The sequence below is a fragment of the Drosophila novamexicana genome, unplaced genomic scaffold (genome assembly GCF_003285875.2).
Source record: "Drosophila novamexicana strain 15010-1031.04,08,12 unplaced genomic scaffold, DnovRS2.1 tig00000796-arrow-arrow-pilon, whole genome shotgun sequence".
NCBI classification, from domain to species: Eukaryota; Metazoa; Arthropoda; class Insecta; order Diptera; family Drosophilidae; genus Drosophila; species Drosophila novamexicana.
The window spans coordinates 222,611-294,699 of NW_020824824.1; the positions used below are offsets into that span (position 1 = coordinate 222,611).

Sequence of the window (72,089 nt, forward strand, 5' to 3'; positions counted from 1 at the left end):
AAACTACACATTTCGTCCAACCATAGAGGCATTAACGCCAAGTTGAGTAGCCAATATTTTTTTTTTAGCATGAAAGCAAAAGTCACGCAAACAATTAACAACTGTGACACATGCAAAACATCAAAGTACGATCGAAACCGACCAAAAAGAAACTGAAAAAACCGAATAACCATCACACAGATCTATATACAATCAATGGAAAGTACGTGGTCACAATAATTGATCAATTTTCACGATTTGCAACAGGCTCCACAATCCCGATACGGGATAGCACAAATGTTGTATACAAGTATTCGGTATACCAAGATAAAAAATTATTTGTGGCCAAGGAGCAGAATACTCTTCAAATCTTTTTAAAAAATGTTGTATATAGTATATCATACAACTCCACGCAACATCATTCCAACAGTCATCCAGCAACGCCCCTGTAGACATTGACAGAAATATACAGAATCATAATATAGTAGAAAAAGAAAAAAACCTAACGCGGCAATAGATCATGAAGAACTGTTGACGTAAACAATAATTACCTATAATAACGCCCCCATTCAAACTCTTCACCGGGCGAACACACGAGTTGAATAGAGACATGAATAACAAGTAAGAGGTTCTAGTCGGGAGCTCCCGACAAGGGGAACGTGAAAAAATGGCTATCTTCGGCGCGCGAAGATCTAATACCCTTGTAGACCCAACCTTTTCATAATGCTTATAGTGCTTTTCCCGTATCTAAGAAGCACAGGGAAAATAGTTAATGCCGAGTTTGGGCAAGATATCTTGATAAGCAAAATGTTTTTTCATACAACAACTTAATTATCGACCGATCGTTCCTATGGCAGCTATATGATATAGTGGTCCGATCTTAATAGGATTTTGCATACATATGAGGAGCATAGTAAAACTAATAAATGACGAGTTTGGTCAAGATGTCTTTAAAAACAAAATGTTTTTTCATACAAACACTTAATTTTCGACCGATCGTTCCTATGGCAGCTATATGATATAGTGGTCAGATCTTAATAGGATTTTGCATATATATGAGGATTAAAGTAAAACTAATAAATGCCGAGTTTGGTCAAGATATGTTTTTTTGTAAAATAACTTCATTTTCGACCGATCGTTCCTATGGCAGCTATATGATATAGTAGTCCGATCTTAATAGGATTTTGCATATATATGAGGAATAAAGTAAAACTAATAAATGCCGAGTTTGGTTAAGATATCTTGGTAAACAAAATGTTTTTTCATACAAAAACTTAATTTTCGACCGATCGTTTCTATGGCAGCTATATGATATAGTGGTCCGAACAAGCTGTTTTTCACATATGTGCTGCGTGCAACAAAAAGAGGGACTTCATCAAAATTTCATTAAGATAGCTTTAAAACTGAGAGACTAGTTCGCATAGAAACAGACAGACGGACAGACGGACATGGCTCTATCGACTCGGCTGTTGATGCTGATCAAGAATATATATACTTTATGGAGTCGGAGATGTCTCCTTCTATGCGTTACACATTTCACTACAAAATTATAATACCCTCTGCAAGGGTATAATAAAAACAAGTAAGAGGTTCTAGTCGGGAGCTCCCGACTAGGGGATACCCTGAACCCTCTTATTCCAACACCAAATAAATTAATAAAAAAATGTTCCCTTGGCAGGGCTCGAACTCGCGACAGACCGCATCCCTTGCTATGCCTCTACTCAACAGCCACACCAACAATCAAGTACTTATGATAAAAAAGGAACTAAAATAACATTACAAAAAAAAAAATGCAATTACCATGCTATTAGAATGCGAAGCAGACGCGCATGAATGTTTGTGTGTACATGTATACAGAAATTCTTAAAGCTGCTGACCCATTCAATTGCGCAGTTGCATATAACTTTGGTTTTTCTTAACCGATCTTTATGAAATTTTCTACAGTATATCTTATTGTACCATAGAACATTTGTGTATTCTGAAAAAGTCAATTGCATTTAAATTGTGGTTTAAATTGGTTGACAATAAAAGTTGGGTTATTAACTTGATATATAGCTCTGGGGTGGTAGCGGGGAGGTGGCGATAGGTATGAAATGAAAGATACTTGAAATATCTATAATATTCTAGAAGCAACATATCATGTTTGGTGGCTCTAACTCTTATTATTTACCCAATTTGCTAAAAAAAACAGGATGTCGATATCGATTTTTATCGATTGTTTGGAAACGGAGTAAGTTATCGATTATCGGACAACAAACTCGATCTGCGCGGGAAATAGGAGCATATACATCTACATCATCAAGTCTCTAGCTCTTATAGGTTCTGAGATCCTTGCGTTCATACATACGGACGGACGGACAGACGGACGGACGGACAGACGGACATGGCTAGATCGACTCGGCTATTGATGCTGAACAAGAATATATATACTTTATGGGGTCGGAGATGCTTCCTTCTGCCTGTTACATACATTTGGATTTTGCACAAATACAACATACCCTTATACCCATTTTCAATGGGTTCAGGGTATAAAAAGGTCCGATATTTGTATTTAACGAACCAACAACCAGATTGCTGTGAAAAAAGATCCATAAAAGGATCAATTATCATTAAATATGCAGTTAAAATCAACAACGATCGCTGATTTTCCATTTCCATAGGTTAAGAGGATAAAAATATTACTAGTGATACAGTGGAAAGGTTATAACCACCATAATTTACATGTAGAGGACGCCTTACAAAAGAGAGTAGTTCGACACTGCGGCCCTGACTGTCGACTGTTTCTGGGGAAATTAATAAAATTTAATGAATACAAATTTCTCCAAATCCCTGATGAACGGGAACACTAAAATTGCTTTGATCTTATTATTATATAGTTTTCTTCATACAATACGCTATTTTTTACTTAATACCCCGCCCCAGTGTCCTCATTTAAATTCCAATGGCATATATTTGAGAAGAAAACCAGGTTCCACTACATTAGCTCCAAGTCCACAATAACACACAAGGTGTTGAAAGGAATAGGTCAAAATCGTATACGAAAAAAACGTATTTTGCCCATGTAAAATCGACTCAAGGTTGTTATTAAAAATAGACGATCGCCTACCAAATATTAAATTTAAAAAATTGCAATTGATTTTATTTTTAGGATTGCTTCGTGAATTAAAGGTTCATTCATAGAGCCAAAAACATAACATTTTCTTTTTAGGCTGTACGAAGACATTATTGGGACTAATGTTAGAAAATGTGCTCTCATATCTAAAATATATGTATATCCCTTTCTTTTATTCTGGAGAGATGGTATATATAGTATGATGTTATATTCATAAACAGCAAAAATAGGGGTGACAATTTTCGCGGAGCATGCCCAGTAGTGCTGAACACAAGGGTTGGTTGGATGTAAGTTACGCGTTCATAAATCGATTTCAGAAATATTTCAGAAGCTTTCTTGTTAATTGTGTTTTCATAGGGACATTTGCAAAAATAGTATATATAAAATGTTACGTTGAGTTTAAAACATAGACATTTAAAAACCTTAACTAAATTTCAAGTTTACCTTAGATCTTGAACTAATAAGTTACCAATAATTGTTCCAATATCTCGCTTTGTCCATGGGATATTCAATAGATTAAGTGTATGTTTATTGAAAAATTCAGGTAATTACATTTACAGAGAAACTTTAAATTTTTTAAGCAACAAATAATCTATTAAACAATAAAAATGATATATAAAATACACAGTCACGAGAGAAAGACAGTATTTTGGAATACATTGTATTAAATTAATTTAAATTGCACACAACAATAAATTGACTTTTCTTATTTTAGTTATAATGGGCACGGTTCTAAGTTTTAATCCACGAGATAGACATCCAGTGTATTCATCACAGCCCAATTTTCCTTATAATCAATCTACGCACATTCAAAGTCAGAAAATAAATGATAATTCTGAATCAATTGACTCACAATTGAATAATTTTTCCTATGAGCAGTTAAATAATGCTAAAAACCGTGAAAATAAAAAAGCTATTTCACATCAAATATCGAAGAATGGCTCCGGACACCAAAATACTTGTGGAAGCGTGCAATTTAATATGCACACGCAGATAAGCTCGCACAACTTCAACAATCTAGCATATTCATCAAAAGATACAATTAACAATGACCTGGATGCTCATAATGAAAACTCAACTGTTATATCGGAAAAAAGTTCAATTGAAAAAAGCTTAAAAAAACATTCTCTTTTTATTAATGCTCTGTCCTGGAAAAAATTATCTACAGCTCATAATAAGAAAAAAGTTGAAAATAAGAATAAATGTGCAAATTTGCCAACTACATGCTTTAAGACTCAGCTATTAGAAGCTTCATATACGTCAACTTCTGATAAAAACAAAAATATTCAACTCCACTGTAATCATATTGAAGAGCATCAGCACCAACAACACCACTGTAATCAAAGCCATATTATTCGGGAGCTTCCACTTTTCCCATCAACAAAAACGCAAAAGCCATCAACAGCGAAAGAACTAGGAAGAGTTAATAATACAAACTCAATATCAAATCACAACAAATTGATTCAAAAACAACCTTTAGCTCTAACCCTGCCTCAGCAGCTACAGATATCTTCAATTCAAATTAAGAATACGAATCAGAATCATTTACCACGCAAAACTGTTATTCAGGTAACTATTGAATGAAGATGGCATGTCCTAGTTTTTCTTTACTGAGGTCACATTTGCAGGCATCAACATCCGAGTTATTAAAATGTCTCGGTTTGTTTTTACATTACCGGTGCCATAGATTAAATAATTTTGATCCCGGGGACGCTGTTATGTGGCTGAGGGCTGTCGATCGAAGCTTATTACTGCAAGGCTGGCAGGTAAATAACTAGCTACTTTTAATTCAATTTGTTATTAATTTATAATCTCGAGATGATTAACATAAGCAGACCAGAATAAAAAGGGTCGGGTTATCCTACACCAACCTAACTAATTTCATAAAAAACGACATAAGTAGGATGTTTAGAATAGTGTTGAGTCGTGATAGCTGACCTTTAATAAAATATATTGATGATTGTGTGATTACATACATACTTCCGCAAAAAAAACTTGAACCCAGGCCAAGTATTATAAAACAGTTTACAGAGATCTAAGCAACAGTTAATATAATTGACTCTAGGTACAATATAAAAAAATTTATAGATTTTCAAAATTTGCCTTGCTCCGCAGTGTGCTTAGCCTTATAATCTTAACACTCTATATGAAATAAAAAGATTAACAACAGATTTAAAAAAAAAAGTAAGCAAGAAAAAATTAAGGTACTTGATCTGTATGTACTATTCTAGAAGCTAAGCATAATAAAAATATAATTTCGATATCGTTTTTATCGTAAATTATCTATGACCGGAAACAAACACGTAATTTCGTAAATTTCAAGCTTCTGGCTCTAATAGTTTCTGCAATGTGCAAATGTATAAAACAAGCAGAAGGAAGCATCTCCGGCCCAATAAAGTAGATATATTCTTGATCAATAGCTGAGTCGATTTAGTCGGTCCGACCGTCCGTTCGTATGTATGAAAGAAAGAATCTCAGGACCCATAAGAGCTAGGACTTGAAATTTGGAACGTATGTCTTCTTAGTGCCCGCGCAGTACGAGTTTATTTCCAATAATCGATAACTTGTCCCGTTTCCTAGTAACCAATAAGAATCGATTTCGAAATCCTGTTTTTGAGCAAATTTGGTAAATAATTAGAGCTAGAGTTACCAAGCTTGATATGTTGCTTCTAAAATAGTTTATATACATATATCAAGTAGCTATCACCATCTCCCTGCTATTACCTCAGGGCTATAAGTCAAGTAAATGAACCAATTTTAGCTGCCCATCAATTCAAGCTAGTGTTTAAACGCAAATGACTTTCTGGGAATATACAAATATTCTATATATAGATCTTGGTGGGGCTGTTGAGTAAAGGCGGCGGCAAGAAGTTTGGTCTGTTGCAAGACCCTACCGAAGGAACTTTATTTTATACCCTGAACCCATTAAAAATGGGTTGTGCAAAATCCAAATGTATGTAACAGGCAGAAGGAAGCATCTCCGACCCCATAAAGTATATATATTCTTGATCAGCATCAATAGCCGAGTAGATCTAGCCATATCCGTCTGTCTGTCCGTCCGTCCGTCAGTCTAGAGACTCTCAGAGCTAGAGACTAGAAATAGATGTAGGTGCTCTTAGTGCCTGCGCAGATCGAGTTTGTTTCCGATAATCGATAACTTGCTCCGTTTCCAAGCAATCGATAATAACCGATATCGATATCCTGTTTGTTGGGCAATTTTGGTAAATAATAAGAGCTAGAGTCACCAAACTTGAAATATAGCTTCTAAAATAGAATATATATATATGCATTTGATGTTAGAAGAAGAGGGTTCATGGTATCCCCTAGTCGGGAGCTCCCGACAAGAACCTCTTACTTGTTTTAATTTGTTTTTATTAGCTTTGAAGCAAACGAGCGCAAGTGCGAGCTGCACTTGATGTTGGTAGAAGAGGAGGGTTCAGGGTATTCCCTAGTCGGGACCTCCCGACTAGAGCCTCTTACTTTTATCTTATGACCAACATGGGGATCATCGCAATGGAGAATTGAAAATTTACATTTGCGGTTTTCGTAAGCTAATAGAAGTTTTGGAATTTAGACAATTTTAATCTTCACACATCAGCTTCACTATACACGGCGAATTCATTACTTGATCTCCATAGGGAACATCTGACTGATTTTAGGCGAATTCAATGATTTCTGGTTTATCGGCAGCATTTAGTCTGCACGACTTTCGCCAGGTGCTTAACTTGGCCTGATACTAAATTTAATCTGGTACTAAGTGACAGTCTTGTAATAATTTTCATTTGGTATTCGGTTTTCAACTCGTTCTAAGTGTTGATTTCGTATTAAGTTTTGAGCTCTACTAAGTGCCAAATCTGATTTTATATAAAAAGCAAATCTTTCTAAAACTCAAATAAAAAGGAAAAGGGGAAAAAGAAAGAAAATTTTATTCTTTCATTTCTAAATGCGGTATTGTATTAATTTTTTATAACATTATTTTGTGTATAAGTGATTTTCGTATAATCTAACTAAAACTATACACTGAGATATCAAGCAGTGCTGTACAGCTATAGGTTCTTATCATTTAATTTTCTTGAATTGCTATATCATTTTACTCACAATCTTAGCTTAAGTAGTTCGGTGTTACATTCCAAGTAAATATTATATTTGATTCAATGTATTCTAACCGAATATTCGTTATGTTTTTAGTTCAATTATATATATATAAATTATGCATTGATTTACTTCTTAATTAAAAAAATTCTTAAGATTTTAGATAATGTTATTATTTTTTCCGATGTGCTTCAAAATTATTTTTAAATCTATACATACAAACTTAATGAATACGTGTTTTAACAATTTGGGAAATTCCACCCGCAAAAGTGGTAAATTAGCGGAAAACGTTTGTATCAAAGTTGTTTACCGTCCGATCAGTTTCATTTTTTCAAAGCTTTTCGAGAACGGGCAAGGCCGGGCTATACGCGCTAGTCTGCTAGAAGCCCTTATTGATTACTTGAATTTAAACTTTGTTTAAGTCTGAACTGTATTCTTTGCCAATGTTTGTAATTGTTTATCTAATTCGTCATTGTCACCTGCATTTAATATGCCAAATAGGCATTTGAAGGTTGTTCCTACAATGCGTATTAGAAATCTTTTGTTTATTTTTGTTATTCTTAATCATTTGTGAGATTGTCGGTGTTCGAGTTGACATAGTCATTAACGTAATAAGTATGAGTGTACCTACGGGATATATTTATGTTAATCAAATTTTTTCTTATTCTTAAATATACTGTTATGATGTACAATTTGTCTTCCTCCATTTTCACCTTTATAATGTTTCTCATAAATTTCTTCTACTTATTTCAATGCTCTCTCTAGTTCTCTCAACTACAAAATCTGTCTAGCTTTCGTTTAATTTGTATATAGCTTGTTTTTTATTTGATTGGAAGTCGAATTTTGGTTTTCTATTATAAAGGAAAATCATTGCTGGAATTTGCCAGTTTTGGCTTCATTCTGCGAGTGTTGATTACTCTAATTTTCTCGTTAATTGATTTAAAAATACATTCTATGCTTGCTGTTCCTGTTTTGAGTGCAGTTAGCTATACACCAATGCCGAATCTTTATCTGCTTTGATTTCTTGGGGCTTTCCCATGTTAAGCAAAGCTCTCTTTACTCCTAACTAATCTCTACCTCTTAGATTAATTTTGAAAAAAAATGTTTGAAAATGTTTTTGATGCCAATTGGATGTTAAGCAGACAACTTTCGTACAACCGTTTTTAACTAGTCTACCATTGTTGTGGGCGGAATTTCCCAAATCGCTGAAACACGCGTACATTAAGCTCTTATGTAGATCTCCGAAAATAAGTTTACCAATAATTTCTTAAAATCGCACTTTCTGCCAAAGAAGCTTTGATTTTGAGAAAAATGTGAAACACGTGTCAAAGGATTTTAAAGATATTTCCACGCACGCGGGTGGAATTTCCCGAAAAATTGTCACCTTCATCACATAAGGTAACGACAGTAATAATAATAATAATAATAAAGTAAAAATCTAGTACATATTTTTCTTTAACTATCAGGGGTTCGGTAGTTATTTCCATGGGTCTATTATCTCTGCGTTCTAATTTGCGTTGGTTGCAAATGTCGCATTCGTTTATCATATTTTGAATTATTTCTGAGAATCGAGGATAGTATTACTCTTGTTAAACATGTTATCAATTTTGTTGACCCTTGCTTGTAAAGTTTTTTTTATGTAATGTCTATATTATTTCTTTCATTTTAGTTTATATGTTTATATGTTCTCTAGCACCGTTGATAGTATCATATTCTTTACATGACAGAGCTTCTTGTGCAAAAATATTTAAGTATATAATCCTTAGTCTTTTTGGGGGTCATTTGGATATATTCTATGCTTTCGAAAAATATTTTGTTATTTGAACGTCATCTTGTCCCGATTTTGTAATCCTAATTTGTCTGTCGAATTAATTTAAAGGTTCTTCTTCTTTGTATGATATAGTGGTTACTTTAAATTCTTTTTTGAAATCGGGGTAAACTAGAATTGGGTATATTTTGTAATGTTGTGGCTCCTTGGCAAGTGTTAATAGATTTGTATGAGAAATTAGAAATAAATGTACTATAAAAACCACATAATCATAAAAATGATTTGATTTGTCTTGCCGTTCTTAGACCGAGAAATCCATTCTCATGTTCCAGAAACTCGCACTTATCCAGCTATAACTTTAAATTAGACTCGAGAAGCTTCTTAAATGCGTTTATTTCCAAGAAAGTTGAATACACAATTATATCTTCAAGATATATCAGACAATGCTAATTAGATTAGTTCTCTTAAGACATTATATTATATCATCATTAGCCAAAGGTATTCGTAGTGGCCGGTATTTGTTGAAAATGCCGATTTTTTAACAGATATGTCTTCCATTTCGATTTGATGGAAGCCTTTGGCTATGTCAATAGTAGTAAAATATTGACATCTGTCAAGTTTTCCAAGGATTTTTTCCATGTTTGAGAATTTTTCGTTGGTTGTAATATCATTTAAAACACAGTTATCAATAAAAATGTTAAATTTTTATCCACCTAAGGCATCCGCCTTTTTGGGGACGATCCATACAGGACTGCAATTTAGTGAATTACTTTCGCGAATAATACTTTGCTGAAGCATTTCATTTATTTCTTATTTAAATTCCATAAGGTGGCCATACGGCTTTTTGTATACTTCTGATAAAACTGCTTAGTTGGCTGGCATTTTAATTTTTTTGCCGTATCTGGGACAATAGCTGTCCAAGACTTGAGTCTGTTAGGACCACTGCAAAGAAGCAATTCTGTTTTTTTTTATACCCTGAACCCATTGAAAATAAGTAAAGAGCGTATTAAGTATTTGTGCAAATGTATATATGTACTTACAACTTAAGCTATCGTCAGTTAAAAGACACTAGGAGGAAAGACTGCAGTAAGAGTCTGAGGGAATATATATCTATGTTCTAACCTATGCGCTTGACCGTTTTGCACTACATGCGCTGACTCTATTAACATCGGAGTAAATTGACCAGGAGCCATGCGTAAATCTTGCAGTTATCAAATTGCAACTCAACTTTCGTTTGGAGCGCAACATGCTTTAATACGCAGTTCATATTGTAATCGACAGCAAGTGCGAATTGCAGTAAAGATAAGACGTGGTGTAACATTAGGAGGTACGGTGCACATCACGGGCATTGGTACGCAGCCAGGGTAAAATATAGTATGAGCCACCGATGGGTAGAAGATAACTACCAAGGCAAGTGCGGTGCAGCCGAAACAGACAAGCAGAATGGTTAGCACTGTATCATAAGTGCAAGTTCCACTGTAAGCGCCCTAAAAAGCCATAGCACCGTGGATATGGGCACAAATGTACAACCTGCTGGCACTGGGGCCGAGGAAGTGGTGATTTAATATTGACAGAAGGATCCAGCCTAAGCACGCAACTTCTAAGTAAGCAAGTAGTGGATTTTATAAAGAGAGTTGCTGCGCTAGAGCACGAGTTGCAGAGGTCAAAAAGTGGCCGGCACAAAAGAACCAACCAGCGATCATTTTTGAGCCAACGCAGGCAACTTGGAACTTCGCATGGGCGACTCCCTGGAACGCTGTATGCCTGCTACGCCAATGACCAGATATACCTGGGTTTGGAGCCCAACCTGAGGCCAATCCTATTTTCTTTTGCGCAATTACGAAAAAAACTTTGGCGTACAACTGTACGAATTTGGGGAATAATCAGCGAAGCAAGTGATACTGTTAAGTCGTTGCTTATACATACCAGGAATGTGACCAACGTGATGAAAACAACCTACTAATACACAGCCAGCTAATTAGTAAAGAAGTGCAACACTAACAACAGCATAGCGAGAATCGTGACATATGCTACACGAGGCAGTAACCCTGCCGCGTGTCTAAAATCAGCTTACGGAGAACAGCATTTAGCGAATCCTACAATGACGGAGGATTTGAAGCTACCACCAAGCATGAATGGGACAGGCATACAGCTACGATTAGGCCTTTCCCGACTGTCGTACATTTTAACGCGTGGTATGTACGATTATGGACGTCGATAATAAGGAGCAGAAGCGTGCTGCATATCAGCATTGACCAGAGTAATGAAGGGCTACACCAAGGTCCCACCAAACGGTGTCCAATCTGTAATGGACTACACAAAGTCAGGAACTGCAACGAGTTTAACCTAGCTTCTCCGCTAAAAAGGTGAAGGTTTGTAAAAAGATCCGAAAGGGGCATCATCGCCTTTTACATGACCATGATGTCATGAGTCATTATGCACCGCAGCCAGCAGGTGATAGATTGGTGAATACTGTACGGATGCTACAGGCAGCGGATTCGCACATTAGTGCACCGCCGTCTGTGGATGCTCAAGTGACGCGATAAAGGAAAGGAAGGATTCGGATGGAGAACGCCTACTATTCCGGATATTGCCAGTGACATTTCTTTGAGCCAATATGTGGATCAATGCGTTTACGCTCCTCGACGATGGGTCGTCTGTAATTAAGATCGACGACGAGCTACTGCGTGACCTAGATTTAGAAGGGGAACGTAGATAAGAAAGTATACACTGCAACCAGTGATAAGTGGAGCGGATAAACGCAAACGAAATGAGTATGCTATGTCCGACGTGAATCTACCAATGCAAAGTCTCCGTCGACGTGATGTCCAAATGGGCAACGGTCCACGACTTCCACTGAAACTGTATAGTGGTGTGGTACCAAACCTTCTGATTGGACTAGACCATGCGCATTTTGGACTGCCAATGCAAACTGCAATTGGTATCTTCTCACTTTTGAGATGAAAATTCAAATAAGCCCGGTAGGATAAGACTGGTATTCGACGCAGCAGCAAAGGTCGCTGACATTTCATTGAATTCTGCATTATCCAAGCGGTCGCAGCACTACAAGTCAGTAACGGCAATTCTCTTTCATATCCGAGAAAGTGTCGTTGGCTTTTATGGAGACAGCAGAGCGGTGTTTCATTAAGTGTTGATCTGACCGCAAAATAGATACGCACAACGATTCATGTGGCGATACGACGGGAGCCGGGAGCCTGACGTTTATGAGTTGAAGCAGCATGCTCGCTATGTGTATTCATGCTATGTGAAGGCCTTGAATGCATTGCACTATCGAGATTCAGATTCTGGCGCCTTTAAATCCATTATTGAATGTCACTATGTTGACGACGATAGTTCTGACAGTGAAGGTGTGGCCATTGTCATATAACAAAGAGTAAGAGAATAACATGCGAAAGTTGGTTTTGAATTGTGCCAGTTTACTTCTAGTTCGAAAACTGTAGCCGGCGCCTTGGGCCAACATGGGTCTAACAGGGGCATCGGATGGAGCGAAGCTTAAGTAAAGATTCTGGGCAGGTGTAACCAGCCAGCCACGGACGATATCAAATTTAATATGAAATACCATAACGTTCTCCGATGTGTACTATATTTAGAGCGAGTCCCTCATAGAAGGAATTCTTTAGCTTGTGCATGTCAACATTTGATCCTTTGGGATTTCTAAGAAAGTTATTAATGCGTGAGATTTGTCGATGAAATGTGCAACCGTTACCGGATGAGATCGCCCGCGTCTTTAATAAATGGCGTTAGGATATGAACTACTTGGAAAGGTTTCGAAGCTCGCGTCATTTCTGAGGACCAATACCTGTGCGGGCAAACCACTTGCTTGTTTTTGTGGACGCTAACCAGTCAGCATTTGCAGCAGTAGCTTACTTGAGGGTCACCTACGATGTATGCCGCATAGTGCGAGGAGGCCAAAAAACGAATAAACTGATTGTTTATCACTGCCATGTGAATATGAATGTGAAATGTGGATATAACTATAGGCGACATCAGGACCATAATTTGGATAACGAAGCTGAGGCGAATGTTACCTACAGTAATTTCTGAATATAGGGTGTGCAAGCTACATAGAATGCATGCCAGAGGACAAACTGGAGGCCAATGAATGGCCATTTAAGTTAACGGATCTGGATTACTTTGGACCACTCTGTGTAACATCATTTAGGGTGGTGTTAATACGTGACGTCGCCGTGCATTAAAGGGAGTGCCAAAGGAGCATAATGAAGATCATCGAGGACATCGCGCGCATACATTAAGATATCGATTTTTTAGTAATAAGTGTATTTTGGAAAGCATGGATTCTCCGCCGCTTTAGGCGCTAAATATCTTAACCTTAAAACCATTACAGTCGTTAGAAAGACGACCGTTGGAGGAAAGATTGCCCTATTAACATCGAAAGAACATTAAAATTGAAACTCCACCTTCATTTGGGACGCGACATACATCTTATCATCTCCATTAGAGTAAAGTTTTGTGCGGTATTGTTTTAAATATTTCAACTGGAAATTTTGTTTGTAGCATGTATACTATTAATAATTAATTAAGAGACATTTCATTTTCTATAATTACTGATTTTAATAAACCAAAATAAAATAAAATTTATTTTAATGGCTCTCTAATTCTTACGGAATTGAACAAGTTTCTGCTGAAATCTACTTGCGCCTCTTGTGCGATAGCCGGAAGAACTTCACTCCTTACCACCAGTTCGATCAAACTAATAAGTCTTATCATTGTTGATTAGCATAAAATATATATTACATTGATATAAAGAACAAAAATTGAACGTTATCATAAATACAAAGAGAGAAGAGATACTCTCAATGTCATCATTAATATCATATCAGCGAAATAAATGTGTGTGCACAGAAACAAGAATAGAAATTGAAAATGTTCAACTTTTGGTATTCGTTAAAATTGTTTGACAAGCTGACGTTAAATTATCCTTGCAGAAATAAGACTAAGAAGCTAATTATTTTAAGTCAAATAGGGCCACAAAAAAACAAAATTATAATATAAAATATAATTATTTCGTTTCATTCATATAAGATATGATAGAGAATTCGAATGTGTGTGCCATTTGCCACAGTCACAAAAGGGTCTACCAAAAAACTGAAGGCGGGGCCAACCCAAAGAAAAAAATATCTCTATCATGCTTACACATGTCTCTGGGTTGCAAACGCACCTCATGGGTCACATATGCCAATAAAACAACACTTTTTCTTTCATTACTTTTACGTTTCTTAACCGATCTTGATGAAATTCTTTAATTTGCATGTATAGATCTATATAATATTCGAATATCCCAAAAAGACAATTGATTTAAAATTTTGTCTTAAACTTGTAGTTCTAATTGATTTATTTATTTGATTTATAACTTATGTTGGAGGCGGACGGTTGCGACAGCAATGAAATTAAAGATGTTTGACCCGTACGTAACATTAAACAAGCTACATGTCAACTTTGGTAGCCCTTGTAAAGAGTAATCAATGATTTGCTAAAAAAACAGGATATTTATATCGCCTTTTTTTCGGAAACGATTGGAAACGCTGCAAGTTATCGATTATCGAAAACAAAATCGTACTGCACGGCCGCTAGGAGATCATTCACTTAACATTTCTCTCGCTTTTATAGGTTTTGATATCAACGCGTTCATACATATTGACAGATAGACAGGCTGACGGAGAAACAGACGGACATGGTTAGACTCGGCTATTGATGTTGATCAAGAATATATACTTTGTGGGGTGGAGATGCTTCCTCCTGTTGCACACAGTTGCACCTCTTTACCAATTGTTCGTGGGTTCAGCGTAATTTAAGTGTTGATCTAGGTGTCTAAGAAAAAAGAAAAGTGTTTCATACAAGAACCTTACTTTCTAGATCTTTTCTTAGATATTTAAAGCTTTAAAATTGTACATTTTTTAGGACGTGGCGTTCATTAACCCAGCAAATGTTGTATTTGTATACATGTTAGTACGCGAGCTTGTTAACGGAGAGGAAACAAAGGAATCAGATCTTCAAGCTTCTGTTCTTACCTGTTTGTATCTATCATATTCGTACATGGGTAACGAAATCAGCTATCCACTCAAACCATTTTTGGTTGAGGACTCAAAAGAAAATTTTTGGGACAGGTAAGTACGTTTAGCAAAAATGCTTCACAGCAACTAAGTATAACAATTATAAATTTAAGTGCAGTTTTTTTGCTATATCGCACTAATTTTAAAATTATATACATATTACACCATTTACACCATTATCAAACTAACTGAAATCACTCAAAATCGAGCTTTTATTTAAAGTAAAAAAACCAAATAGGAGATATACTTTACCTTCATCTTCCAAAATTAAGAGCTCATGCTTTAGACAAATATACTTGATTTCAACAAGTCGTACATGTTGCTCTTAATTGTTAAGGTCGATGAGTATTTAAACTGATACGATTTTATGGCAACGGTATATATAATTCTGAGCACCAGACCAGCTCACTAAAGCTAAGTAAGACCAAAAAATGATTCTTAGATGAAACCCTTAGCTTTTAGCAAATAGTATCTTCTTGATATATTTATTTTCTTGTCCTGATCTGCGTAACTAGAATGCATGAGTGTGAATGATGGCGTTAAATATTTGCAGCACTTGAACATGGGCTGTTGCAGTATCATTTGTATATTTCATCCAGGTGCGGTCACTAGTATATTTCAAACGAATCTATGGACCATAGAATCCTATCTTTTGTCATTGTGCCCTCTTTCACACTTGTATGCAGTTTTTTGACCAGCCCCATCAATTTTTAAGGTACTCTTTGCCGACTACATTTAGAAACTTGCTCTTTGTATGTTTTTTGCAAGTATTTTACCCAATCATGCTATATATTTCAAATATTGTAGCGATTCAAAAAAGTTCGTCAAAAAATTGTTATTGTTAAATCTCTTTCTTACCTTCTTTCTTAGTTCGGTATACCACAATATTGGCAATTTATGATGGTGATGGTCAGTTTTTGCGGTTTTTATGAGGTCACGTGATAAGACTTTGGAGGCTCCACCTAACGTTTTGCCGTTGTCGGAGTACATTTGTTGGCGGCACCCCCGTCGAGAAACAAATTGAACGAAGGCGGTCAGAAATTTTTCGGTCATCAGGTCCAAATTGGCTGTTAAATGTAGTACTGAAGCATACGAAGACGCATACATAGCCTTTAGTGATGAGGCATGCTCGACCTGTGTAGTTTTTGATATCGAAATCAACGCCTGTATGCGGGCAGCGAACGGACCGGACGACGTGGATCGTTTGACTGCCATAAGTTGGGTTTGCAACCTTTTGCGATACACTACAATTGCTCGAAAGAAATTTATCGTGGCAATGACTAGATTCCTGAGTTTTGGAATCCAGAACCTTCACCAGATCAATCGTATCATCTCTTTTCCGCCATGGAGGGAGACGCGATGCGTGAAACGAAAGAGGAGACGTGTGACCGTGGTCCCACATGAAAGGCTTATTGGATGTCTTCGATATAGCGCAAAGACTCAGAAGCTTTCACACGCCCGCATGCTCTCATGACTCCATTGTGATCAATGAACGGATTGAAATTAATGATGGGGCTTGGGCTTGGTATAAGTTACTTGTCGAGCAAACACTGATACTCCTTGGGGTACTTGATGCGATGAGTATGGACAGCTAGCCGCTCTTGAGCTTCGACTAGCTCAATACTGCTGAAGTCCTTTGGAAATTGAATTTCAGGTTTCTGACACACATGCCACCACCACCATGACACGAGGTCGCATGAGGGAAAACCACTGCTAGACATATCAGCAGGGTTGCATTCGGAGCGAACGTGGGACCATTTTCTGAAGTTGGTGGATTGTGCAATCTTGGCGACTCTATTAGCCACGAAAGTCGTCTATTTTCACTGTGAGCCAGGATAGCACTACTGTTGAGTCGGTCCAGCAGAAAATCTCCTGTCTTTCGACAGGCAGCTATGCTAGGTAGCAGGACAGCGCCACACAACTAAGCGAGAAAAGGAGATGGTCTTCACAGGAGCGACCCTGATTTTCGCTGTCAGCAGGTAGACTGAAACATGAAGCGCAGGTTCTATGCTGGTATAAACTGCGTAAGCTTTCTGAGACCCATCCCAAAACCATGGAACTGCAACGTGGCCTTAGGGGAACATTGAACCCATCATGAAGGCAGATCTCTGTGGTGCTGTGGACACTTCACAGCGCAGAGGAACTCATCGGTGTCAGCTTTGCAGCGTATACCGAGAGTCTTCGCAAGGCCAGCTTCTCTAATCTCTAAGAAATCGGCTCGGAGTAGATGCTTTCTCGGAAGATTATTGAGCACAGCACAGAAAGGGCTGGAAGCGTTAAACACAACGCGAATCTTTGTGGTGGTGCTGTCTGGATTTTATACAGCATGATAATATATTTGCCCGTCTCATCCCTCTTGGTGGTGCGAGTAGACTTTTTTCGCTATGGAATCTGGCTCTTTCGTCAGTTTGGCTAGCAGATCTTCCACCTCCCAAAACATATTAAGATCATCTTAAAGTGGTTCGGGGCTGACCGAAATCCTTGTGGAAAAGGTATAAATACTTCCGACATTCGACTTAACTACTGCGCCAGTCAGGATCAATACTGAAAATGGTTTTCATGCCCAGTAGCGATTCGCATATGTTGGATTGTGTGCCGCAAAGTAGGATTAGACAGAACGAAAGCGGGACTTTGATTTGGATCCTCGGCTTAGTTGGGGAGCCTATCTTGAAGTGACATAACTGTTTTAAATTGGCTCAGATGGCTTGACTTAAGCCGGTTACTTCTGGACTGGACGGAAAGGAAGCTGACCGTCGCTTCCGATCCCGAATCGATGACTGCACATGCTGTGTAACAACTGCCTAAATAAGAAATGTTCATAATACCCGTGCCGGCAGAGTTTTTGCTATTTTATGTAGCTGGACGTATCACCAGCGGACATCTGCAAGCCCCCGGGGGCCCAATTGCACTGTATAGTTCTCCTTTGAGTAAAGTAAAGTAAAGGAATTCAGGTCGTGCCATGTCGAAATGTCTACCTTGTTGTGCAACTACTGTGGTAGCTTAAAAGCGCACATGTTAAATAGAAGGCACTCCCAATTCACAGTACTTATGCGGGAATACTATAGAGCTGTCAAGCATCCTTTGATGGTGCTCTGTAGGTCTTGAATAGCAGCTCCTGTTCCTGCGAAACTGACAAAAGATTAAGGACGACGTGAAGTTGGCTATTAACTAACAGCCTCTAGTTCAAAAATCTGTCAGTTAAGTCACTCATCACTGATGCGAAACGATCATTTGTGAGAGGGGACTTCGACACGATTGCCTTCGTTTCCCCGTCTGTTTTTGAGTTGCGATGGAAAATTTTTTCGTCCTCTGTTAACCGTAGACTGGTTATATAGACAGCTGTGAAAAGGTCTCGGAATGTGGGCCTTTTTAAATATTCCACATAAAAAATATCAATCTCCATGGAAGGGAGACTGCAGCCTCTTGGCTGTGGCCTGGGAGCAGAAGCCGCGATCAGGGCGGTCGCGCTCTCTATTTGCTCATTAAGAGTAGGGGCACAGCGCTCATAAGCAAATTAGCTGTGATCATATTTATATTTTATTGGTCTAACGGACTTTAAGAGTGTAGAGCGACACTACAAGGTTCAAGGACGAGTTAATTTTTGCCTCGAACTGACAGAGTCTGTCAGTCAAGGTAATGAATTCGCTGAGCGCTATTTTTCGGGTGCTGCTGAATTTAAAACCTGCTGCACGAGAGATATCAGGAGAGTACCGAATACCAAAATTGTTCGGACCCTTAGCGGACACCCTTGAAGAAGTTGCTTGAATAGCTAACTCTTTTTAAAAAAGAGTGGGGACCCTTTTCACACTTGATGGCAAAAAATCCTTTTTTATCGGAAGGAGCGGATGTAAAGTTTATTGGTAAAGTGATTGGAACGGAAAATCGTTGCTTACTGCACGATAATTACAGATGCTTTAAAAAAATTGAATATATAAACTCTCGTAGCAAACAGGACGATTATAAAATTCAATTAAGACGTGCATAAACACGTGTCAATATAAGCACACGCTTTCCATTGCAAATTGTGCATTAGATTGTTGGGTAATTCCAAATGATTTATGTATTTATTTGAGATAGATTTAAAATTATGCATAATTGCACTTGATATACTATTCAAGTATTCAAATTTTGAAGAATCAAAGCTATCTCGGTTGAAAATGCGATTCAACGATTTTTGGACGAAGTTTTAAGTATTCTTCGATTTGTATTATATTTATTTGAAAGCTCTACACAAGAACTTAATGAGTATGTGTTTTTAGCGATTTTCAACGAGAGTTTATTCTTCAGCTTCAAGGAACACACCGCAAGCCTAACATAAGCAGGAACCGTTGATTCTAACACTTGGTTCTTTATTTGATTCAATTAAATAATATTTTTTAAAAGAAGTAAAGATTACGATGTGTTGTTTTCAATTTTCCAAGGGCGTGTACTTTGTGAACAAAGACAAGAACGGGCAACACCCGCTAGTATTATATAAAAATATTATGTTATACTGATATCGATGACTTATCGAAAGGCAGCTGTTAACAGAAGCGAAAACTTAATAAAGTTAACCAAAAGAAAGCTTCTGTGCGTTGGTCACCGATCAGTTTGCCAGGTAAAACAAACTTGTTATACCCTGAACAATTAAAAATGAGTAAGAAGGGTACAATGTATTTGGCAAAATGTATGTAACAGAGAGAAGGAATTATCTCCGACGGCCGTATAAATATTCTTGATCAGCATCAATAGCCAAGTCAATCTAGCCATTACCGTCTATCTGTCCGTCTTGAAATTTTGGATGTAGGTCCTCCGAGGGCCCCCGGATGGATGATAGATAAATTGCCCCGTCTCTAAGTAATGGATAAAAATCGATATTGAACTCGTGTTTTTGCTCACATATCTTAGGTTTAAGACGTATAATCACCAAACTTGACATGTAGCTTCTAGAATCTCTATATATAAAACTGTTTATCCTGACTGACTGACTGACTTATTGACTGACTGATTGGTGATCAACGCCCAGCCAATACCGTAAGAGCTAGGAAGCTGAAATTTTCACTGTAGTTACCTTATGTGATGAAAGTGTGAAAGTGAAAGTACCACCCAAACTCAATTTTAAAGTACTTTGTTCAAATTCATTTGAGCGGTGTCATACGAACTTAGTGAATACGTGTTTTAGCGATTTGGGAAACCCATACCCACAAGTATGGAAAAATCGCGAAAAACGTTTGCATGAAACTTTTTTGCTTACCACCCGATCGTCTTCAAACTCAATTCCAAAGTTCTTTGTTTAAATTAATTTGAGGGGTGTTTCACACTTTTCCAAAAATGTATTCCTCCTTGGTGGAAATGGGGGTCAAAGATTTGGTGGATGGAGTTTCGCCCTCAAATTCATTTTCAAGGATCTATATGAAAAGACATTTGAGACATGTTTCACATTTTTCGCGAAATCTAAACTCCTTTGGTAGAAATGCGATTCAAAGAGTTTTTGGGCGTAGTTTTAAGTGGTGTCCGATTTGCTTCAAACTGATTTTCAGAGCTCTACATAATGAATACGTCGTGTCGATTACTACATTTGTCATCTCTGGAAGATAGAAGAGTGATATCAGCGTTGCTTTTTCTAAACAATTTAATTGTAGGAATTATTGACTGCCCTTCCCTTCCAATGTGCCAAGCAGGTCTTTGCGATACCACATGCCGTTTTCTGTAGGGTGTCATAGAACTGCTTATGCAAATAACAAGCCTATCAACAGATCATTAAAGCTTTATAGCAGTCTTCCAACTGATATGCACTTCGATTTTTCTGCCAATAGTTCTCATATTAAATATAAGTTTAAAGAATTCTTTTTTTAAAACTAATTAGTTTTACATTTTCTTTAAGTTCGTATTTTCTGTTTAGTTGGTTAGATATTTAATGTGATATTTTTAAGTTAAGATAACCTGAAAGCTACCAGCATTGGTTAATAAATAATAATAATAATAATAATAATAATAATAATAATAATAATAATAATAATAACTATAATAATAATAATAATAATAATAATAATAATAATAATAATAATAATAATAATAATAACAATAATAATACGTGTTTCAGCGATTTGGAAAATTCCACCCGCAACAGTGGTTAATTAGCGAAAAACGTTGGTATGAAACCATTTTGTTAACCTCAAACTCCTTTTCAAAAATCTTTGCTCAATGGGTGTCAAAGATTTGGTGGGGGACGTTTCGCGCTTAAATTCATTTCCAAGGATCCATAAGAAACATCATTTGAGTCCAGTTTTACATTATTCGCAGAATCAATGAATCCTCGGTAAAAAGTGTAATACAAAGAATTTTTTGGTGACTTTTAATTGTTTTCCGATTTGCTTCGAATTTGAAAGCTCTACATAAAAACATAATGAATACGTGTTTCAACGATTTGGGAAATTCCACCCGCAACTGTGATAAATTGGAAGTAAACGTTTGTATGAAAGCTGTTTATTTACCGTCCGATCAGTTTCAAAATCATTTTCAAAGCTTTTTGTGAACATTTATTTTATACGTGCCACGGGCAAGGCCTGGCTACACCCTCTAGTATTAAATATAAAGATATAAAAATTAAGAAGCTTCAGAGTAATTTAATATGTGTAAACACGGTGTTGCGCTAATGAGAAGAAGATGAAACGCAGCGCTCTTTTGTAGGGTAATCGTTATAACACCTTCCATACTTAAACTTCCATACTGAAGTGAAACCTTCAATGAGAGCCAGAATATCTCGTTGAACTCGAGTCGCCTGGCGCTTAGCAAAAAATCCAAAAAATAGTTACGTTCAATCTTGACCTTAAGGTCGGTTTAATCAATTCCTCCTCGATTTCGTCAATTTACCGCACATTCTCTTTACTCAGTCTTTATAAGTATGGTAGACCTAATATTTCATTGTGGCCTGTTATATCGGGAAATGTTGAACTCCTTCCGTTAGGGTATAAAGTACCATTCACCATGACCTCCACGTCGAAGGTAAGGAGAAACGTTCCAGTCACAGTTTTGATGTGACTCCAGAGTTTATTTGTTAACTGCACGTTGGGTACGATAATCTTTTAAAATTGTGAGAGTAGCGCTGTAGTTGCCAATTGGTAATATTTCATTACCGCAGTCGACTATGATGTTAACATCGGCAAAATTGATTGATTCTAACATTTATTAAAGAAAACCTCTTTGGTTATTTCTATAAAGTCAGTAAGGGTTATGTTCGTAGAACGCTCATTGATTATGTTTTGTAAATCATTGTAGTCGAATAATGCTGGGTTAACAACTCTGACCTTTGTGAGTGCAACGAATCGCATTAGAATTTTAAGTTCTGAAATTAATATTTTATTTCTTGAGAGGGATGTTCCTCGATATTTTTATTAAAATACCTACTCCGTCTGTTCGCTTATTAATCTGTTCTTGCAATTAAAAATTCTAGTTCTATCCGAGTCAGTTCCACTTTCTTCTATTATTTTTTTTTTTTTTTTTGGTTTTGAAAGCAGTTGATTATTTTGTCTGTGGATTCGACGAAACATGTGAGTGATAGCTCGCTATGTATCGTGGCAAGATTTGACTTAGAATCTAAAGGGTGAAAGCTTTGACGCGACAATGCATCAGCGTCTTTTTCTTTGAAAAATACTTTATCAAAATGTTCGCCAGAAAGATAACAGGCCGATGTATCTAAAAAGTTAACCTGATCGTACTCTGCGTGGTCGTCGTTAACGTCGTCTGCCTCTAAGCTTTCAATAGTCTGGTATTCGAGGATGTCCAGTGGCGCATCGTCTTGGGTCAGATGATTCATTCATTGATGTTTCAGTGTAAACCACTGCTTTGTCTCTTGTCTGTTTCTCTCGGGCCATTTTGGTGATGTGTGGCTTAACTAAAAAGTGACAAATTGTCTACATTCCTAGGTTGCGGTTGTTCCTTTTTTTGAAGGGATGCGATAAGTGGTTATTGTCGCCTATCAAAATGGGAATGTTTTCCATGTGGGGCATTATAATTTTCTACCATGGCGTTTAAATCTCTGAAACGTTACCTGTGCTATGGCGTTATTGGAGTTCTTGTGCGATTTTTAACACTTCACGATGAAATTGTAAGCAGTCTTTACTGCTGAATTTTGAAAATTTTTAGAGTAAATCTACTGTTTCACTATTACTCACAGAGGGCTTTCATTTATTCTTGCTACACAAAGATTGGGGATTGTTTGCAATACAAACTTATAGGACATCAATGAGAGGTCTACATACATGCTCTTATTTGATACGGGTAAACTTTTTATGTTGTTGCTGTTTGTATTCTTCCGCTGCAGTCAGATGTGGTATTTTATGCCGCTTCAGTTGTTTGTTGTGGTACAACTTTTCCAATTGATGTCGTCGGTGGAGACGTTGTATGCTCAAATGTTAGTAAATAATATAAATTTTAGTATATCAGAGTTTTATTGTTTAAATGAACATATTTTAAATAATATCCTCTGACGATCTCCTTAAATTATCGATATGGTGAAATCTTATTCCTTAAATATTATAAATGATATATGTAGAGTTTAAATGAAGATCATGCTCTTTATATCCAATGGAAAAAGATATAAATAAATAAGCGGATGTTAAAATGTGTGATACAGTGGGAAGAAAGGATCTGCAACCCCATAAGGTGTATACCATATATATTCTTGATCTGTCTACCTCAGATATTTTAGGAGATATAGAATAAATTTAAAAAAAAACGCTATTTTTGTGTATTTTTTCGGCATCTAACACACCCTCGACTGTTAAATTAATGCTTTTTAAATATCATAAATAGACACTTTTTCACATTGGCACAATTAAATGATTGGTTGTCTCTGTAATCTTATTAAGAAAGCCAAATGCACACAAAAGACACATCTCAAATAAAGTAAAACAATGCAACATGCATGTTATTAGATAAACAGAGACATTTTCAACGCTATGGATTTCTCCGCAACAAACGATAGGTATCCATCGCAAAAAAGTTAAAATTTCCTTCAAAACTATTTTGAGAGTTACAAGTATTTCGACTTCAATATTTTTACTAGTTAAAAACTGCAATCAAACCATACACAACGTGAATATATTGAGACCACAAGGCAATATTTTCTGCTATTAAGTGAACTCTAATATAAATATTTATTATAAATCTGTCTATTTTATTTCAGATGCTTATTTATCGTGAACAGACTAAGTAGTAAGATGCTGAAGATAAATGCAGAACCAGCATTTTTCACCGAAGTATTTACGGAGCTGAAATCTTGTGGACAATTTCAAGCTAATTCAATAAAGAGGTCATCCTGCGGAGGAACCTGACGGAAAAATGACCAACACATAGCAGTCCGACTCACATTGTCTACTTACCAGCTAAATTTTCAAGATAAAAAAAAATCAGAAATAGTGGTAAACAAATAAAACATTTATATTGCGTTAGCAAATTTCTTTGTCACCATCACACTTGTTCAAATAAAAATGTGAAGATATCGCTTACAAAAGAAGTTTTCAATTATTTAAGCTTTTGCAGTGCATTCTATAAGTTGACCTCTGCCGACGACACGACTTTTTTGCAGCAGCAACGTGGCTGTGCCTGTAACTTTCTTGCCTAGCAGTTAGTTTTATCCCATCGTTAGGCTCCCGAGCAGCCGAGGTGTCTAGCCAAGTCAAGTCACAATCTGTATTATACCAAAGTGCAAAGCACAAGTCAGGACCCCAGCAGTGAGCATACTTACCTTAAACATCAACGCGACAAAATGATAATGCCTTGAAGTGATCCAAGGCGGAAGAATTGGAATAGCAGTTCGATACTTGATGCCAAAATACTCGCACGTCATTCGTCGGTACGATTTGAAGCTCGGCACAGCGAGCTTCGACGAAGGAGGCAAGGCGCCGACGAATTACCGCACAAATGAGAGAGCCCGAAAGTCAATTGGCGGCGTCTATGTATGTATATGCAAATTTTCCATAATGAGTTCGATCAGCCTAGAACCACTATTAGATGATCTTCTCACAAAGTTTTGCGAAGTGATATATAGTAAATTTACCATTCAAGAAATCAGAAACATTCGAGGTCCATCGCACTCGCTCAGTTTCTGAAACACGAAAGTCGTTTAAAGAGAATCCCTTCACTTAAAGAGCGACTCCATTATTAAGGGTTTTCTGGACTTAAATCATATAAGACAAGTCCTTCCTAGTAACGATTCTATCTCCCTCATCACAGACAGCACCACCAGAGATTCGTGCTGTGCTTACCGCCTTCAGCCCTTCCTCAAATTGCAAACAGTTTGAACGATGTCCTACACCCAAGACCAGTTCTACAATCCGATCTAAGCATCCAAAGCTTGAAATGGCGTTTCTTCCGTTATGTATTCAGAGCCGATATTACAAAAATGTATCGGCAAATCCGTATGTACCCAAACCACACCCCATTACAAAGAATCTTGTACCGGAAAGGTGATGGGGAGTTTATTATTATGAGCTCAATACCCACACCTTCGGTGTCAACTGCGTTCCTTTCTGACGATTCGGGTCTTGCGGCAGCTGTTTTCGCTCAAATTACCATTTGGTGAGCGACGTCATTTACCGGGGTACACACCAAAAGTGGTGCAGTCCAAGCTATAGATGAGCAACGCACAGCTCTGGGCACTGCGGAAATGGACCTCCAATGACAAGGCTGTACTCATTAATCTTAAAAGAAATCATTTACTCAGAGCCGATTTTTGGAAATAGAAGAAGCGTGCCCTACGAAAACCAGGTTATTTGCTGGAAGGTAGACACCGATGAGTTCCTCTTTGTCCCCTAAAAAATGAAGCAATCCCATACGAAACGTGAGGTGCTTTCACAAATCGCCAAGCTGTTCGATCCAGCTGGAAGGTTAGCACTATTCTTGGTCGGTGCTAAGATCTTCATGCAAGAGATCTGGCTTCATTATCTGGGCTGGCATGCATACTTGCCAAGACAGCTCCTCCAAAGGTGGAAAGCATTCCTCGAGAGCTATGCAACTCTAATTAAGATACGCATCCACAGATGGTGCAATAGGTTCAGACCGCAGCATTCCTTGAAAGACAGGAGCCTTTCTGCTGGACAGACTCTACTCTTGTGCTGGCCTGGCTCATCAAGCCACCATGCAAGTGGACGGCCTTTGTGGCTAATAGAGTCACCAAGATTGCACAATCCACCAACTTCAGCAAATGGTCCCACGTTCGCTCCGAATGCAACCGTGCTGCTCTGGCGAGCAGAGGTGTCCCCTCGTGCAAACTCGTGGCCAATGATTTGTGGTAGCAGGAACCAGAGCTCTATCGAATCAACCCATGAAACTAAAAAAGAGCTTCGTCCCGTGAAACCCGTAACTTAGCAAATCTAATTTCTCCATTTCTCCGAATTCGGAAAAGCAGTTCGAGTCATGACCTATGTTTACCGTTTTATAAAGCGCTGTCAGAAATCCGATACTCAATTTCCAAAAGAGCATCAGCAGAACTGAACTATCCGAAGCTCAACAGTGGCTTGTTGTACACACTCAACGCATTGAGTAGCTCAAGTGCCACCATTAGTCTCAATCCGTTCATTGATCAAAATGGATTCATGGAGTCTCTGCGCTATGACGAATAACATCCGATTCTCCTTCCTTACACTGCCCTTTCAGATAATGGTGCGCCTGATCTAATTCAAGTTCTGGATTCTAAAACACAGGGTATGTGAAGCTTACCGCAAGAAGTTGCGACCCCAACTCGTGACCCATCGAAAGAACCATATTTTCCCGCCCGGTCACTCACAAAGGCATCCATTTTTCTGGGCCGTTCGTCTTCAAAAACTACACAGATCGAGCATGCCTCATCACCAAGGGCTATGTATGCGTCTTTGTATGGTTCAGCATACGAGCTTAAATGTATGGCCTGAAAGCCACTTCGGACCTAACAACCGGAAAATTCCATGCCACTTTCGCTCGATTTGTTTATCGATGGGGATGCCCCCAACAAATGTAATCCGACAATGGCAACACGTTAGTGGGAGTCTCAAAGGACCTATCGCGTGACTTCTTAGAGCCATTAAAATGTGTCCTGGCGCTTCAACTCCCCGAGCGCAAAGAGCTTCAAAACGCTCTTTTACAAGTCCACTTCCTTTCTCAAATTCACGTTTTAAGAGTTATCGACAATCTTACCCAAACAAGAAGTTTGCCTTAACTCGAGGACAATCTCCCCATTTTTAGAGAACCCAGCTGACCTACTGGTCCTCAGTCCCAGCCATATTAATTTTGGAGCCTTAAATTAAAGAGAGCGCAGCGTCCATCCTGAACTGCTGGCAACGTCTCAGGGCCCTTAATCAGCAGTTTTGTTTCCGTTAGAAAAAGGAATATCTCAAGCAGTTGCACAAAAACAACAAATGGCTGCATTCCACGAGAAACCTTCAAAACGCCGACGTCGTTATCGTCAAAGAAGATAAGCTTCCATCCAACAAATGGCGGCTCGGCAGAGTGCAAGCGACGCATCCAGACAAGGATGACATGACCAATGGAAGGGTGCCGTATATACAGACCTCCAAACTAACACGTGTGTCGTCCTTTGTGTCTTCAAATCAATATTATTTTTAACAGATTTTTTTTCCTACTTCAGCAACATAGTTCCTTGCAACGCCAACCAGCAGTGCCAACAGCCCCGAGGAATGGTCTCGTCTAAATGACGGGTCTGCGATGAAATACACGAAATGAGGAAGGACGTGAGCCCGGAGAAGCGCCTACGGGTAGTACGCATCAACAACACCGCCCCAACTGCCTTGCCCACGAGCACTCACGCCTATCATGGCGCAGCAATGATCGCTGCCGTTCCTGTGGTAAGGATGACCACAGCCTGCTCCGCATAAAAATAAAAGAGATAAAGCCAGGAGCGCACCCAAGGTCGCGCAAGCCGCATGCCAAAGCGCGAAATGCGAAGACTGGGACGCGGCCCCTCTCTGCTTTCCGGATCCACCATGCCCACCAATACAACGCTGTCGCTGCTCCTCCAGTGCAAGACCATCAGTATTCTGCTTACTACATTGGTGGCCGTGGGAGACGGTACAAAATCTTTCGAAATTCGAGCACTACTTAATCCGTGCACTCCAACGAGTCGGATCAATGCATCCTTGTGCTTTCTGTCACAAGCATTGGTGCAGAAGGGGCTTGCACTGCCTATCTCAGCAGGGGCCTGAGGACATGAAAATTGAAGTTGTTCTCCGCAAGAGAATTCGGATCCTGAGTTCCATCGGGCTGACACCGTCTCCTTGGTGCTCAGTGCGGAGCTGTATCAGCTAATAATCCAGACAGGACAGTAGCGCAAACACCATATTCGGAAGGGTGCTCTCTGGAAAAATGCTTGAAATTCATGGTCATGGTCATGCTTATGGTGGTTCAATGGCCCACCATTTTCATTTCTAATGGAATCGCAGTAGCCACACAGTAATATAGGCCCTGCAATAAACATACTGAGCCACGTTGTACACGCCGTCCTGGAGATGTATCTTTCCGGTCCTGCCTTCAGCATGCTGGAAAAATTAAGAGCCGTACAGCTATGCGTACTGAGTTTCGTACGGATTATTACTAAGAAGCTCGGAGAATGGGAACTGCAGAATACGCTGCTGTTCCCGCTTAGCGCTCCCAAGGGCTTGGTATTAATCACGGCTTCTACTGCGACTAGAATCGTCTGTAGCTTCGACCGTTAGCTGCAGACTGCCCATCGTCCGTAGGATTAAGAGCTTTGCAAGCTTCACAACTGCCTCCCACAGACCCCCGAAGTGCGGAGCTTTTGGCGGTATTACCGTAAAATCGCATCCACTTTTTGATGCGAATCCGCGAATTGCGACTCCCTGGCGAGTTGCTCCGACGAAGTCTGTCGCCTTGTCACAATGGACGGTTTGTGGGACTCCTTAGGGACACTTTACAATTGTACTGCTCGATTTTAACTTTCTTTTAATAAAGCGGAAATATAATTAAACACTCTCAACAGCCTGGCATCCGATGGAAAATCGATTGTTCCCGGGATATGTAGTTGGTCTACCAAAGCTGCTAGTCCAACAGCAGTTTTGCATACTTCTAAGGTACGCATCTCATCTGTCATCAGTTGCTGGTTAACTAACCAGCATTCTCTTGGTTCCTTCACAACTCAAGACCCATAAGATCTAAGATTTATTTCTCGATGAAAAAGATACGAGTAAGTCAGCCGCGCACAACTCTAGTCGAGGCAGAGTCTTCGTTTTGAGGAGAGCTACTTAAGATTTGTATATCAACTACAACTATGCCTGCGGCGAACAACAACTGTGAAGCGTCGGCGTAACCATCTCGATCGGTGAAGTTGGCTTTGTAAACAATTTAAGCCTTTTTGCAACTAATTAATAGTCACTACTTGCGTGCAGCGAAATTCAAAAAATTATATTTTCTGTTCAAAAGTATTAATATTGCCGCGCGAGCACTTATTGGATTAGCATTTGCATTTGAGCATGATTAATTTAATTTTGGCTTATTGCACCTCAACTCCATACATTGTAATTTATGCAGCACTTCAGGTCGAGAAAATTCTGTGCTCTCAAGATCGAACTAGATTGGTTAGACTATTTAGGAAATATAGTTATTGGTTAACTACAAAGCTGTCTGGGTTCTGGTCCTTTGTCGCGCATAAATGAACATGCTTATGTGAATGCGAATGTGGAAACTAAGCTGGCATTGCGAAGGTTCAAATATGACCCACAAAAAAAAAGTAAAGCAACTATCTCTTATAAATGCATTAATTCCTATTTGGATAATTTGATAAAAAAGTCATGTTGAAATTTGAAAATTAATTAACACTTCTAATACAACTATTAATCGACATAATATTCCTTGCTCTCCTTCTTATACTGTACCGTGTTGCGTTGTACTTCCGTGTCCGTATCGAATTTCGCGGCATTCTTCTCACGCAGTCTAGACATTACGCGAAAAAAATGGTTACCATCACCGGCACTGCTGGCCGCTTCATTTCGGTGATGAATTGCCTCTCGCAGCGCATACGATAGTACACCAGATATTTGCGCTCGCCTATCCATAGTATTGGCATATCTTTGCTTGCTACACTCTTTAGCTCCTGAATCATGGGCGAGTTCTGGCTGCGATAGTTGAAGATCTTCATATTACAGCCATAGAGCAGAGATTGTTCCACGTTTGTGAATTTCAGATAATCCGGACAGTTCATTAAAAAGTGCTCCATAGTCCGTCTATGCATGGTTATCCAGACGATCTGAGTGCAGACCGCCAAAAAGTGTTGGTGAAAGAATCTTTCCTTGATTGTGGGCGAAATATTGACAACCTCTTTCGTTTTGTAAAACTTCCTCAAATCGGCCTCGCCCATTATGTTAATGCAATAATTTCTAGCGATCAACATGCGATCATCCTAGTATAACTTGTGAAGACTGCGCTCTTGGAGTAGAAGTTTTGCCTTTTTGGCTTTAGAGGCCAAGCGAATCAAATAGCTGCAATTTCACCGAGAGAAAGCATTTTCATTCGGCAATAGTCTTCCATGAATTCCAAGTACATACGCCTAGGCTCAGGTAGTCGAGACAAGCGTTTGGGATTTGATTTAAATAGCAGTCTTACTTAAAGTCGACGTGACGGGAAATTCTTTAGGAAGTGACTCTCACATAACTGCTGTTCCAATTTCCAAAATTTATGCAATGATTTCTCAAGCGACGTATAACATTCCTGTTGATAACTTAAATTGACAGGATGTGTCTTTTTACGACTTATCGCCGTGAAACTCGCTGAGATAATCCGGACCTTATTAACCTTAACTTCATAGAGAACTTAAAAAGCTCCGATGAACATGTCGATCTTCAGCCAATTGAGGAATCCCAAGTAAACTGATACTAGCCTCTGCTCTACGCAGCTTCAATTGTTCTGCTGGCTCGTCTGTTACAAAATTAATGTGGGAGCCAGAATTGAGTAAAGCTCTAGCCGAAACTATCTCGCTCCATCTCGCTTTAACGCTAATGACCTTTGCAGCTAGGATTTGACTATCAGATTCATGCATGTATAGCATGTGAAGTCAATGATCCTGTGCGGAGTCAAAGGGTGCATTATCTATGCAACAGGGTGTTATGAGGACGACTGCATACACTTCAATTGTTTGCCTTACATCTGGCAATTGTCTTCCGAAGGCAGTTGTTGCATAAAGGAGTCGCCTTGGAGAACCCAACCGCTGCTATACTCATAATGTGGCCTATGCTGAGCAATTTTCTATTGAATGTCATTTGGAAACTCAATATAAATATTTAGGGTTCAATTCTTGTTCTAGCCACAGAACACGAAAAAGAATCTCGTTTAATTTTTTTGGAAATAGCCTTCGACTCTGATTTGGAGCCATCGAACGAAACTATATCTTATTCTTCAGCAAAAATGTGTTGATGCCTAGGATTCAAGGGTGTTTCGCAATTTCGTAAAATTTCGAAGCGTAAAATTTCGTTCTACTTTTAAAGGGTATGATAAGGGTCCTCCACGAGCTGTTCAAGATCGATCCGAGGCTCAGTGGCGACCCGCGGTGTGCGACTGTGGCAAGCGACTGTGGCTAGTTAAACATGTTCATCCACTCCTCGTGTGGACAGACCGAGGGGAAAAACCGCATATATCTAGAGTGGCCGAGTCTGCACTCGGCGCTCGATGAATATCGCGACCGTTACCAACCTTAGGTCGCCTTAGATAAGCACAAAGCAGCCTTAGCGTATTGTAGCCTTATGTGAGTTGTCGAATTATATCAAAGCAATACGCACTAAAACGCATAATTGCCCTTTAAAGCCACCAAATTTCATTTTTTTAAAGTTATATGAACTAACATAATTTTAATGGCGACCGCGGGTGGAGAATGTCAAGGCAAGTAGCTTCCAGAGTTGAACATCCGGAACAACAGGTACTGTGCTAATAATTTAAAGTCCAACTCTATTGGCTTGGTTGCGCTAATGAAGCCAACGCTTTCAATTCTTGGCACATATGTAAGGTAGTTGAGCATAATTAAAATTTGCATGCACCGCTTGGAGATTTATATGTATATAGTTTAGTATTTGTGCAATTGAGTGCTTCTGAGCGAATTATAATTAGTGTCAAAAATTAATTATCACTACAATTAAATTTCGCTTGGCGTTTCCTCCTCTTGCTATCACTCGCAACCACTGTAAATTGTATAGTTGTCCAAGACCAAGCGCTTGTATATAAGTGCACTACACGCATACATATACACGTACATAGCAAGCCAGCTGCAGCCCGTTTCTTTCTCGATTTTTATTAAAATTATAATTATTAAAAAATATGGCTAAGAGAATTTTAAGAATTTTATTAGCCTGTTCGAAACTCTTGTTCATAACGATCATGCGATCCCGAGCATAGAGAAATTCAATCATCTGATCTCATGTCTCACTGGTGACTAGGCACTGTTAGAGCGTTTCAAGTCACCGAGGACAATTATTTAAAAGCATTGGACAGCCTAAAGAGAGTCTACGACAATAAATATCTAAAATTTAATGAAAATATTTTGGCTCTCTTTAGCCTGCCAAAAATAACGCAGCCTTCTGCGGCATCATTGAGATCACTGATTGAAACTCTCTCCGCCATCTATGGCTCGCTCCTGTCAATAGGTGACGACAAAAAGATTTCTTACGCGATTCTTATTCACCTCGTTTGCCCAATTACCAGACGAAAATTGGAGGATCAACGCGATTATGCAATCATTAGTAGATATTCACACCTTTCTGCTGAAAAATCAGCCAAAGCTTCGCCCGATGGCCCGAAGTCAAAGGCTGTTTCCAAAAACAATAATCGAGGTTCGTTTTCGTGTTCTGTGGCTAGTGTAAGAAACGATCAACTGCCCCCAAAATGTTTATATTTCGGATCCGAAGGCCATTCGATATTGAATTGCTCAGCATATGCCGCATTATCAGTACAGCAGCGGTTTGAGTTCGCTAAGGCGGCTCATTTATGCATCAATTGCCTTTGAAAGTGTGCCCCTTCCAAAGTGTGCTGCCAAATGTAAGGCAAACTGCAGAGTATGCAGTCATTCTCATAACACACTGTTGCTTAGATACTCGGCCGTTTCTAGCACTCGAGCGTTACCACCCCCCCTTGACTCCGCACAACAGGCAGATCAACCATCGACATGCTATTCTATGCTGTGCATGCGAATGTATCTGATAATCCTAGCTACCGCAGTCGTTAGCGTTAAAACGAGAAGTGGCGAGTTCGTTTTGGCTAGAGCTTTTCTCGATTCTGGATCACAAAAGAATTTTGTAACAGACGAGCTAGCACAACGATTGCAGCTGCGTAGAGAAGAGGCTAGTATCAGCTTACTTGGGATTGCTCAATGCAATACTCAGGTAAGAAAGAAGATTCATACAGTGGTGGAGTCGCGAGTCAATTGCAGTGAGTGTGGATTTTGAAGATCATTTCGGGCTACCAGCCTGACCATACGGTGAATTTCAGTGGCTGGAAAATGCCTGAGAAACTGCTATTGGCTGATCTATATTTTTATAATCCACAGAAGATCGACATGCTCATCGGAGCTGAGACGTTCTTTGGGCTTCTGCCTGTCGGTCAGATTAAACAAGCTCCGAATTGTCCTATTCTGCAAAAGACACTTGTTGGCTGAATTTCATCAGGGCGTTACACGCCGTCAAGTCATGAGAAGACTCATGCTGTCAATCTGAGTTGCCAAAAAGAGTCTTATACCTTATACCGCGACAAAACATTGCAGAAATTTTGGTCATTAAATAAGTTGCCTTCAGACAAAAAGGTCCGAACAGTTGAACAGCAGCTATGTGAGAGCCACTTTCTAGATAATTTGGAAATACTGCCGTCAGGTCGATTTAAAGTGAGATTGTCATTTAAATCAGATCCCAATCAGCTTGGTATCTCCTTCGAGGTTGCTAAACGTCGTTTGTTTGAAATAGATGATCAGATTCCAAGTACTCTATACTATCTCATTCCGCATCAGTGTCTCTTAAGACCACAAAGCACATCGACGAAATTACGCGTTGTTTTTGAGGCATCCTGTCGGACATCGTCTCAAATGGCTATGAATGATGTTCTAATGGTTGGACCGACCATTCAAGAGGAGCTTTACTCGACTCTACTTCGACTTCGACTTTACAAATATGCGTTGATTGGTGATCACTAAAAGATGTATAGGCGGTAGTGGTCCATGAAGCAGATCGAGATTCCCAGCTCGTAGTACGGAGAAAGAAACCAACTGACACTTTGAGGTTCTTCAGGTTAAACTCCGTATCTTACGACACTGCGCCTACCCTGCTTTTGGCAATACGGTGTTTTATCGCACCCTAAAGCTTTTTCTTTGGTCTGCTTCTGAAGTCACGCATCATTGGATTCGGTCACATCCTTCGTCTTTGGCGTGAACGACTGTGGCTAATCAACGCTCAAGAGGTCTGTCGACAGACAGTGGGATCATGTATCCATTGCTTTAAATGCAAACCTCATCTGCTGACATAAATTATGGGAAATTTACCAGCAAATCGACTCCGAGCGCTTCGCCAATTTTCTATCTGTGGCGTCGATTTTTGTGGCCCAATTATCACGACATTTCGAATGCTTGGAAAGCCTACGTATAAGTCGTACATAGTACTGTTTGTTTGCTTCGCCTCCAAAGCGGTTCACTTAGAACTAGTATCTGACTTATTCACTCATACATTTTTTCGTCGGCCGTCAAGGAGCCCCACAGAAGCGGACTCAATTCGGGAATTCGCATTAAAAACCGGATGCGAATTTGGGTTCATACCGTTAAGAGCTCCGCACGTCGGGGTTTAGTGGGAGGCAGGTGTGAAGTCTGCAAAGCACCTACTCCTACGGACGGTAGGCAGCCTGTTGCTAACAGCCGAGGAGCTGCAGATGACTCTTTTCGCAGTGGAGGCTGTCCTCAATTCCAGGCCCCTAGGAGCAACAAGCGAAATCTCTAACGCCAGGCCACCTACTAGTGGGAGTATTGACGGCTCTGCCAGCAGAAAGCACTCCGGTTCAGCAGGGTCTCACCTGCTTTAATCGATGGCGAGCTGTCTCGTTGCTCTAGCAACAGATTTGGCGGTGATGGTCAAAGGAGTATGTGCTCGGACTTCAAATGCGGAGCAACTGGAACCATCACCTACATACATATTTACAAATATATCAAATTAATTATGGACGTTAATGCTCTATATGCTAAACAACTTAAAAAAAGTCACATGCCTGATTAATACAATATATACAATTTACAATGGTTGCAAGTGATTACAAGAGGGCGGAAACTTTAATAATGGACAACACATATTGCTGTGTATGTAATAATAAATGGAGTCTTGGTGTGCCGTTGGTTTAATTATTTGGCAATTTTACGTTTACGTACATAATCTGTAATATGATATTTTTCCATTGGTTTTTAAATACCTGCATGGGGGCATCATGGAATGTAGACAATAATGCTTCTTTTTCTTTATCAGCATTTATTTTGGTCACCTGTTTAAGTAGCGCTACTCTTAAAAGCTTAAAAAATGTTAGGTCATAATTTTGAAAATGTCCATTAATATCTTTTTAAAGATCTTTTCGCTCGGTGCCTCTGTTTCAAACATTTGGAGGAATTGATCTAGATCGACTATATCATTGGCATATAGATTGCTTGTTATAAGTTTTTACAATGTGTGAACAAATACATTAAGCTGTTAATTGCCATGTGACTTTTTTTCGCACATCGTTATTCTTTGCCTAATATACATACGTTTGGCAAAACAGCATTTTCAAGGATTTGCGCCAGATAATTTTGTTGCTAACTTTATTTTTATATCCTTAGAGGTATTTATTTAGTTGTTCTGCTGTTATTCTACTTCTAGTTTCCTATCTCATTCGTATTAATTTTTAACTTGGATTTAATATTAAGGAGAGGTAAAAAATGGTCTATGATTTGTAATTGTAATTTTTCTGAAATATTTGCCATATACGGTATAAGAACATTTTTTAATTCCCAGTCAATTGCTGTTATCTCTTGTTCTGTGTTGATTTTATATTTTCACCTTTTGTGAAAGTTCTTGGGGTTCTATCTAGTGGCGACTCAACCCAAGTTGCTACGTCAAAAAATTTAAATTCTTCTCTTGAGCTTGCCTATCAGAACGATAGAGGGGTAAAATCGAACCTTGTTAGCCTGTACGTAGATTCTCTTCCATTTAATTTTCACATTTTAGCTTTTACTGAGACTTGGCTCCTTACAGATGTGATTTAGCATCTCGTATCGGAGGAGGAGTCCCCTCTTTCTTCGGAACGCATTGAACTTCGCATACGCGGAGATTCAGTTGGTGGCTGTAAGAGTGTACTTTTGTATTGTATCGATTGTATTTGCGCATAAATTGTATACCTGTGATTTAATTTCTTCCTTATAAGTACATACATATATGGAGTTCTTTTATCTATTTATTTACTGTTTATTAATTTGACAATAATCTGCTAATAGTTGCCATATTTTTTAAGCGGAACTTGGCAAAAGTGTTTTCGGAATCAGTAACACTGAACTTTTGTATTCTACGATTTTATTTGCATAAATAATACCTAAGATTTAATTTCTTTCTCATGAGTATATGGAATATATAAATTAATTTGACGATAATCTACTAATAATCGCCATATTTTTTCAGCGGAACTTGGTAAAATTTATTTTGATTTTCTCTTTCTCCGTCAGAATGATTAAGAACATTGTATTTACTAAGGGGCTTATATAAACTATTTCCGAAGTCTTCTATTTGCTTTGTGTTGCCTGATACATTTGTAAGGTTTATAAACATAATTTTGTTGTTTGTTGTTGTTTGTTGACATTGTTTTTGTCGTTGTTCTGCTTATATGTTATCATCGTAGCTTTGGCAACGTATATTTCCATTAACGCGTTCGCTATTATTACCTCCAACTTATAGACTTTCTCCACTGGCTTGAGAAATGTCACATTTTCAAATTCCACATATTGGAGTCCCACCGGTTGTCGGTAACATGTGAGTGGGAAAAGTACCGCTTCTTTAAATAAACAGCTGATCGATCAATTTACATAAGCGCCGCAAAGTTTTTCTTCCAAAACTCAAATAATGCGCTTTCGACATCTCGCCATGCTTAAGTTCTAATATTTGAGGAATTATTATATTTCTAAATTTCTTAACGCTTGCCTTCGTTGACATATCAGCTGTTTATGGTTAAGATAGAAATCTCGATTAAAAATTTTCAACTATGTATGTTTTTTGGGCCCTTCCTTGTGGAACTTCCATTAGTTAGGAAATTGGCCTTAACCCAGTTCTGCACCCAATTTCTTAATCAACTGCCATTTGTAAATTGGGACAAGTGCAATATAATAAACACAATCGAAAATTATAATGACTTCGCTGTGGAGCAACGTTTTATAAGCTATAGGAACGTATAGGTGCGTATTATAAGCAATATTGCGCAGATACTTATCCGTTCCGCCGGGTGTTAAGTGATTGTTCATGAGAGTACATATTATTTGTCATGCAGCTTATTGGACCGCCGCGACAACTGACAAAATATCTTAACAGACTAAATCATAATTATTGATTGAACAAAATATTGCTTTGCTCGGTAAAGAAATAATGAAAAATAGCAAGTTCTAATAATGAGTAATATTCTGGAAGCTGTAGGTTTTTTTTTTTTTTTTTATCGGAATTTGTATGATTGCTATGGAAAATATGAAAGTAGCATTACCATAAACAGCATATTTAACAAAGAAGGTAAGCGGTCACTTGAAATTTTAATTTTACAATTTTTAGCATATAAATATTTCGAAATCTTGCTAAGAATGTATTTATTAATTTTGATATTGCTTTATCATGAAGCGTGGTGCTGTTCAGGGGCGTTCTTTGATATATAATACAACCACACTTAAGAATTCGGTAATGCCGTATAGATGCGTTAAGGATTGGCGGCCAATCATTCGATTTAACTACTTCCAAGAAAATATCGATAGTATTTGGTACAAAAAAATTGTTTAAAAATATAATTCAAAAATATCGAGTACTAAAACGTAATTACATTAGTCGGTGCATCACTATGTGCATATTTATGTCTAATTAAAAATAAAAGCATTGCTTTAGGCAATATGCATTCGGAAATGATAGCTGCAATTTTTGGCGCATTGGCCTTAAGATCTATTATATCCATGAACTCCTACTCTGGATTTAACCAAGCGCCGATGTTTGGGGATTATGAAGCTCAGCGGCACTGGCAAGAAGTGACAATAAATTTAGATGTTAAACAGTGGTATACCAATAGTACACATAACGACTTGCAGTATTGGGGCTTAGATTATCCGCCTCTTACAGCTTATCACAGTTACCTAACTGGCCGTGTAGCTAAATTACTCAATTACAGCTATGTTGAACTACACACCAGTAGGGGTATTGAAACCAAGGAACACAAGAGTTTTATGCGCCTGACAGTTTTAGCAGCGGACATTTTAGTTTATATGCCTGCTATAATAGCTATTTCTGTTTGCATGGATCTCGCGTTTGAGAAAAATTTGAAACACCATTTGCTTGTACTTCTTGCAATCTACCCGGGGCAAATTCTCATCGACAATGGACACTTTCAGTACAACAACATATCACTTGGATTTTTAGCTTTAGCCGTCGCTGCGTTACTGTGTAACAGAAACTATATTGCCGCTTTCACCTTCACATTGGCCTTGAATTATAAACAAATGGAATTATACCACGCTCTGCCGTTCTTTGCATACCTACTGAGTACATGCTTTTCACAAAACAGGTATTAATCTTAAAGTGTATTTATGAATTATGTATTTTCCTCAAGAGCTTGATCTTTACAATCCTCAATCCTATTATTAAGCATACAATAGACAGTCTTCAAATCAACAAAAAATTACAAAGCAGTCCCTTACGTCAATTTTTCTACGCAGCGATAATGGACTTAGCGAAATACGGACTGGCACTGATATTTCGGGTTTTATCAGTCATACATGGCAAAATGGATAAGCACTAATGTTCTTCTTGTGGTCAATATTCTTGTTTTTTAGCAACCGACAAGCCGAGTGTCCGTCTTTGTTTCTATGTAAACTTTTCTCAGATTCCTGCTTAATGAAATTTGAATCGGGTTACCTATTCCATAGCAATAATAGGTCGAAAATTAAATTTTGAGTGACTTTTCTTTGCCCCGATGTCCTCACCAAATTTGGCATTTACTTGTTACAACATGCTTCTTGCATGTCTTTCCTAACTTCGAAAATTATTTCCCATAGAAACGATCGCTCATAGATAAAATACGAGTATGGGGCTTCACAATATCTTGACCGATTGGAATTCAAAGGTCTCACCATGCTTCATATATATTAGTAACATTTCGGACAGCTATTTCATATGCATGGGTCAAAATTAGTTTTTGCATAGAAGAAATTAATGTCTTAAGACATCTCCACCAAATTTTATATTCTAACCTATCTGCAAATAACTAGTATTAAATCTTCGGCGTGCCCAAGATAGCCGTATTCTTGTTATACCCAAATGTATGTAAGAGGCTGAAGAAGTCTTCTCCGACCCCCTAAGTATATATAGGCAGACTTAAAATTCAGAATGTTGATCCCCCTATTGCCAACGCGATATATGCTGGTTCCAAAACATTAGTATACTGCCCCGTTTCCATACAAATTCGAAATTTTTTTGTGAGCATTTTTAGACCCATTTTTAGTGAACACATTTTTATACTACATTTTACATATGGATACATACAAACAGTTGCCCAAAAAGATACGTGTGTATATGTACCTTTTTGAAGAAATTTAAATTTAAAGAAGAAATTTACAAATGAGTTTAGAGTATTTCCTAGTCTGTTGTAATTGATTTGTATTTATTATACAACGAACCCATTGCAAATTTATAAAGGGATATACCTGTTATGTGCAAATGTTTTTACAGGCAGCGGGAAACAGCTCCGACCTTATAAACTATTTAGTTATGAGAATATCGAGTATTTTGGTACGAAGCGGTAAAGTTCTGCTTTCTTATTCAAATAAAATCAAAAGTTAAGTACAAAAATAGCCCTGTTACTTGTATTTGTCCAACCGAATCATATTTCGGACAACCAGCGCGCGCATGGGGAGCCCTGATAACAATGCTAACGCGAGTCTAAGACAATCCGATCAATTGTTTGATTCATCAAGATTTTACATCCTTTGATAGTGGACGACGATGCTAACTCCTCCCTTTTGCGGAACTCGTCAATTACAATCCGTAGGAAAAGTCTGTAATGAAGTTTCTTAAAGTATTTTTGTATGGCCTATGCCAGAAACATATACATTTCATATGAGACTGAAGAAAATTGTTCATAAGCAATCTTGTTTCTTTGGCCAATTTCGATGATATTTTAAATTTTAAAAGGTAATTGCTCTGCCCTCCATTAATGAAATTTATTACGAATTTAAGTGAACAGTTGGCTTTGGGATGGTTATTGTTACGAGAAGTAATTAAAAAAATAGGATACAAAAATGTATTAAAAATTATTTCAGTTGCCGATATCGACCTCCTTCCCCTACTGGCACTGCTTCATACATGGACGTTAGTTTATTATCTAGAATTTTATTTGTTTTCCTATGTGTTGTCACATCCTTGGAAAGTTGTGTTACGTCCTGTCACGTTATGTCTTTTAATCTTTTTTTATTCCTTTACCTTGAATTCGAGTGTGGACATGTGTATTACGTCAACTGATTCTTTGCTTATGACGTTTCAGTTCAACTTTGTCGTCCAGGTGTTTTTCAAATTTCAATCACAATTAAAATATATGATTCTATATATATTCAACAGCTGAAAGATTGATAGCTCTAGTTTTATAATTAGAATCCTTTCAGTTCTCTAATAATACGTTTACGAGGCGGTTTGTTTTTGGCGAAAAAAATTCTGTCAGTTCGGAGTTTAAGAGTGATTAAAGTGTTTTGTATATAATATATATTGTGATATATGTTGTTATATAAATTATATTTTTATATATATTTGAGCTTCTAATATGCTTTTGTTTGTAAAAAAAAAAAGAAATATTGTTTGTGTAAGATAATTTTTTTGTTTTTCGAAATTATTTTCTGTTTATCTTTAACCCCGGTAGTCATATATGTCGTGCTGTAAAAAACCTAGAACAGTTCAAGCAGGCTGAAGAATCTGCGTTTGCATTTGTTGATTGCTGGCTATGTGAGAATACGTTGCATGCTAAATGTACAGGACTCACTGGGCGTGATTCCCTCAAAATCGCTACCATTGCCAAGAAAGCCTGCCTCCAGAACGAGTTTCGAGTCGCTTAACAAATATTATCCTGAGTCTCCACTTAATCGCCGGTTAGTGTCCCAATTTTAGAATTTGCCCTCTACAGCAACCACTAGCTCTTCCACGACGACGTTTGACGGGCGATGTTGCCACATGGAGTCCTTGAAGTCCGAGAACACACTCCTTTGACCATCGCCACCAGAACTGTTGCTCGAGCGATGAGACAGTTCGTCATCGATTCAAGAAGATGAGGCCCTGCTGGTCCGGGGTCGCCTTTGCCGAAAGATCCCTTAATAGGCCTATCACCAGTAGGTGGCCTGGCATTAGAGCCTGGCCGTCGCTTGGAATCGGTGCTTTGCAGTCTTCACACCTGCCTCCCACAGACCCACAAAGTGCGGAGCTATTGGCGGTGTGACGGATTTGCTTTTTGATGGTGATTGGCGAGTTGTGCGTTCGCCTCTTTCTCGATTCGAGTTCGTAACTCCCGAAACTAGAGACATGATCCGACATAGTTCCTTGCATTGTCGCAATGGACGATCTGTGGGACTCGATGGCCGACGAACCTTAGAAATGTCATTAACAATGTATTAGAGGATAAGTCAGATACAAGTTCCAAGTGAACCGTTTTGGAGGCGAAGCAAACAAATAATGCTATGTACGAATTATACGTAGGCCTTCTAAGCATTCGAAAGGTCGTGCTAATTGGGCCACAAAAATTTACGCTTCAGCGGTCGGAGTCGATCTGCTGGCCAATTTGGGCTAGCAGGCGAGGTTTATATTTAAAGTAACGGATCTCACTGTCGGACGACAGACATCTCGAGGGTTAATTAGACAAAGTTGCTCACGAATAAGACTCACTAGTGCTCTTGGGTCACCATAGCAATTCATCAAAACATATATGTACATAACATATCGATCCTTTTTAATATATCTGGTCGGTGTAGCATACCTGCTGTTTTGCGTATATCTGAGGTACACATCTCATCTGGTATCAGATACTTAACTAGCCAGGATTCTCTTGGTTCCTTAAAAAAAAAAGGCTATCAAACCAAATCGACGCAGAAGAAAATAATCAACATCGCAGGTTCTAGAAACAATATCTGCTGGGTTTTGCTTTATAGGTAAATGGCGCCATTCAGCTTTCTCTGTTCCCTTTACGATTTCCACCACTCAGTTCTACTCAAATGTCGCTAAAGACAAGGATGTGACTAATAAAGTGTGACTTTGAATCAGACCAAAGAACCGTCCGTTCAATCGGTAATCTTATGAGATTTATGATTCGATGACAAATATCCGCAAGAAGGTGAGCTGCGCACAACTCAAGTCGAGCAATAATAATTTGAGTTGGGCTACTCTAGATTCGGATGTCAACAACAACTATGGTTGCGTATATATACACATGCGCCAAACGCTCTTATTGAAGCGTCGGCCAAACCATGTTTCTCATTCGGTGAAGTTGGCTTTGTAAGCAAATATCGTGGTATCTTTATTCTTTGCAACTGAATCAAAGTTTATTTCAGTTGTTGCCATGACTTATCCAAACTCCAAGGGATAGACTTATCCAGGTCTAACTTGTGAAGTCAGAGCTCTTGGAGTAGGAGTTTCGCCTCAGAGAACTTAAGAGGCAAAAAGCTGCAATGTCACCGAGAGAATGTTCCGTTTTTTCATTCGGTAACCACTTCACGCCAAGTGTTTTGGTTGTGTCAGCACTGAGGAAAACTCGAAAACCATTTGGTTAGTTCAAACTTCAGCAGCTTCAGGGTGTGATGGCTCGTTCGTATCACTAAGCTTTGTAAAACACCGTATTGGCAAAACAAAGCAGGCGCAGTGCCGTAAGTTAAAGTGTTTAACCTGAAGGATTTCATAGAGACGGATGGGTTCTTTCTCCACACTACAAGCTGGTAATCTCTATCTACTTCATTCACCATAACCTGCCTGTATATCTTTTTGATGTCAGCTCTCATCGCATATTTGTGGAGTCAACCACAACCGTCGAAAACAACGCGTATATGTGCTTTGTGTTCTTAAAACACACTAATGCGGAATGAAGTAGTGTGTCATGCGACATAAATGCCGCTTATCTCGAAGGAGTTACCAAGCTGATTGGGATGTTGTTTAAATGGTTGTCTTTCTTTGAACAGCAATATTTATTAATTATTGAGAAAGTTGCACATTAATGCTCTTCAACTGTTCGGGCTGTTTTGGGTGAAGATAATGACCCATAACTAAAACTTTTGCCATAATTTGAAGGTATGCGTGTGCCAATTTTTCGGGACCTTGCTCACCTTGCTCCCATACATACATACATGCAGGGAGTTTTTCACTTTGTTTGTGTTCAATGGAAAGCGCGCTGTCAGCAGAAATTCTTCATTCTACAAAAAAAAGGACAATAAAATAATAACTTTATAAAACAAAATAAAGAATACTGAAAGTATTTCGCTACAAAAATTTACACTGAGGGCGTTAGACTGGCCGACAGTATTTTTTCATCGAAGGCGCACGCAAGCCAATTTTGTGCCTGCCCAATTGCCTGCCAAGCAAAAAATCTTAAATGTTCAATACAAACATGAATAATGAACAATATGCGGGTACGCCTGGAAATGAGATCCTTTTGGAAAATTATAGTCAACTTTGATCATCTTTTTAGCTCCATATACATATAACAAGTAAGAGTATAGTCGGGAGCTCCCGACTAGGGGATACCCTGAACCCTCTTCTTTCAACACCAATTGCAAATATATATACTATTCTAGAAATTACCTAGAATTTACCAAAATTACCCAAAAAAACAGGATTTCGATATAGATTTTTATCGATTACTTGGAAACGGGGCAATTTATCGATTATCGAAAACAAACTTGATCTGCGCAGGCACTAGGAGGACCTACATCTAAAATTACAAGTCTGTAGCTCTTATAGGTTCTGAGATCCTTGCGTTCATACATACGGACAGACAGACAGACGGACATGGCTAGATCGACTCGGCTATTGATGCTGATCAAGAATGTATATATTTTATGGGGTCGGATATGCTTCCTTCTGCCTGTTACATACATTTGGATTTTGCACAAATACAATTTACCCTTTTTACCCATTTTCAATGGGTTCAGGGTATAAAATGGTAAGATAGTCATCGCATACTCTGTTTTAAGTTGGCCTACTTTCCCTATTCTTTTTTAAATCCTCGTTGAAATAAAAAAAAACGTATTATTATGATGCATTTTTTTAGGCTAGCTGCTGAAGCTTATTGAAGCATGCTGCACACTTAAGCTACTGCAATGTTTTAGGTTACAAACAAACATAGCTCGAACTCTTGCTGGATAGTCTAAGCTGTCACAAAATATTCCTTCTTTATATGCACTAACCACACTTTTGTGTTTTTGTCTCGCGTCAAAAAAATTGATTGTTATATTTACAATAATTGCAATAATTTAAAAATATATGGGTATTTTCTTTAGCTATATTATCAGTTATATGTAAGCGGCGCCAACCTCTTTGTTCAATCATTATACCAACTTCGGTCATTGCGAATAAATTTTGGATACTCTATTTATTAATATGAAATCAGCAAAAAAATTCTCCACCACTGATTCAGCATTAGCAAGTCAGGACTATGGCTTTCGTTTGTTTCAAAAGCAAAAAGCCATACTAGAAGTTTTGTGTCACTTTTAAATGTGTGGACTTATCACACCTTAGTAACTAAATAGGCTACTACTGTACAGTCGGAATGCAACGTTTTTATATGCGTTAGTTATGTAACACTCTTTACAAAGGTATATTTTGTCGTTTGAAAATTAATATTTAAAACCTTTAATTAATATTTAACTCTGATATACATACAAACTTTTATAAAATATTTTCAGAATTAGAGACTAATCAAATATTAAATGTTTATAATTATTTTCTTTTAACAGCTTACGATTGTTTGTAACAAAGCTTTTAATGATAGCGACTACGGTGCTAGCAACTTTTTCCATTTTATGGTATCCTTGGTTAGGTTCAGTTGACGCAACTGCACAAGTTTTACACCGTCTTTTTCCGCTCGGACGAGGCGTATTTGAAGACAAAGTTGCAAATTTTTGGTGCAGTATTAATGTTATTTACAAATTGAAGTGAGCTTAAACAATTGTTAATTAAATAATACTATGTATTAATATTTTACATTCTGTTTTCAGAAAACACATTATTAATCACGAGATGGCTTTAATTTGCATAGGAACTACATTATTGGCAGTCTTACCAACTAATGTGCAACTTTTTTGCAGACGAAGTAAATACACATTCATATTAACTCTATTTAATACGGCAGCAGCGTTTTTCCTGTTTTCGTTTCAAGTATGTATTATATATGTATATTACATTTCGAACCATGGCGCCTAAAACTTCTTTTTCAGGTTCACGAGAAGTCCATTTTACTTATTTCATTGCCATCGATTTGCTTGTTTGCCTGGTGGCCCAAGGAAATGCTTTGGTTTCTTAAGATGTCAGTTTTTAGTATGACACCACTTTTGAAGAAGGATAATTTGATTGTTCCAACATGTGCATTAATGATTATTTTTCATTTGATTTTCATGTGTAGCTATTTTGAAACTAACCAGAATATTATGATTCGAAAAAATCGGATAAGATCAATCATAAAAATCTCCGAAATTTTAATGATATCCATTTTATTTGCTTCATTAATAATAGAACCACCGGCTAGGTATCCGGACATTTGGCCATTAATAATTTCTATAATAAGTTGTGCGCATATTTTTATGTTTCTGGTGTGGGGGTATGTTAAACAGTTCACATGAATCGTAATTTTATAATTGCTTAAAAATGTAATATTAAAATTTTGTTAACTAAATAAAAACAAGAGGTTCTAGTCGGAAGCTCCCGACTAGGGGATACCCTGAACCCTCTTCTTCCAACATCAAATGCATATATATTCTATTTTAGAAGCTATATGCCAAGTTTGGTGACTCTAGCTCTTATTATTTACCAAAATTGCCCAAAAAATAGGATATCGATTTCGATTCTTATCGATTGCTTGGAAACGGAGTAAGTTATCGATTATCGGAAACAAACTCGATCTGCACAGGCACTAGGAGCACCTACATCGAAAGTCTAGTTTTTAGCTCTTATAGGTTCTGAGATCCTTGCGTTCATACATACGGACAGACGGATAATATATAAATATAATATACCCTTATACCCATTTTAAATGGGTTCAGGGTATAAAAAATAATCATTTTTCCTTTGGGTTTTCATTTTGGTTTATTTACAACCGAAACAAACCGCTATTAATATTCATGGATCTTGGCAGGCTTGCGGCTCAAAATCGAAAAAATTAAATTGGAGACTGTTGCAATTTTTTAGCTGAAATTCGATGCAATAATAAGTTTGAAGCTGACAAGTCATAACAACCAACAATAAGAAGGTATAAAGAGCCAAAGTGAGCGGATTGTCTGTCTGCATTCTGCAAATTATGTGACAACATATTTTTAATGACTTCTTTAAGTGTAAACTAAACTTAAATCTGATCCAATCGATGTTGTAGTAATTTCTATATATAAAACTGTTTGTTTTGATTGATTAGAGATCAATGCACAGACCAAGCCGTTAGAGATAGTAAGCTGAAATGATCAGTATAGGTACGTTATGTGGTGGAGGTGCACCCAAATTATGGAAAAGTTACGAAAAATGTTTGCATGAAATTTTGATTTTCGATCGGCCTCAAATTTTTTGGAAATTGGCGAAAAATGGTTGTAGGAAAGATCTCTGTTAAAATTCGTTTGAGACACGATTCACAATGGAATCTCTACCATTGGCAGTGTGGAAAAGGTTTTCTTAGATTCATTAAGTGATGATTCACGATCCCTATATTAGAATACTAATATATTTAGTTCCCGCTGTACCAAAATTGGCAATACTGAATAGAATCAGTTAAGAAGCAATTTCTGATTTTGTCCTTACGATTTTTAAACTGTGATCCAAAACTTTGGTTTTCGTCTTCTTCTTATTCGTCTATCGTTAACCAACCGTAAGACAATCCTCGGCGTTGTCTTCCTTTATAAGTTTATTGTTAAGTTATTGCTAGCTTTATAAGTTTATTGTTTTTCTTTACCATCAGGTCCACTTCAGTTCCGAGCAGGACAAAGAAACCCAAAATACCTCTGAACGCATGTTTGGCCAAAGGCGCCAGGGGGTAAATAATGTGATACAGCGAAATTCGCAAAATCCAAGCGCAACTGACTATAGTAACGTAGCCAACACGGCTGCCGCAGAACCTGATGCAGAAGAAGATTACTGCTATGAAAGTTAATTTTTTAGGGAGCACTTCCGGCGGCTTTTTGTCAAGCGAAAGCTAGCTAGGGAATGAGAACTTCATTAAACCCGTAAAAGAATTGAATGGTGTAGTATCGGTAAATTCTCCTTTCATAGTGAGCGCATTCATGTCTCAAACAAAATTCAACATAAAAGTTGAATGTATATTTTCGACAAAGAATCCCCATTTTTCGTTCATCGAGAACTTATCTCTAATCAACGGTATTATAGGCTCTGATCTGCTAACGCAGCTTGGCGCTATCATGAAAACAGGTCCAAGCAAGACTAACTATTATACCATGTCAGAGGACTTGTCAACTTAACGAATGTTGACGACATACAGGCTCCCCATGTAGAACGACGAACTAGTTTACTCCAAGTAGTATCCCCACCCGATAGGAGTATCAGAGGTTGTAAACATTGAAATAAAATTGTTGCTCAAGAACAAATGATTAGACTTTCGAAGTCGCCTTACAACAACCCAAGCTGGGGCTGTGACGAGTTTGACAACAAGAATAAACGAAGTAATAGACTTTAGAAAGAGATAACCGTCGACGACAAGTACCTCATTTATTATTATTATTTGTTAGACTATGATTATTACAATCTCGCTATTATTATTTAACAACTTTGTTAAGTTGGCCGGCGGCCGTTATATTCTAAATTAAGTTCAAATATATAATTCGGCTCCTTGACTTATTCATTATCAATACATTAACTTACGATTAACACAATCTGGTTGTACATACAAAGATACTTCTAGATACTTACTTACTATTCTTATTTACTAATCAGAAACTCAAATCAACTCAAGATAAGTTCAACGGATCCTTCCTGAGGGCCGCCTCATCCTGACGTAGTCTTGCTGACCCTCGGTCACCTGGAAGCTTGTCCGTCGGCGGATTCGGATTTCGTTTATGATGAGTCCCATGACCCGGGAGAACTGACTAGATGGGTTATTCTCGTTCAGCCGTCGTGCTGAAGGCCTCCAGCACTAGGTCCAGAAGCCGGCTCCGAACCATCGCTGCCTTTGTCGTACGCCTCCTCGGCGGCTGAGAAAGATATAACCTTTAAGTCCTTCTGCAAAATTAATTTATTTATAAACTTAACCATTACATAACTGACTCCGCATTGACCACCATTTTCTAGCGTCCGATCGTCTTGGCGAGATACACGATGTTGGGCCAGCTTGGTGAGAAGGCCCTAACGCCTCCTCGGCGGCTGAGAAAGATATAACCTTTAAGTCCTTCTGCAAAATTAATTTATTTATAAACTTAACCATTACTTAACTGACTCCGCATTGACCACCATTTTCTAGCGTCCGATCGTCTTGGCGAGATACACGATGTTGGGCCAGCTTGGTGAGAAGGCCCTAAGTGGCGTTGCAAGGTTGATACTGCCAATTATTTCAGCGAAGGCGGCCATTCTTGTCTCCGTAGGTTCCCTACCCTGCATAAAAATGCCAGACTGAAACCTACCAAGTCTATCCCGTTGGGATTGATCGCCAGCGATATCTGCACTCGCACGAACTCCGTTGACCCACGATAAATTGCGGTATCTTCGTCTTTACTCTCCTTTTGGTCCTTTCAGTTGGTGACAGTATAGGGCAATATACTGGAATTCCGCACCCAAGGACTCCAGAAAGGACTTGAAGCTTCGACAGATAAACCATTTCCTGTCGAACTTTTTTGGCACCCCAAACATACTTTGAATTCGCTCTCGGAGTGCCGTCTTCAGGTGGACCACCGTAGCCTTCCTGGAAGGACCAATTCAATTTTCATTTTCAGGACGAATCAGCCCCCACTGGTTGCTGTCAGGTCTCTATTGGAATCCTTTATAATGTATCAACCACAACATTGGGCTTGCTCCACCGGTTGCGGAATAGTTAACCTCGGACTTCAACAGATTTCGAATCGTGGCTATTATCCGTTCTGCCTCTCTATTGTCTGCGTCAGCTCTGTATCGAGGCTATTCTCGCCCACGTCAGTCTTCAAGTCAAACCTGAAGGAAAAGCCGACACAAGCTAAAGTAGGCGCAGTCGGTGGGGTCTTTTCCAACTGACCGAATGCTTCTGATCCCCACCCCACGACCATTTCCTACCCTTCTTCAGGAGCGCCGTCAACTGATGTATCTAGGCTACGACAGTGGGCACGAAACCACGATGTAATCCCGCAGCACTGTCGCACCTGCTTGCAGTTACTTGGGTCCTTAAAGTTACGAATCGCCTCCGCTCTGCCTGGAGGGCATAATGAGCATCGGTATGATGATCACCTTCCCAGGCAAGCCGACCTCTAACCCATTTTTTTTTCTCCGTGGGTGTGTCCACGCCACTGCCCATTTCCTGCTCCTGAGCGCCGGCCTGTTCCCATACGATCCAATACGTTGGTACTTACTCTGGCGAACTGTCCCTTATACACATCACTGTACATGCCCATTGCGGATTTTAACCCATTCCGGAGTGTTGCCTCGCCATTTGACGCGCGACATTCGCATGAGCCATTGCTGGCAGGGCAATGGCTTCCTTCCACCTGCAACTACCGCTCGAGGTACATTGGACAGAGATCGGAACTTTTAACTACTCTTTTAACTACTACAGATTATCACAGCACTTTTAAGTTAGTTTTAGGTAATAAAGAGTAGTGAAATGACAAATAAATTATTAGCACCACAGGATGACTGAGAGCGCCATAGCAACGTAAAAGAAGCCACCGATTGTCGTCCGACTGTTAATTAATAAGTTTTAGTAGTTACTCTGGCCTCTGTTTTGCGATTGATCGTGACGGCGGGCAGGCTTAGGTAAAAAAAATTATTAGGGCAGTGAAAATAAGTAAGCTCGTTTTCTTTTTTGTAGTTTTGTATAGTCAACAATCGTTCATTTTCTCACTCGTGGTGGTATTCAGGGTATCTTAGCGTTTGCGTTGTTATTTTATTATTATTATTATTTCCTACATATTTTTTCAGGAGCTAAATGCCTCATTAAATTTATCTCTCTATTCCTACAAACTTTTTCTGGCCTCTAGACTATTCCTTCTTTTAAACGGACATGTCAGAATGTTAAAAGGCACGGCTTTTGACGATAACCCAACCGTTTTCCGAGTATTCTAGACATTTGGGAGGAATGGTGCCTGTACAGCCACATTTTAAACAAATTTGCGTTCAATGGATATACAGTCTCTGAAATCTAAGCCGCTGTATATATTCGGATATACGATTATATAGCTAAAACGCTAGTTGTTGCATGGCGTGGATGAAAGCATCTATCCCTTCTTTAGGCTTTTGCTCACGCTGTAGCAGTTCATGCATCCGGTCATGCTTAGACCACGACTACGAAATCTATCAAGCATCCTCTTCTCAGAACTGACCAACTATGGACATTGATTGCCACAAATGCAATTCCAGTGCCTTGCTAGTTAAGAGCGTGTAAAAGCTTTTTAGAATTTCTCTCCATTATCATTGATATTGGTGCTGGAGGAAATCAATCCGGAACACGAAACCTTCGATTGAACACCTCATCTCAAAAGAGTTTGTTGCAACCTGTTCGAGATTGGTGGCCTCGGCGTGAGCCAACGCCACATTTACAGCGGAGTTTTCTGCGGAGGCGGTAGAGGTAGGTATCCTACCCACTGCCACAGTAATTTACTAACCTAACTCTACTCTATTTCACAATGTTTTATCTCTAATTCATATCATCGTTCATATCATTATTTCAGTAGGACATAAATGCTGCCGCAAAAAATATGTCTGGAGCAATGTACGCCTCGCTCTTGTGAGCCGCGAAAGCCTCCAGATTCTAAACTATCCTCTAATGAGTCATCTAGTCGTCAGACTGCCGATCTCGTCAGCCCGCACAATTGCAGTGAGACTATTCTCAATCAATCAATGAAATCAATTATAATTGTAAAATAGTTCGTCTTCTGTTCTCTTGTCGCTGTTCGCTCTGATTGGCATCCTTTTGTCTTATTCTCGTGAATGGCAGCTTAAAGGTAGACCCGGTATATATTGTCCGATAGATCGTGGCTAGGGCGGCCACAGTACTTCCCCCTAGACAGGTCATAGATTGTAAGGTCGAGTCCTATGCTGCTCGTCATATGTGCGAAGTGATGGAACTATGATTCGTGAATCTCCTTCATCCACGGGACCAGCTGCGTCATTCCTGGGGACGGCTTCATCAGCCTCTTCAATTACCATAAATGCAGGTTTAAATCTGTCGATCGACAATGCTATTTCTTTGCCATTGATCCGCAAGACGAAAAAGGATATCACCTCATACGGTCTTGAGTATGGAAGCTTCAACGGCTGCTTTACCGCGTCAGTCCTGAAGAATACATGAGAGCATTTTTGTATGGTTTTGTGCAGGAGGAGTTTCGACTTGATATGATGCAAAGCCTGCATGTTGGTACAAAACTTACTGACAAACTGCCATGGATTCGAGGATGCGTCCAGGTCATAGAAAAATTCGTTGGGGAGGTGTGCACCCGTAAAATATTTCAGCAGTTGATGCTTGGAGATCTCTCTTGAAACACTTTTGGAGGAGCTGTAATGCTACAGTTGGGAGTAGTTTGGTCCATGGGGTCTACGGGTTGCACATTAAAGCGGCTTTCATAGACCTATGTTAACGCTCGATCATGCTGTTTCACTGTGGGTGGTATGGCGTCGTGTGGATGTGTTCACTTCCCAATAAATTGGCTAGTGATTTAAAGAGTGCAGGCTCGAATTGATCGGTGGTGATTATCAAGGGACACCCAAACCGTGATATCCAGCATGAACAAATTGCATTGCAGACTGTATGTGCTGTCATATCCTGCATAGGTTCTGCCTCCGGTCGATTATCGTAAGGCAATTGCTGTAACCACTTACCAAGGGCATCACGACAATGTCGAGGTGTATATGGCCAGTTGTGTTTATGTATTTTCTCCCTCTGTCCTTAGGTCCCAATATGTCCTTACGCATCGCTGGCCAAACATATTTAGCACAAATTTGTTTGACTGAGACCTACCACTAGGATGAGAGAGTCGTTGAACATTTGAAAATATGTTGTATCTCAATTTCTGTGAATATGATCTAGGAATTGCTGTCGATAATTCGCAGTAGAGAAAAGTTTGCTGGTTGACTTGCATTAACTGTAGTTGTCTCTCCTTTCAAAATACTTATCAGTTCGCTGTCCGTTGCTTGGGCCGGTTCAATGCTTTTTGTGTCGTTCGTCGTCGGCATCGTTATGGCATTGGTCCTAGAGCGTCTGCTACTACGATGTCGCTGCCGTTTACATGTAGGATCTTTGTGGAGTATTGGGAGATAAATCCTAATTGGCGTAGTTGGGCGAATGCGTATATCAGCGGCTATTGATCAGCTTTTATTATGAAAACCTTTGCTTCTAGAATGTGCTTGAAATACTTGATCGGTTCATAGATTGCTAGTAGCTCCCTGTTATTTGTGCTATACCTGCCTTCCGTTGGGGTTAGGTTTTTCGAAAAGAAACCTAGGCGCTCTCCTGTACCTCTGTTGTATTGCTCCAGTACCATGGCTGTGTCGGAGGCATCACAAGGTTTAATTCCTCTTGAGCTTAAAAACAATATCTCAGTTTTTTGAAAATTTCATTTTTTGTCGTTAATGAGGCCGTTTGCTTGCAGGATCCGTAGGAATTTGTTCACGTGTTGCTTATTCTCCTCAACTGTGTTTGACATCATCAAGATTTCGTCTATGTAGCAGAACACATTGTCGATACCTCGGAAAAGTTGGGCCATGAAGCGCTGGAAAGTTTTCGTTGCATTCTTGAGTCCAAATGGCATATATACAAATTCAATCAAACCGAACGGAGTACATACTGCAGTTTTCTCAATGTCTTCTGGTGCCATCGGTATCTGATAGTATGCGCGTTATAATTCTAAAGTTGTGAAAATGTGTGTACCATGTGTAAGAATTGGTCAGGTCGACTGAGGGAGATACGCTTATACAAACATAAGTAAATAATAGAATAGTTTAATGCGTTAACTTCACAAAGATTTGCTTATAACTTAGATTCTTAAGAAGCGTCCTCCTTCTTTCTTGGCTTGCTGCTTTTTCTCTAGTGATGCTTAACTCGATACTTCTTCGCCTAGTTATCGATTCACTGTGAATGGCAATGGGTTGAGATTGCCAGACGCTTACATTCGGCTTTCCTGACATTCGAAGCGTCCTCGCGGGATGAGTTTACTTGGTCACCAACGGAGTCTTTATCCTCGTCTGGCTCCTCTGGCGATAACTGACACCATGGTTTGATTTTGTCTGAAGAATAAAGGATCTAATACTGTAGCTGATTAGGCACAACCCACTAGAATTTGTTGTTGTATTTGCGATAGAGCCGATCTAGTTCAATGACATACTCGTCATTTTCGGTTACTTTGGCGGATTTCATATCGGTTGCAATGTTTTGGATCCTTTCATCTTGAAGTTGTATAGCAAATAACCAATCCGCTTCATCCATGATTGTTTTGGATATCTTTAAGCTGGCTGTTTTATCGTGCTTAAAATTAGAAAGAATCTTAGCAAGCTTGGAATCACTTGTTTCTGTATGCTGAACTGCTCTTTTGCTCTCAAAAGCCGTTTTTCGATTTGTGAAGGTAAGCGTGAGATGCGCATCGATTATAACATCCTGTTTCAGCAAGAAGTCTTCCTGTAAGATCTCATCATCGGCGATGTAAACTTAGGCCTTAATGTTCCTTCCGTCGATCCATATATCCAAAATCTTAGATTCACTTAGAAATCGTGTACTACCGCAAATACCTCTCATACGAATTGAGCATTTTTGACGATCCGCATTAATATACTGAGCAACCGACTTGCAAACCATACTCACTTGGCTACCAGTATCTATAAAAGCGACGTAAGTTGTTGTTTTTGGACGATTATCTGTTTAGAGAACCATTTGTCTCTATATATGACACTAAGACGATTTACATTTACTTCAGCTGACTTACACTTGACGTTTCTCGGGTGGAATTTGTTGCAATTGGTACAGCGCTGTCATTTCGGTTCTTTTGGACACTGATTCGCAAAGTGACCAAACTCTTTGCAATTATAACATTTGAGTGTTGCCTTTGGTTTCATTGTCTTTGAATTTTTCTCAGGCCTTTGCTCAACGTTGCTATACTTTAGAGCTGTGTTGTCTCTGACTTCATTTTGTCTACCTCGATTGGCAAAATAGAATTCCGCCGTTTCTCGCATCTGCTTTATTGTTGAGAAATGCATTGCTGCGATACTCTTCTGCAGCTCACAGTACTGAAGACCTGATCGTGTGTATCGTATTACGGCTGCCTCACTAAGATTAAATCGAACTCCCAGGGCGGACATACGAAAACAATATTCCTTTATTGTCTCTTTTGGACGTCTAATCGATTTTGCCATGGCGTATTGGATTTCTGCTTCATCTGGTGTAACACCAAATTCGTCGTGCCATGTCGTATGAAGTCTTGGCGAAGAGTCAAACCACATTCTGGCTGAACCTTTGAGTCGAGTGTAGATCGCGAGCATTAAAAACTTTTCGTCCCATTGAAATGCCTCAACCACTTTGTTGACAGGATCAATGAACCGATTGACTGAAGTGGCATTCTCATCTTTCGGGTCAAACTCAGGCAACGTGTTAGCAATTTCCTTGACCGAAGCTTGACGTGTGGCTGTGCTTTGTTGTTACTCATCATCCACCTCGCTTTTTGTATCTTGCACTAAGTTGTTTATAGCCGGTTGCGAATTCGACATTTGTCCACTAGCACTAGCGCATTGCATGCTTATAAACTGACTCATAATTTCGCTTAACCTTTTTATTTCATTTTGTAGCTGATAAAGTGATCCTTCCTCTACTCCATGGCTTTGCCGAGGGGCATGTGGCATTTCAACTTCATCTGAGCGTTCATGCTCCTGTAATAGACGAATTAATTCATCCCGTGTGCCACTTGTCGACAATTCTCGCTCTCGCAACAGGAATTTTAGCTGATCAACTTTTAAATCTCATATCCTTTGCATATTTCCAACTTTGTTATTTTCCTTTTGCAATTTTTGTCTAAGAAGTGCTCGTAAAAATCATGCCAACTCTTCTGTCAATCGCAATGTTAGCTCAAGTTGTGAAATTCGATGGTGAAATTCCATTGTAAAATTCACCAGCACATGTGTACTTCTATCTGTACTTATATACACCGACGCTGCAGGAAACATATCCCACTGCAAACTTCTCATCCAGACTTCTATGCATTTATTCTCTATCTAAGTACATACATAGATCTATCCCACTTCTGAACTGTAAGAATCGGTCAGGTCGACTGAAGGAGATACGCTTATACAAACATAAGTAAATGATAGAATAGTTTAATGCGTTAACTTTACAAAGATTTGCTTATAACTTAAATTCTTAAGAAGCGTCCTCCTTCTTTCTTGGATTGCTGCTTTTTCTATAGTGATGCTTAACTCGATACTTCTTCGCCTAATTATCGATTCGCTGTGAATGGCAATGGGTTGCGATTGCCAGACGTTTACACATGTAACCGGTCTGCGAAGTCGTGTATGTGTGGTATCGGATAACGATCAGTAGTTCTTATCGCGTTTAGCTTCCTGTAATCGCCACAAGGCCGCCAACTACCACTGGTCTTTGCTACCATATGCAGCAGGCTTGCCCATGGACTTTTGAAATAGCGACAGATTCCTTTGTCGATCAGTTGATAGATTTGTGCTTTCGCTGATGCCAGTTTCTCACCCATAAGGCGCCGTGGACGATCTGCTACTGGTGCTCCAGTTGTGATGATGTAGTGGCGAAATGCATGTGATGGGGACTTTTCGTGTAAGTTGTGTGTTGACCGCCTCTGTATGTTTTGCGTGAGGGCTATGACTGTGTGGTTTTCGTGCATTATTTGCGGCTTCGAAATGCTGCGAGTTTATTGAACTGCCGAAAGTTGGGTGCTCCTGAGTGGAACTAAGATGTTGTTGCTTGATGTCTATGAGCAAAAGGAACTGTAACAGAAAGTCAGCGCCAATTATTGCCGTTTGCACGACAGCAATGAAAAACCACTTGACCACTTAAAAGCTCGACTCAGGCCCAAGTCGAGCTCGAGGTGTAGTTTGCCATATGTTTGTATTATGTTTCGGCTTGCGGCATATAATTGCAGTTTACCTTTTTGAAATTTGCTGTTTGTCATTGTGCAAGGCACAACTGACAGCACAGATCCAAAATCAACGAGGAAGATATGATTAGTATGCAGATCCTATACATCTAGACGGTGGTGAGGATTGCATTTGCTGAATTTTGTTGCGTTAATCTGTAAGCATTGTTGAACATTTCCTGCTAGTGGCCTTCATTAAGCCTGCTATCTTGGGTCACCATGTTTCTTGCTTTGAAAAATTAGTGAGTGTCGCAAATTGTGCGTTTTATGGACGTCGACCTCAAAAAATAGTACTTGTTTTCCATGTAATGTCCTATTTAACGTTCGGGGTCACCACTTTGGCCTCTCGGCCAGTTATAATCCTAATATTAGTTTTATTTGTGAAAGCAATTACAATTGTGAAATAGTTCGAATTCTAATTGTGAAATAGTTCGTCTTCTGTTCTCTCTGATTGGCATCTTTTTGTCTTCTTCTCGTGAATGGCAGCTTAGAGATAGGCCCGATATATATTGACCGATATATCTCGGCTAGAGCTGCCACAAATATACCATATCCTGCCAAAAGAGCTCTCTGGGGTGGGTAAGGGGCGACAGAAAGGGTATTTTAAAATATGTGTGAATTGTTCGTGCAGATACCTAATTGTAGGATTTTATATTTTCTGGACTGATGCTACTCCTTTTAAGTTTTTCCTTTGCTGTTCGCAACTAATGAAATTATTTAATGGGACGATATGTATACATATATTGATACGCACATATATTTCCAACCAAAAAAACAACTAAATTTAATTATAGAAAATTTTTTTAGAAGGCCCAATTAGAGGCCTGTTGCTCGTGGCGGGGATGGGCTTTGTAGAATGGACTCACTCGGTTAATTTTGACCGTTGTCTCTGCCGTTGCCGTTCGTTTTCATTATTGTAAATTTTCGTAGTTATACCAGCTCAATGGTAATTTTGAAGCAGGGCTGGGCGCTAAATATCTGAATAAATTTTAGTGCTCGACACAACGAATTTAATTTTGTTTGTGTTCACCACGATATTAAATGTTTATATATATATGTATATATACTAGCGGGTAGAGTAAATGTTCTTAAAAAGCTTTGAAAACGATCGGATGGTCAACAAACAGCTTTCATACAAACAATTTCCGGAATTTCCCCAAATCGCTGAAACTCGTTTTCGGAAAAAATCGGAAGAAATTAAAACTTCACGCAAAATCTTCGAATTGCACATTTGATTTTCGAAAAATGTGAAAAACACGACTAAAATTTTAAAATACATCTTTGGAAATTAATTTAAGGGGGAAACCTTACCCACTAAATTTTTGACCCCCATTTCCACCAAGGAGGGATGGATTTTCCAAAATGTGCAAAACACCCCTCAAATGAATTTCAACAAATTTCTTTGAAAATGAGTTTGAAGCCGATCGGATGGTAAACAAAAAAGTTGCATACAAACGTTTTTCGCGATTTTTCACACTTGCGAAACCCCGTCTCAACGTGCACCTAAATCAGTTAAAATATCATCCTCCTAGCTCTTACGGTTTGGGCTGTGCGTTGATCACAAATCAGTCAGTCATTCAGGACAAACAGTTTTATATATAGAGATATAAGATTAGAAAGATAATTATTTTTGCGACTTATTAAAAGCGTGTCTCGACCGATACATTTTATTCATTTAAGGTTTTTGAGTGACCGGAAATTTTAAGGGGTGCGTTTGCGCACCACCCGTCCGTATTTGATCGCAACTCAAGTCAGACTCACCGTTGCTATGGGCAGCAACGATTCTTAAGCACAAATCAGCATACCCAAACATTACGAAATTTTGGCGCATTGCTGCCTATAGGCACAACAACTCTATAATTAAGACAACGACCGTGGTAGACCAAGGCCATTTCTAAGGGCATAATTTCGCTCATTCGCCTCCCAGCGAATCGGGTCAAGGCAGTAGATCCTGAGCCAGGTGTTGCCACCCCTCCGAAATTTGGGACGCGTTTCAAAGGTGCTTATGGCTCTAATTTAATTGTCGCAAACATAAATATGTGTCCAATTCAATGTACCTGATGAAAAGAAACATGTTGGTTACATTTGTTAATGGAGGGGATAAGTGCCATCTGAACTCTGGAATTAAAGGGTGTTAAATTGCAAATAAATTATTTGCACCACCGGATGGATGGCAGCTCCTTGGCAAGAATAACGAAGCCAACGACTGACGTCCGATTTTGTGTTAGTAAGTTTTAGAAGTTTTGTTCCCTTTATTATGCATAATTTTGCCGCTTGCCTCTGTTTGCGTTTTGCGAGTCAGCTGCATTTATAATAATAGGTAAAAATAAATTTATAAATAAAACAAGAGTGCTCGTTTATGTTTAGTTGGAAAATAAAACAAATTCATATAAACATGCAATTAAAATAAATTATTAAATTAGCATCGGCGCAAGCAGTTTTAGCAGTGTGAGCGTAAGGTTTCTGATTTCGTACCATACCTCATTCATAAGAGCATTGCTTAGCCGTTGCAATTATGAATTACCGGACGATAAAGTGATGCATCGAAAAAATAACTCGGTAAGTATCGCCTTGATGATATTCGATACATCGATGTTCGTTGTTTTCTTTACATAATATACGTACATATTTATATGAACATGTGTATATGTGCGACCTAGCCTATGTGCGGGAAATCCATATCTTCAATTTGTTAATGGAATTTACAGTCTAACATTTGAGTAATTGTAACTTTACTACAAATCTAACATTATATGGTATGTATGTACATACAATGGTACATTTTCATTTTGGCATAAAAATGTACAAAACCTAATTCGTGCTGTAAATGCGCATGTTTGTGTACATTCTTATGTTCGTGCGTATTTATGCATACGTTTTTTGTATGTTCAATAGTACGTACATATATATGTACATTACATGAAAATCTTTTTTTACGATAACCTGAACACATTATATATGAGTAAACAATATATAATGAATTTGTTCAAATGTGTGTAACAGGCTGAAGGATACATCTTCGAGTCATTAATTATGTACATATGTATGTATATATACATATGGATAAGTTCTTGCTCTCAGTTTTAACAATCGATCTAGCCGTGATTGCCCGTGTGGCCGTATGTACATATGTACATATACATTTGTACATATGTGAACGTGTTGAATTCAGTGACTGATAGCGACGCCAAGTTTGGTATGTAGACTCGTGCAGTTTAATATGAGTAAATGAGTATATGTACATACATACATATATTGGTATGTATGTATATGACACTTGTAGTTTGTCTGTACATATATTGGTATGTATGTATATGACACTTGTAGTTTGTCTGGCTCTGAAAAAGCTGGACGATTGTAGTTTTCCACGATCTTAAAAAAAAATTATTAACCTCTACTAATTAATGTTAAATATCAAAATCGACCATCCAGCATCGGTTAAAAAAATTTACCGTTAATATATGTAGGTCTATTATCACGTTTCAATTGACTTTTTACCGAAGCAAGCAATAATAAACTATGTACATACATACATGTGTGTATATGCATATGTTTTCTAGGGTATTTTATATTCAGCAGCCCTGTACTTCCTGCTTTGGTTGATAATGGAACAACAAATGTTTGCCATTGACCCTGAAAAGATGTGTTACCAATTCGCATACAGCGATTGAGTCCGAATATTTATATCCTAAACTATTAATAATAAGCCTTAGGTGTACATCGATTTTGTTAAAATACGTATAACAGGCAGAAGCAAGCACATATGTATATATATTCTTGTTCCTAATGCATCTAACCAGGTTGGTTTGTCTGCATGTCCGTATATATGAACGTGTCGACACCCGAAAAGAAAAGCTAGAAACGTGAAGCAACCTTCTCTTGATCGCACGAATAATCGATAACAGCCTTTTTCATGAAATTGATAAACAAAAATTTTTTTTTTCTACATGTTCTACATACATTTGGCATGCAGTTTCTCATCACTAGTCATACAATATGTAGAGGCACTAACCATCGAAACATGAATTTTAAATGCGAGTGAGCCCCATTAGTGCTTGCTAACATTTTTGATATATTTAAATTATAATTTGGTTCTTTGCTAAAAAAAAACTTCTAAGTCGTATTTCTGCAAGGGCAATTAATCGTTAGCTTGTCAAAGATACATATGTACATACATGTATGTATCTTCTTTTTTTTGTCTTATTTTACTATTTTGTTGCTACCAGTAAAAACTAGATTATTATATAGAGTTAATTTCTTTCAATTTGCACAAATAAACACAAGGTGGCAGAAACGTATGTACGTCTAAAACAAAAATGTATATTGCTAGTAGAGCTGGTAATCCAGAAAATAATTAAAATATAAGTTCGAATAGGCAGTCCATCGCAAACAATTTTACACAAGCTCGTCATTTTAGTACGTACTTTAACTAATTTTCTTAAAACATTTTTTGAATTTTTTGAATACTTTATTACTTTTATTGAAAATATTAAACAAAAATATCTTTAAAATTGCAGCTTCTTATTCAGCTTTGAGCAACATTTGAATGTTTTGCGCTTATTTTTAAAGCAGATCTAGCTTTTTTCGTTGCTCAATAAATGGCAACACTGATGCTGACTCGATCAACGAATTTAGTCGCCAGCCTGCCTTCAGCAAAGCTGGTCGATAGTACTTTGCGTCGCTTCGTTTTCGCTTACGGTCGATGAAAAGTGCCTTTGCTTTATCCATGAAATGCATGTTTTATTTAAGTGATATGTAACCATATGACCTACCCCAAATTTGTATTCACATATTAATGCATGTTTGGTACTGAGGTTGGCACCGTACAAAATATGTATTGCTAAGTCGATGCAAATATTTATATGACTTTTCTTATTATGCCTGACAGGTCGAAAAATTACATGAAAGAGCATTTGAATGCGTGTGCCTTTTGCTACCGTAGCACAAAAGGGTCTACTAAACAGCCAGAAGGTAGCGCCAACAAAATAAAGAAAATAATTAAGAATCATTGATTCGACTATTTTTCAATTTAAACCCACTATATATTAATGCTTAGTGCACTCATATAGTATATTCAGATCCAGAATATTAAAATGTTTGCATTGTCAATAGTGAGAGGCTAGGAAACAATGAAACTCAGTCGCCCACCATTACCTTGATTATACCCTAAACCCATTGAAAATGGTTAAAAAGGGTATATTGCATTTGTGCAAAATCCAAGTGTATGTAACAGGCAGAAGGAAGCATCTCCGACCCCATAAAGTATATATATTCTTGATCAGCATCAATAGCCGAGTCGATCTAGCCATGTCCGTCTGTCTGTCTGTCCGTCTGTCCGTATGTATGAACGCAAGGATCTCAGAACCTATAGGAGCTAGAGACCTGAAATTTTAGATGTAGGTCCTCCTAGTGCCTGGGCAGATCGAGTTTGTTTCCGATAATCGATAATTTACTCCGTTTTCAAGCAATCGATAAAAATCTATATCGACATCCTGTTTTATTTGTTAGCAATTTTGGTAAATATTAAGAGCGAGAGTCACCAATCTTGATATGTTGCTTCTAGAATATTATATATATATATCAAGTATTTTTCATTTTACACCTATCGCCACCTCTCCGGTAACACCGCAAAGCTATAAATCAAGTTAATAACCCAACTTATATTGTCGACCAATCTAAGCCACAATTTTAATGCAATTGACGTTTTGAGAATACACAAATATTCTATGGTACAATAAGATATACTGTAGAAAATTTCATTAAGGTCGGCTAAGAGAAAACCAAAGTTATATGTAACTGGGCAATTGGATGGCACAGCTTCCGAAAACATAAATAATTTGTGTATACATGTACACACGCACATTCATGCGCGTCTGCTTCGCATTCTAACAGCATTGTAGTTGCGACTTTTTTCGTTGGAATAAGAGGATTCAGGCTAATCCCTAGTCGCGAGCTCCCGACTAGAACCTCTTGTTATACCCTCAACCCAATAAAAATGGGTATAAGGGTATATTGTATTTTTGCAAAATCCAAATGTATGTGACAGGCAGAAGGAAGCATCTATGATCCCATAAAGTATATATATTCTTGATCAGCATCAATAGCCGAGTCGATCTAGCCATGTCCGTCTGTCTGTCCGTCCGTCCGTCCGTATGTATGAACGCAAGGATCTCAGAACCTATAAGAGCTAGAGACTTAAAATTTTAAATGTAGATGCTCCTAGTTCCCGCGCAGGTCGAGTTTGTTTCCGATAATCGATAACTTAGTCCGTTTCCAAGCAATCGATAGAAATCGATATCGATATCCTGTTTTTGGACAATTTTGGTAAATAATAAGAGCTAGAGTCACCAAACTGGACATATAGCTTCTAAAAAAGAATATATATATGCATATGATGTTGGATGAAGAGGGTTCAGGGTATCCCCTAGTCGGGGGAGCCCTTTTTCCGATTTATTATTTCTTAACATTCCTTAATTTTGTAAAAAATATTCTGAGTATTTTTAATTTTTTCAACAATGCGGCATAGTTTGTCTCACTATATATTTAATAATGCCCATCCCTTAAAATACCAAAAAAAGTGTGTTGATTATAATAATCTACTTTTAAGGAACTAGAAACAATAATGTAACAAATTATTTAAAGTAACTTATCCAACTTTCTTGTATTCGTCAAAAGCGAATTCCCCTCTATTTATGCTATATACAGAATTAACCATTTGGCTTAGCACAATTTAAATCAATCAAATTTTCTGCCAAATTTAATAAAATCGTACAAAAAACCCGATAACTGTTAACAATATAAGCTTTGCTATTCTTCTTACTGCCGAGATACCATTTATTTGGTTACCTTTCACTCTATGGCCTCTTGCCTTCAAATTGCCTATTCATACATTGTTCTTCATTCCGTTTCAGCAAATTTTGGTTCTTTGTCGCTGATGACAATGTTTTGCTTTAGTCACTTGTGAATACGCCAACACTTCGTTAATATACTCGCACACATCTTCGACAGAAAAGTCACTGCAGGGAACAACACATATATATATATACATTTTTTAAGGACCATGCCTGCATAATTCACACATACAAACATAGATGCATGAAGTCCACTGAAACAAGAACTTCTCTTCAGCATACGCTGTGCAAAAATAAAAGTAAAATTGGGTTTTAAAGGTTAAAAGGTATAAAATTGAAGTTATGATTTTATTTTGTTGTTTAAACAATTGATAGATCAACAAAACTGAAATCGAAACGGTTAAGCATAAAAGTGGCGCTGGAAAATAATAAAAAGCGGTTTGCGTGTTTGAGTTATCTTAAATAATTTCTCGTTGTATCTTAAACTACGAAATATTACAAAGTCAAGTAGTCACCAACTATCTTTATTTTCGCAATGACAACAACCCTCATTTTTGATGTCACACATGCTCATCAACGGTTCATCATTGCACGCATTGCTAATTTCAGAACGATGCTTAATCGCCAAAGGTCAAATGCGAATATACTTACAAGCAAATGAAAGATTCGGCTATTACTTCAAGATTACCCATCTTTATATTCCTTTTTTGACAATAAGCACGGACGTTTGCTTATGTGTGAGAAATTTTGCTTACTTAACTTAGAAACACATTGTTAAGCACGAGAAGGGAAATCATCTGTAATGAATTGATAGAAAATTAAAGCTAAAATCTGTATTGTAAATTAAGCTTATATTCGGCGCTTATCGGCTTAGTTATAATTAGACAACTGACTTCAACTTCAAGCTTCTTAAGCCTAAATAAAGTTTAAGGCGACAAAGCGAGGCGAACTCGCTCCCAGAGCGAGTAACAAAGCTTTATCGCGCTCTCTTTCCGCCCTAAACTTAACATACATTAGTCTTAAAATTTTTAATACATTTATGTAAGCAATGTGCGGATCTGCCCGAACTCTGTTATTATAAATTCGTTGCTAATCGCCATAGTTCTTGTGAAAAAGTTCAAAGTGAAAATTTGTGTGGTTCAAATATGACATCCCACAGAAACTTTTACGGCATCTCTGAGGACAACTCCAAAAACCTGTACTCGACCAACTACATAAACTATAACATCAAATCAGTTCACCCTAATATCTTCATCACCACCAACTCTATCAACGGGAACAACATTATTGAGTAATTCCCTTTCAAGGCAAGATCATTTAACATAATCTTTTATGCTAACATATCGCTACAAGCACTTTACAATTTACGCTGACACCGTCCACTGACACTACAACGAAGGGATCTTTCTCAATACTAACTCTAACATCAACAGTGGTAACAATAACACACTAATGCATTGGCAAACAATATTCTGCAATGCGTGGGATATGCAAATATTGCATTCGCATAAAAGATGCAACTCTTTCGAAAGTCTTCACACATTTTACTACTAAGTAGAGCGTATTTACACACATTTGCTTTCAAAAATAAGCGAGAACTTGTTATCTATCGGCGACACTGATCGCGCTGATTGAGAATGTTTTATCTTTATATATAAAACTGTTTGTCCTGACTGACTGATTGGTGATCAACGCACACCCAAAACCGTAAGAGCTAGGAAGCTGTAGTTACCTTATGTGATGAAGGTGCACATTAAGACGGATTTCGGGAAATTCCACCCGCAAGCATGGACAAATCGCGAAAAACGTTTGAATGAAACTATTTTGTTCACCACCCGATCGGCATCAAACTCAATTTCAAAGTTCTTTGTTCAAATTCATTTGTATGTGTTTCACACTTATCCAAAAATGTATTCCTCCTTGGTGGAAATGGAAGCTTAAGATTTGGTGGATGACGTTTCGCGCTCAAATTAATTTTCACGGATCTATATGAAAAATCATATGGGACGTGTTTCACATTTTTCTCTAAAACTTAACTTAAATGCGATTTAAAGAGTTTTTGGGCACAGTTTTAAGTGGTGCCCGATATGCATCAAACTTATTTTAGAAATTGTACATAAGAACTTAGTAAATACATGCTTCAGCGATTTGGGAAATTCCACCCACAACAATGGTAAATTAGCGAACAACGTTGGTATGAAACTTTTTGTTAACCATCGGATCGGCCTCAAACTACATTTCAAAGATCTTTGCTCAAATTCATTTAAGGGGAGTTTCGCACTTTTTGAAATATCTATCCCTTCTTGGTGGAAATGGGTGTCAAAGATTTGGCGGGTGACGTTTCGCGCTTAAATTCATTTCCAAGGATCCATAAGAAAAATTATTTGAGACCTGTTTTTCATTTTTCGCAGAATCAAAGAATCCTCCGTAAAAAATGTCATTCCAAGAATTTTTTGGTGATGTTCTAATTTTTTTCCGATTTGCTTTAAAATTATTTTCAAAGCTCTACATAAAATCTTAGTGAATACGTGTTTCAACGATTTGGGAAATTCCACCCGCAACAGTGGTAAATTGGAAGAAAACGTTTGTATGAAAACTGTTTATTTACCGTCCGATCAGTTTCAAAATCATTTTTAAATCTTTTTGAGAACATTTATTTTATACGTGCGACGGGTAAGACCGGGCTATACCCGCTAGTCAACACATATATCTTTAAAGGAAAAATTTGAACATTTTTAAATTTTTTGACGATGGCAATATAACATTATCTTATCATATTGATAAGTGATGAATTCTGTTTCAAATGGGCTCTCATATCTGTCCCAAAGCCACTTCAGTTGAATTTAAATATTTAGATGCACATATACAGTTTAAAATAACTGTTCTATATCGTATTGCATGAGGAAAAGACCATATATCCACTGATTTTGGAATCGCAAGGTAGTGGACATTTTGTTTTATAAACCCTATTGAAATAAGTTATGTGCATGAATATACTTGAAATAAATGTAGTTTACAAAAAAGAAGTCAAACTTAATTTTTAATTTATGGTTTAAATAAATAAAAATCAAAATTAGTAAACAAAATATTTTTTTTTTTGTTATAAGTTTTATTAAATAAAATATGAAAATATATTAAATAAATCAAATTCGTAGGAAATAATTGTGTGCACAATCTATTTTAATGTCTTTTAATTTTTTAATTTTCCATGATTATTGGTATCCTAATAGCTTATATATTTTCCGTTTACTAATAAGACAAGGGCTCGGTAGTGAAATTTTGTCTTTCCCACTCTGTAAGCAAAATGTTTGCGCTTTTGTAGTCTTTTGGAAACTAGGCAATGTGTGCGGTCTGATAGGAGTTTGAGTCCTTTGTCCTTTGTTTTTTATTGTATGTTATTATTGCTAAAGCGAAGCACAAACATACACACAAACATTAATATGCTTACTAATAATCGTAGATAACAATGGATGATAAGATTAGGGATCACCAAACTTTCTTAACTTTCCTATATACATACACCCCCGAAAGAAACCGGAAGGCGGATGCTACCGAGGTATGGCTCTGCTCCACACGAGATCGATCATTTCTAGCGGGTCAACGGGCATCATAGTGTCTATCGACCCAAGAAGGCCGACAAAAAAACTCAGCTGGTCTGTTGGTACAGCATCAGGTTATTAATTACAGTTTTGACGTTTGTCCAACGTCAACAGTGAATGGGTTATCTTTTTTGACATATCCCTATTGGTGCTTCTAGTATACCTTATGGCTCATTGTGACTTCGGGTCGACTTGACCAGTGACTTAAGAATTACGAAAGTTGTGCTTGCTCTTCTAGGGTGCATTGAACCCCAGCAACTTAGATCAGTGCTCTAAGTATGTAAATTGAGGAGTCTAAGCCGCAAAATGCTTAGGTTCAAATAGTTTAACCAGCCTTACGAATAAGCCACACTGTTCAAGAAAACCATGGCACTTAGAGAGGAGATTGAAGAAATTGGTTCGATTTTAGACACATAAACTAAAAGTATGCTAACGAGAGATCCGCCTAAATGCCGGAGAGTCATGCAGGAAAAAATCCAACTGGGATTGCGCGATATCGACAATTCGACGACAGCAGATAAGTGAAATATAGTATTCCTTTCGAAATTACGCCGAGCACCATTACGATCTATGGTGGAGTCTAGATTGTGTGGCACAGCAACAGAGACTCGGTTCGAAGCTGCTAGAAGCCTCTATTTGCCGCATACCCAGAAAGATAGAGAAAAAATGCTACTGATGCATGATAGACAACTGTGTGCAGAAGCTGCCCAAACTAAAAGAAGGCTTACAAACTGCCTTCAATTTAACATCAATCACTGCAGAGCAGTTAAGAACGTAGGCGTCATCAGCGAACCCTACACATGGATACCCCGGACGCGTTAAAGAGCAGTACACGGGCTTTGCCACATAAAATTACACCTTGTATGCCCATATTCATAAAACTAAAGTCAGACTCAGACTTTGAATACTTATAATTTCTTTGGGATTTAACCCAAAAATTTGAATGAGGAGTTGGCAACAACATTTAATTGCGCATCCCAAAGAAATTTAAGAGAAAACAACAAATAAGTAAGTACCAAAGTACATGGTATGACTTTCTATTCAAAAAATCAAATCAGTATTGTTACTTTTTAGTTATATTTTCCATTTTTGAAGACATGTGATTTGAAAAACCAGGTTCCCTTGGGTCCATTTTCATTACTCTGAACCCATTAAAAATGGGTAAAAAGGGTATATTGTATTTGTGCAAAATATATATGTATGTAACAGGCAGAAGGAAGCATCTCCGACCCCATCAAGTATATATATTCTTGATCAGAATCAACAGCCGAGTTGATTTAGCCATGTCCGTCTGTCTGTCTGTCCGTCCAAAGGATATCAGAACCTATAAGAGCTAGAGACTTGATATTATAGATGTAGGTCCTCCTAGTGCCTGGGCAGATCGAGCTTGTTTCCGATAGTCGATAACTTGCCCCGTTTCCAAGTAATCGATAAAAATCGATATCGACATCCTGTTTTTTTTTTTTTTTAAGCAATTTTTGTAGAGTCACCAAACTTGAAATGTAGCTTCTAGAATAGTATATATATTTGCATTTGATGTTGGAAGAAGAGGGTTCAGGGCATCCCCTAGTCGGGAGATCCCGACTAGAACCTCTTACTTGTTGTCTTTGTAGCTTATGTCTTTTGGTAGCTTATGCCTCAGCTCGCTGGTCGCTTTATTTCGATTTATATTTTGTAGCTTAAGTCGACACTCAACCTGTCAATAATCATTCTCCGGCACTTGCCGGGACACCAATAACATTGGATGAAGCAGGCCGCCGGCACTGTCACTAGGTTTATCGCGTGTACTATACATAATTAATATACAATATACGCATACAAGATATATTGTAATGAAGGTACCAAGTGTTTGGGGATAATAAGCTGTTGATGTTATGTTGTTTATTTTCATAAACTTAGAAAATTCTGATATTAAAGAATTTTTATATTCTGTAGTCACGTCCATTAATAACGGCTTCATTGGAGCGTCCTTCAGTATTTAATATTCAAAAACATCCATAGCAACGGTTGTTGCAGTTTTTTTTTTGGTACAGACAACTAAATATTTAGTAACATTCCAATATTTATATTTGCGTAATAATTGCCGTTTTCCGTTCTTAGTAGTGGTTAAACCAAAGACAATATAAACACTAAGATAAGTAACGCCATACAACAAAATGCTACTATGCAGCTTGATTTTTTGAAAATTGAGAACGAAAACGAAATCTGTAGCATTGCACTTTCACTGCCGAGAGAACAAAAAAGCTAAAAATAGAATGTGCTCTCAGCTTTGGCTCTATGAGGGCCGTGCAAGCAATTATGTTTGTATGCGTGTGAATATACATACAACCATTACAGCATATTTGAATGTGTTGTTATCGACTGCTCTGACAAAGAAACAATTTTCTTAGTTTTTTAGCGCAGATCACGACCTACCCCAATATTGCTGTTGATATATGAATGCATTTTGTGTACGGAGGTTGACTCCGTACAAAATATGTATTTTTAAGTCGATGCAAATATTTATGTAATTTTTATACCCTGAACCCATTAAAAATGGGTATAAGAGTATATTGTATTTGTGCAAAATCCAAATGTATGTAACAGGCAGAAGGAAGCATCTCCGACCCCATAAAGTATATATATTCTTGATCAGCATCAATAGCCGAGTCGATCTAGCCATGTCCGTTTGGCTGTCCGTCCGTCCGTCCGTATGTATGAACGCAAGAATCTCAGAACCTATAAGAGCTAGAGACTTGAAGTTTTAGATGTAGGTGCTTCTAGTGCCTGCGCAGATCAAGTATGTTTCCGATAATTGATAACTCACTCCGTTTCCAATCAAGCAATCGATAAAAATCGATATCGATATCCTGTTTTTGGGCAATTTTGGTAAATAACAAGAGCTGTAATAACCAAACTTGACATTTAGCTTCTAAAATAGAATATATATATGCATTTGATGTTGGAAAAAGAGGGTTCAGGGTATCCCCTAGCGGGAGCTCCCGACTAGAACCTCTTACTAGTTTATATTTAAAATTATTAATTTAATTATTATTATTTTTAAGTAATACACTCTTTTAGCACTCTTTTATTTCTTAATTGGAGAATAAAAATAATATTAATTTAATTTAAAGAAATTATGTAAATATTTGCATTGACTTAGAAATACATATTTTTTACGGAGCCAATCTTAGTACACAAAACGTATTCATATATCAACACATATTTGGGATAGGCCATGATCTGCGCTAGAAAACTAACAAAGTTAATTTCTTGCCAGCTAAAGCCAGAGCAGTGAATAACAACACATACATACATACTTTAAAGTTCTTATGCATGTATAATGCACACATACAACCAAAGGTGCTTGCACGCCATTGGCTGAGACAAGAACTTTTCTCGAGCACTGTTCAAAAACAAAAGTGAAATCAATCTATGTGTGCTATTTTCTTATCGTAGTTATTGCACAAGATGCGCATTGTGTAAAAGTTATTTAATTCTTAAATTTTCCTGTAAAATTAATCGTTAATATCTAGGGTAATATATAATTTAAATAAAGCATGCATTTCATCGATAAAGCACAAGCACTTTGCGTCGATCGTAAGTTCTAAACTTTTTCGCTCAATGTACTACAACTCGAAAACGAAGGGACGCAAAGCAGCATCGGCCAGCTTTGCTGAAGGCAGGCTGGCGACTTACTTCGTTGCTCGTGCCAGCATCAGCAAGCCGTGACTTCGACATTCATTCGTCTGATCTTTGGAGAACGAACAACCAGTCGGCGGGCATGCCGTACGAAGCCTCAAAGGCCAGATGAAAGGCCTGGCTAGGAATTTTGCGTCGCATTCAAATGTATGGGCGTTACTCATCTTAGTGTTTATATTGTCTTTGGTTAAACGGTATCGATCAGTACCGTATCACAAGCTGTTGCTGGCGATTGTGTAGTATTCTAGTAGTCTTTGCTTTTGGCTACTAGAAATGTTCCTTTTTAGGGGTTTATTGCGCATATCTACAGCATCAACATGTTGCATTTGTTTACCGGCTTTATGACCAAAGTCATAGTCAAATTCTTGCAGCCACCTCGCAATTCTCAGGTTAAGCTCTACCTTGTTTAGAGTTAAAGTCAACGAGCCATATTTTTAAAAGTCTTCTCTGCAAATATATCTTACACATGTACGCAGTGCATATAACAGCCGCTTCTAAAATTTTTTCTTACAAGAATCAAACCCAAATTAGCTGTTTTCGTTGGAATTTAAATACTCTGTCTTTACTTAGAATGTCATACATTGGTTTCGCAACTGTAGACAAATAGTATTAAATCTTTTAAAATGTTAACTAAGTCTAAGCAGAGTTTTTATACGGAACTGAAAAGTTTCTTTACCACCTCTAACCCCTTAATCATCAACATTTATACTGGCCTTTTATTTTTGAAATCCTAAGTATTTAACTTTGTCTTGCATAAGCTTACATTTGTCTTACCTCAACTCTAATTTGAAGCTGAAGTTGAAGTTTTCGCCAATTCAATTTAGAATTAAAAGCTAATGGACACACTCTTATAGCTTAGCTGAGACAACCTTATACAAACATAGCCATTTTAGGCAGTTCCACGCAGTTCCAAATACATGACGCCTAAAATACAAAATGGATGACGAACAGCAATGCAGGAGTTGCAGACAATGTAAATTCTAGTTTCGTCATGATGCTTTTACCTCAACTACACAGTATGCATCCGTCATCCCATACATAGGTCAAGCTTACGATATTGTTCAAAATGAGCCTCAAACCAATCCATACACTACACTCAAACAAGTCATTCTTGCAAATTTCACTGAGTTAGAGATGACACGCCTCGACAAACTTGTCGGCATTCAACTCGGTGGTGGACGTTCAATCCATCTCCTCAGCCAACTACAGCAAACCAA

The 72,089-nt window shown here is 38.2% G+C and overlaps 2 protein-coding genes across 2 annotated transcripts; both read left to right on the forward strand.

The window, feature by feature from the left end:
- The first annotated feature begins 3,422 nt into the window (after positions 1–3,422).
- LOC115763941 (cyclin-dependent kinase 5 activator 1) lies at positions 3,423–24,513 on the forward strand. The gene is made up of 5 exons (XM_030706734.1): positions 3,423–3,635; positions 3,807–4,660; positions 4,720–4,857; positions 14,892–15,097; positions 24,210–24,513. Exons 2-5 carry the CDS (start codon positions 3,812–3,814, stop codon positions 24,355–24,357), a joined length of 1,341 nt encoding a protein of 446 aa, XP_030562594.1. The 5' UTR covers positions 3,423–3,635; positions 3,807–3,811; the 3' UTR covers positions 24,358–24,513.
- Positions 24,514–38,090: 13,577 nt separating this feature from the next.
- On the forward strand, positions 38,091–46,192 carry LOC115763957 (probable dolichyl pyrophosphate Man9GlcNAc2 alpha-1,3-glucosyltransferase). Its single transcript, XM_030706747.1, has 4 exons — positions 38,091–38,812; positions 45,225–45,422; positions 45,486–45,645; positions 45,705–46,192. Exons 1-4 carry the CDS (start codon positions 38,148–38,150, stop codon positions 46,104–46,106), a joined length of 1,425 nt encoding a protein of 474 aa, XP_030562607.1. The 5' UTR covers positions 38,091–38,147; the 3' UTR covers positions 46,107–46,192.
- The last annotated feature ends 25,897 nt before the right edge of the window (positions 46,193–72,089 follow it).

Excerpts from the sequence above, each read along its gene's own strand:
- LOC115763941 (XM_030706734.1), top strand. The coding sequence starts at position 3,812 with ATGGGCACGGTTCTAAGTTTTAATCCACGAGATAGACATCCAGTGTAT. Across the intron at positions 4,661-4,719 it reads CACGCAAAACTGTTATTCAG|GCATCAACATCCGAGTTATT; the intron begins GTAACTATTGAA and ends TCACATTTGCAG. Across the intron at positions 15,098-24,209 it reads AAAGAAAATTTTTGGGACAG|ATGCTTATTTATCGTGAACA; the intron begins GTAAGTACGTTT and ends ATTTTATTTCAG.
- LOC115763957 (XM_030706747.1), top strand. The coding sequence starts at position 38,148 with ATGCATTCGGAAATGATAGCTGCAATTTTTGGCGCATTGGCCTTAAGA. Across the intron at positions 45,423-45,485 it reads AATGTTATTTACAAATTGAA|AAAACACATTATTAATCACG; the intron begins GTGAGCTTAAAC and ends TTCTGTTTTCAG. Across the intron at positions 45,646-45,704 it reads TTTTCCTGTTTTCGTTTCAA|GTTCACGAGAAGTCCATTTT; the intron begins GTATGTATTATA and ends CTTCTTTTTCAG.